The sequence below is a fragment of the Argiope bruennichi genome, chromosome 11, assembly GCF_947563725.1.
Source record: "Argiope bruennichi chromosome 11, qqArgBrue1.1, whole genome shotgun sequence".
Taxonomy (NCBI): Eukaryota; Metazoa; Arthropoda; class Arachnida; order Araneae; family Araneidae; genus Argiope; species Argiope bruennichi.
The window spans coordinates 19054413-19126501 of record NC_079161.1 but is presented as its reverse complement, the minus strand read 5'-3'; the positions used below and the strand labels follow the sequence as shown (position 1 = coordinate 19126501).

General features: G+C 29.8%; 1 long non-coding RNA gene across 1 annotated transcript; it reads left to right on the top strand.

Annotated features, from left to right (window-relative positions):
• Positions 1-59500: 59500 nt before the first annotated feature.
• LOC129957245 (uncharacterized) lies at positions 59501-67609 on the top strand. The gene is made up of 3 exons (XR_008782747.1): positions 59501-59663; positions 62666-62901; positions 67517-67609. It is a non-coding gene; the product is annotated as an uncharacterized LOC129957245 (long non-coding RNA).
• Positions 67610-72089: the final 4480 nt, after the last annotated feature.

The window sequence follows — 72089 nt, the reverse complement described above, 5'->3', positions numbered from 1 at the left end:
GAAAAAACAGTTTAATTCGTTATAAAAAACTATACCAAAAGGCAATAAAGAATTGAAGCCCTAGAATTTCCTGAAAAGATGGCCAGTGGATTTTACATCAGCAGAGCATCCATCATATATGGCCATTCATAGAATCTGCTTTCGGCATCGAGCATTCATATCATCAAGCCTCACACAGTTGGAGGTATGGATCACCTTGACTAAGGGATTACAAAGGAAAAAAAAAAACACCTTTATTTCTGCCATGGCATATAAAGGAATTGTCTCTGCTGTAGTATCGAGGACATGTCCAGTTTCAGGGAAATTGTTCTACTGTAACACACAGTGTCCGAATTTTCAGAACGCAGCTAAAATGGATTGAGCTTCAAGCGATGTTGCTGCTGTCAATAAGCAAGAAATACGAGGATGTTTACGATTCAAGTTGGCAAATTGGGATGCAAATTTCTCCACTGATAATACAAGCGATAGTTGTAAAAAATAAATGAATTTAACATTAATAAAGTGCAATATTTTTCGGTAATCAGAAATTCGTTAACGGTTGTAAAATGTCGAAGATTTTTTTTTGGAATGGAAGAATCGAATTTTAGCTTTATGATTATTTTCTTAAGTAATAATAAATCCGTTACCATTCAATTAGGCATCTTATTGTTTTCTCCAGTGAGAGGGGTTAAAATTTAGGAAATTCGAACCTTATTCGGGCAATAAGCGGGAATACATTAAACGTCGGAGAAAACGTAAAGTCTATCTTCACACTTTTGATTTTGAAGAAAAACCGTTTTAACTACAACAATTATGCATTTCTAACAGAAGAGCAGAAGGGACGTTTCAAGAAAAAAACGGAAAAAATATATGTACTCACTTTTTAAGGTATTCAATATGCGTTTAAAAACTACACATTCTAAAGAAATAAATATCACAAGTGAAGACCACCACTGTCACATTAGCTGCTTGCGCCGAGCCCAAATTAAATTGTCCGTTGTACGCAATATTAACTTTCCGTTTTTTGATAATGGCAACAGTTATCCAAATAAAATTGTAAATATCAGTTTTTGTACAGAATTAAATGGAGCGAGTTTAAGACGCTGGATATTTTGCCTTATGAAACCACATCATAAAAGTAATTTAGGTGGAGAAACCACTGAAAAAAATGAAATGCAGACAGTTTTAACCACTTTTTCAAAGAAGATAAAAAATTGCAAATATAAAAATTAAATGCAAAAATTTTTTACGAAAAATTGCGAGGCGATTATCACTTCCTCAGTGTTCGGCTGTTTTGTCTTTTGAAATTCACAACTAATTGCATAGGAATAAAGATTCATTTAATACTTTTGAGTCAAATGAAAGCATTTTACTTATGCTAATGAGGACTAATCAATTTGTCAAGACTCGGGGAAAGGTAATAAGCTAAACAATACCGATTTCACAAAAATAAAGGACGAGCATACTAAGGAATGAATGAATGTCAATTATATTTGAGTATTTATTGCAAAACCACCATGACTTCATCCATATATCCAAGTTCCACTTCTATAAATGCTGCGAAAGACGATATAGCATCATTAGACACTAAAGCGGATTTATAAGGTGGAAACGAACATGTGCAAACGATTTCGACAGATGAAACAAAAATATTAAGCACATACAAAAATATTTTAAAAATTTATTACAATTAGAATACCCAATTGTGCAAATGTAAAAGTAGTTACTTATAAATTAGTTTAATTTCGCATTTTAGAAAGTGGCCCGATATGAACAGGAATTCTTAGATTAATATTTTAAAAACCGATGAGCTTTTAATTAAGAATCTATGAACATTTTGAAATTTCTTTCCGTTTATGAACCAAGAAGTTGCATGCAAAAACATGTGGTTGTATATCCAACCGTCTTCCTTTCCCTTTTTTTATTTTTATTAATATTATGCATAGCATTGAAGTTACACTATATACATTCCGATTGAATAGGATTCATATTTTAACAAACAAAAGTGATCAGTTGCTTCAAATCAGAAATTCATTTCTTGAGACATTAACAATCTTGAACGAAACAAACGATGTAAACATAGGCATTTATTCTATGTTCATTTCATTTTGAGCTTTTGGTCCAATTTCTAGTGCAAATATTCGAAATAATAATAACACTGCATAGAGGAAAAAAAAAAAAATTCATTCAGAAAATAAACTTACCGAACAAAATCGTTGAAAACAGTAGTATATTAATCGATAGTGATAAATGATCAAATTACAAAAGAGAACAAATTCTGTTCGAAATTGTTCTAACAAGCGAATTGATATTTCATACATATCACGCTTTAAAGGAGCAATGGAACGCAACTTTGTATTTAAGTGAAATCAGACGTCCATTTTTCATGCCCATGCGCAAGAAAAGATGAATTGCCACAAATGAAGGTTCAGATTTGAAAAGTTCACAGGAAAATATAATAATGCGGATGCGTTTCCTTTTTCGTGGTTCGAATAATATACAGAAATGCGCACTGTAGGTTGACTTTCTGTTTTTAAGATAATGCTAGTTTTTAATCGCTTTGTGCATAATTGGGGCAAAAGCAGGATTGAAACCTTAAAGCTTCAAGTGATACTTAAGTAGGCTTTATTTAAAAAACAAATAAGAAATGTTCTTTAAACATCTAATGATTGTGTTGGACTTCTTTGACAACTCCGATGGATCGAAGTTCCAAACAGAGGATAGTGGAACATTTTTTTTTTTTTTTTTTTTTTCTGCTTGGAGTGGATCTTGCATTGACTCAAATTTTGGGCAAATTTACATATACATTTTTTTCTTTTTTTTTTTTACGAAAGAACAATTGAATAACTTTTCATGAATGAGACAAGTTAGGGTTCGAAAATGAAATATAAAACATTCACTCTTCTTTCCAAATGAAACAGATGAAATTTATCTGGAAGGAGATTTGAACAAGGGAAGTTCTCTTCCTTTATGATTTTTATACGATACACAGATAAAAATGACCCGTTTCGTTTAAAAGATTGCTTAACGTTAGTGGCGCAAGTATGTTGCATAATGAAAACAATAAAAAACCTAAAAAAAAATTATCAGTTCACAAGACCTCGACCTTTCGCGGTTGATGAAGCTTTTTTGAAGATGGCGCTGTGATCAATCGTTATATTCATTAACTGTCCTGATTTTAAAGCAATTTCTATTTTCTACAATTTAAAAATTTTGTCAAACGTGTAATAACCAGAGAAAGCTACTAACGATACACAGACAAAAAAGACCCGTTTCGTTTAAAAGATATACCCTCTTTTTTAGTATAAATATTCTAACAAAATAATGTATGGAATAATATATCGTATATAGATTGCTCCATAGATTACAGTTATCTGTTAATGCTTTATAGGAGTAATTTGTAAAAATAAAAAGAGCGAAGAATATTCAAAAAAGGAAATAGAAATCTAAGAGTCAATTTAAATGAAAAAGAGGAAAGAAACTATTTTCCTGAATTTTTCCATCTGTAGCGCCATCTATCAGCATCATCTTCCAATCGGAAAAAATAGTAAAAATTTTTTGCCTTTTCTTTTAAATAAATTTTAAGATACAGGATCTTCATTTCATTTCTGGAACCTTCAATTATAATTGCTCATGTGACAAAGAGTATGAAAAAAAAAATTTGCATAGAAATTTACGCCTAAAAATTTTTTAACAATACATTCATTTTTCACATTTTATCCAAAATTATATTAAATATTGTTGCCTTTCGTCAACACAAAAATTTGGGCAAAGCAGATGCATTTTCATTCATTTCAATTTTAATTTATGTGTTTTATTGATTCAGATTGACATTCAGATCTATGCGAAATGGAGTGTGTATATATAAATTCACATACTCGCATCCATGTCTGTAATGGGAAATATTGATTAAAAACTCGGTATGTTTCAGCTAAGCTACTAAATTTTAGAAATATTATTGAGTTCTGTTTTTAGATATACGTTTAATAAACTGCTGTGCACATTTTATTTCTAGGATCTTCTTTATACAAAAACGTGTAATAGAACGGGATTTCCTGATTCGAAGAATAAAGAAACTGAAATTTTTTTCAGGAAAGATGCAAAGAGAAATATTAAGCAAAAGGAGTTAATCCAGAAGACAATTCCTTCCCATCATCACTTACAAATATAATCTATATGGGCATGTACTGTATATGTTTTTTATAGAAATATTGCTAATACATAAGTAATGTATCTGTTCACTTGTAAGAATTAAAACCGAATTAAAAAAAAAAAAAAAGGAGATTTGTATTATAAATTCTGCATTTAAATGCTCAAAAATTTATCGTATCTATATGGCAAATAAGCTAAAATTTTGTCAATCTTATAAGAGAGAGAGAGAGAGACATTTCTTCTTGTATGGTAACCCTATGAACTCTTGTACAGTACCGGCGTCCTGGTGTATGGGTAGCGCGTCTTCCCCGTGATCTAGGCGTCCTTCGTTCGAGTCATGGTTCGGGCATGGTTGTTCGTCTCTTGTGTTCTATCTTTGAGGTGTGTGAAAGGGCCCCCCCCTTCCCCTGTAAAAGGGGGTTTTGCAAACGAATGTTGTGATGCATGAGTAGCTAAGACGTACTCTTAATCCTAGATGGCGTCATTGAAAACATTAGACGCTAAAAACGCGGCTTAAAATCGTTGACTTTGTTAGTGGGTTTATCAGGTGTCAAGTGCCATAAGAAGTAACAACTCTTGCACAGTAAAAAGTATCCGATCGCTTAATTATACCGGAAGCCAGAAAAATAGTCATTATTTGGAAGTTTATGTTCTTCAGATCTATTTAAATGGGATTCTCTAAAGGGGCTATCTAAATATTTTCATTTGAATAAGCGTCTCATTTTCTCTTTGAAACTCTCAGTTAATTGTTTTAAAGTTTAGTTTTAAATGTGTTATTTCATAATAAAATATCCCTTGATATAAAAGCATAGGGAAATCGATTAACAACAACAATAAATATGCAAGTAAAAATATTTGGGGTCAGTTTCAATTTTTCCAAGCTCAGCGAAAGTTTTCCTATTTAACAGTTATCTTTATTCAAATTTCCATTTTATTGAATAATAATCTTTCTCTAATAAATATTATTGTCTTTTTAAAAGATACTGTTCTAAATGACGAAACACTGTAAAATAAGAATTCCAAAATGCATCGTTTTTATTTGCCTGATTATTAGCAAATAATAAAATTGCATTCTCGAGAAAATGCTGTTTTATTGGCTTTTTAAAATAATCAAAAATTCTAAAATTTGGTAATGTTGATGTTTCAATTATTTGTAACTCACTGACCGTTTTATTCAAAATTTCAAAAATGTTATAAGTTTTATTTATTTAAAAGTGGAAAATTTGGTTGTGCATTCGCAATTCTGAACTTCTATTCGGAAACTTTGAGTTTGTCTTAATCTAACCATAAAAGAGATGATCCCAAATGTTTGAAAAAAAATCGTATTGTTGGAATACTAATTTTTGAATCAAAAGTATGTACCGATGCATTTTTAACTGATTGTGCAAATATACTTGCTCTAGTTTTATAAGAAACCGGATGTGTCATGAAATTTGAAATGGTTTTATAACTAATGTGAACATAAAATTAGCTGCTGTCAGATAAAGTCTTACGATAGTTTTAAAGTAAATATTTTTGAATTGAATTCTTTAAGTTAAAATTAGACAAACAAAAGTACAAAAAATGGTATTAAGAATTAAATACTGAAAAATACCATATACATTCTGGTAAATTCCTTGTAAATTAATGCAATAAAATCAGTTTTTCAAACTGTCTTTCTTTGTTTATCATGCTTTCTTTCATTTTAATTTACAGTGAAAGCTAATTTTAAATATCTTTTATCGCGAATTTATCATCATTTTCATCATTAATTAATTCTCTTTATGCTATTATGAAGTGCAATCTTAAAATGCTTTAGTTAATGATTTTAGTTTCGTTTCGTTATTTTAATATCCGAAAAGGAGAATAAAGAAATCATTGTTACCCATCATATTTAATGAAAGCTTTTAATAAAGCCGATTTCAGCTTCATCATTCAATTAAGTGCAAAAAAGTATTTGATCAGAAATGAGTTTTAAATCATTTACTGTTACGTTTCTGGGTTCGAATCGTTTGATAATTCTTATCCTCATTCATTGTAATATGGTTTATGAATATTCTAAAAAAAATCTCTTTCCTTTCAATGACAATCATAGCATAACATATTAAAACGCTTTTGAAAGAATCTGACAGCTATGAAATACACAATTTATATTTACAAAATACTTCTGCAGATATTCTATCTAGAATTAAAATTAACAAAATTACAATCGTTTACAAAAAAAAAAAAAAAAAAAAAAAAAAAATCCAAACCACAATTTGTAAATAAAGACAATTATCATTCAGACTTCCTCCTTCCAAAGTTACCATTTATTTGAAATATTAATTTATGATAGATGCCACTTTCAAAATAAACTAGTTTTTAACTAAGCGGCTTCACCCAGTATTCGCTTTCGTGCGCCATCACAAGTCTAATGCATCCTTGGATATGTTTTTAACTGTGGACAAAACTCCCCGTATTGAAATTGCAATCAATAATATATAATTGGAGAAACATTTGCACTCAATGAATTACATAGCAAAAAATATATTCTATATTTAAGTAAATCTAATTCCCATTCGCACATTTTACATACAACACTGGTCTATGTGGAATTCTTAGCATTTGACTAAAACAAAGTAACTCTTCTTTGCAAGTCTATAATGCAAGAGAGGGGAAACAACAGGAACCTATTTTTTTATAGGTTGATTTTAATTATTAGAGATACAAGGAATTATCTTAAAGATGTAAAATTTAATAATTTAAAATACATTAAGAATTTATTGTTCCAAAATAAAATGTTTGATTAAACAAAATGTCGCTCTTTTTGAAGCATTCAGTAAAATTTAATTTTAGTATTTGATTTTGGTATTTCGTTTTCATCTATCTCATTCTGTTAGAGCTCATGTATGTATGGAATAAAAAAATGTATGAGAAATTCTTTCGAAATGGAGACTCTAACCAGTTACCTTAAATTCCTCTTTTAAATTTGATTGAAATATATATTTGAAACAGTAGGAATCATTTCAAATTTGTTTTAAAAATTACAATTAGAAATTTGCTGATTCATTTATTAAAAAAAATTTTTTTGACCCTTTATAGTGTAAGCTATAATTGCGTCGACTGGAAAAAGAATCTTTTTTCACGACGCCGCTATACTGCAGAAAAGTAGCCATTTCTTGACTACTATAATGCGAAAATCAGTTATAAATAATAAATCTGATTTCTATCGTACTCTTCGCCTTAGATTTAAAATCATAAAAAAGAACTAAAAGTCAAATGAGTCGATTTTTTAAATTCTTTATTATCTGATTCTCCTAGCATTAGTTACCGCATTCCTTCTTGGTGGAAAATTGCCTTAAGATTGTTATAGCATTATTTCTTCAGCATTCAACTCCTTGGTAAAATTAATATGACCCATATAGGCCTATAAGTTCTGGTGTCACATTCCTTGCAAACAGAACCAAAATTAACTAGAATTGTTTAAATCTCAAATACTTAACTTCAAATCTCAAAATCTTCATACATCGTCTAATGGATGAAATAAAATAGTTTCGAGTATGCCCACAGCAAAAGGTGACTGATCTTTATGAAAAACTTAATCTTTATTTAGTTATTTTTATATATGAAAACACATTCCATTACTAAAGATGAGTACCATTTGGTAAAAGAAAATAATTGAAAAATAATTGAGCGAAATAATTGAAAATACAAAGTAACAAAAATGAGGAAACTTAAAAAAAACCTTCATGAGAGATCATTTTGCATAATTAATTTTAAATTAAATATACGTTTCATACTTTTGTAAAAATTAACAGTTTTACTAATAAGCTTACATTTTTTTATGTCTTGTCTTATCATGTCGAAACGGTTTTTTAAAATGTTAAATTATTGAAAATGAAACTGTTGGGTGTTTTTTAACGAAACGTTCGGAAATTATTAAAGTATAGAAATAATTTTTACTTTATTTTAAAATTCAAAAAATTATCTTCTTATTAAGTGAATTTTACAGAAATATTCTTGTTTTAATATTCCATCCTAAAATTTTGAAATTCTTCATAATGAAACTAGTTTATAATTTCATCTTATATAAGTTTTCTGATATGGTAAAATTTTAATAAAAAGACCAATTTAAAAATTATTAAAATTTATTTACAATAAAAAGGAATTACAAAATTATTAAAATTTATTAACAATAAAAAGGAATTACAAAATTATTAAAATTTATTAACAATAAAAAGGAATTACAAAATTATTATTATTATTTACAAAAAAACATTATTATTTACAAAAAAAGTTATTATTTACAAAAAAAAACATTATTATTATTTACAAAAAACATTATTATATTACATTATTTAGGTGGACAGAAGGCTTCGTAGTAGCAGAGTAATTCCTGCAAAGCATGGGCAAACTCTTCCATCCCCAAATTCACAGCTTTCCCCAGTTTTAACCACGCTCCTCTGAAGTATGGGGCCCCGGGTCCTTCGTAAAAGTCGGGGGCCAGACTGCCGAAATCCGCGTCCAGGGACTCCGCATGCTGGTGGATCAGCGGGAACGGATCCCGGCAGAAGAGGAACGTGGCCTGGAAAAGAAAAACATATTTCAACTCGTATCCAGTGTTTAAAATGAAACACAATTATTAACGAACTTTTATTTTTCTTTAAAATTGGTATTCAATTCGCCAAGGATCATGAACGTCCATTAGCAAGTGCAATTTATCTGTAACTAGAGGAGCTCGGATATGCAATATGACACTTTTTGCCAAAACATCTGGAACATAAGAGCACGCGATGAAACAGTGCGAAATAAAGCAAAAGTAATTTTTTTAGAATTATTCTGTCCAAAATTAAAGATTTATTATTGTGCTCCTAGTGATTAGAGAAAAATTTAAATATTGAATTTTCAAAACATCAGTATCTTCTTACATGAATTTGCATTAAGGTCAATGAATGATATAATGTATGGCGTTATTTTACGCTCATAAATCATGCAGAAAATGGCGATAGTAATATAAGTACATCTTCTGGCCTTTTCTCCCCATTCTTTTCTTTTCTTTCTTTTTAAATAAGTAGATCCATTTTAATTGCTTTACAAAGAATTTAAAGACATTGAATGGATAAACAGAAAGCAAAGAATTGATTTCACTAGTAACATAGGATTCGATATTTTATTTGTTATTTATTATGAATGCAATCAACGCAAATGAGTCTTCCAAAAGTAGATGCAAATCCGGTGAAGTTTGTTGACAATTCAAAAGGAAAATTGTTCCGTCGTTTGTTCTTTCCTTGCCATTCTCAGATTATCAGGTACGATCACTTCTAATTTCAACTACCAGTAATCATGCGTTTAGGACAATGAATCATGGTCTTGTTTATCATTAATTATAACCTACTGATAAGAATTAATGAGTGCATGTATGAAGATATATAGGATGCATTACAGATAAGAAATATCAGTTTGATAATTATCTAATTATATATGGAATTAAAAAAATCGTAGATAATAAAATCCGAGCACGTGCGGGTGAGGGAGGAGTGTAATCGCGGGGTGCGGGCGTCATCATCACTCAGCATAATTGGTAAAATATAAAGGTACATTCATTTGAACTTTATTTAATTTGACAAAGAGATTCCTTCTTTGAATTTTCTCAAACAACAATTGTGGACTATAAAGTTTAGCCACACAACTTCGTGAAAAAATTCTCCGAATTTTAATTTATAAAACTTTCTCTGATCATTCCATTTAAATTAATTGCACACTTAATAATATTAATAGGAACTCACCGAATATTTCTTATGCCAAAGAAGGAAATGGAATTCTTACCTCAAACTGGATGTAATGCCCGAAACTGAGCTGTGAATTCAGGACGTATTTCCTGGGGATTTTCGCCCAGACCTCCGAGTTCTTGATGTTGTACTCCACTTCGAAGCACTGCGAAGTAAAATAAATAAATAAATGAGGCTGTTATTTGTAAAAAAAAATCAAAAAGAATCAATAAGGTGAACAGAATTTACTTTAATTCTCTCAAATTGTCACAATAGAAATAATTCCTATCAATCTAAAAAAATAAGAAAACTGCATACCCCAATATATATATATTGCACACTTAACATTAATGGGAACTCACTGAATATTTCTTATGCCAAAGAAGGAAATGGAATTCTGGAAGAAGTGGCTAAACTTTATAGTTCACAATGGAATATATATATATATATATATATATATATATATCCCAGTTTGATCTGAATTTGATGTTATATTAATTCTTTGAAATTGTCACAAAAGAAATAATTTCTATCAATCTAAGAAAATAAGAAAACTGCACTCCCCAATATATATATATATATATATATATATATATATATATATATATATATATATATCCCAGTTTGATCTGAATTTGATGTTTAACTTGTTTTTAAAAAAATTTTCAATCATAATGATTACCCTGTGATACAGTATGCTTAATATACTACTCTTATAGTGCGAAATATTTTTACTCCGAAACATTGTGAATGGTCGTATTGAGGGAATTTTTATACATGAAAATAATCTTTTGAGAAATAGAAGAGAAAATAAAGAAAAGGATCAGGGGGGGGGAAGGCTGTGATTTTATTATTTTAATTTGTATTTGTAAAAATAAAGTAGGGCACATACCTTTTTGATGTAGGAAGTCGAATGTACAGGTGTTAAGTACATTGTTTTTCTTAAAAACTGAAACAGCTTCCTGCTTCGAAATGCTGTTCCCAAAAACTCGGAGGGAAGTTGAAATCTCCCCACGAATTCCTCGGAAGAGTTGCCACTGAAAAGTTCCGCATACACTTCCCAGCTGCGACTAGAAAAAAAATTACGATATCCAATTTATTACAAAATTGCAAATGAATGCAAGAAAATAATAAACTGAAAAAGGTAATGGGGATTTAATAATAATTATTTAAATGTTGTGCATTTGTCAGATGTCTAAATCAACTTAAAATAAGAGAGGACAACTTTCCCCCCTTGTGGATATAAGAATAAAATTTTTTAATCACTGAGTGCATTGAGCAGCTATCTGCAAATCCCAAAATGCGCAGAAAGAAAGCTAATCAACAAATTGAATTATATCCGGCAGCTAGCAAAAATGAGGGTTCTAATCAACTGTACGGCATTCCAAGGAGTTTGGCAGTATCTTGCAATGAAATGGTGAGATATGAAGAGACAGGTAGCGAATTTTATTTTGGCCAATTTTGGCAACACTGTTTTGACATCTTGTATCAAATCGAGATTTAACATTATTTTGCAATGAAAAACAGAATTGCAATAATTTTCTTAAACATACTGAAGTAGAAAGGTATACACTCATCGATTTGTCGCCGCTATATCTATTTATCCAAAAGTTCTTCTAAACTGAAACTAAATTAAATTTGAGAAAATAAATTAAAATTTTTAATTTCCCTTTTCCGATCTGACGTTCATTAAATATCGAGCTCTTCACAACTGACTAAATTATCTCAGATCTGTGAACAGATACATCCGAGGAGAACATTAACAGTCTTCCCAGTTTCGTTGAAAATGACTAAAAGTGTGCAAACGAACATTGCAATGATCGAATCATCCAAATTATGAACTACAGAATTGCGTTTGAGAAAATGTTCAGGGGGCTTTTGTTATGCTTGTAGAAAGATCTGAAAACTGAAGGCTTCGAATGGACCTCGGAGATTGCACATTATCAGTTCTTATATATATATATTGAATTAAGGACGCATTTAATTTTGGAGGGCTCTTATTTTCCGTATGTCCCGGTTTTCATGCGATTCTAGAGACAAAATTGATTCCGAACTTTTTAAAGAGCAAATTAGCGAAAAAAGAAAAATGGAAACAGCAGCTTTAGCAACTATTTGTTATAAATAAGGCACTGAACAGGGAAAAGATCTTATTAAAAAACGAACATATTTATGAAAGGAAATCGCAGAACTGGTGATTATTATCTTTCGATTTCTGGAATCCATTATTACCAGTTATCGTTAGTGTCAGATAAATTATTTATATCATAAAAATAAAAAATAAACTTTAATATAACTTTGATAAAAAATATAACTTTGATAAAAAAAAATGACTGCCATCAATATTTTTCGGATTTTACAATGAAAAAGAGGGAATTAGAAGGGAAAAAGAAAAAAAAGAATGCTGTACTTACAACTGAGAGAAGTACCTCGCCATCTTGTTTTCTTCTTTATAAAGAAGGAAGTGGAGCAGGTTGTGGTAATTGTTTCCTGGAACATTCCAGGAAACAATGTCCTGCTCCTTGAGTCCATACTTCTCCTCAGCTTCTTCTTCTGTCAGCGAGGGGTAGGTGAAGGTAGCATAGGTGAAGAGATCTATCCCCGCCGCAGAAGGGATAATCAAGTGTGTTCCGCTAAAATAAGCGGGGGGATAGGAGCAGCTGGGAAGACTGATTGCGGACATTTTCAAAATCTATTGAAAAAAGAAAGAATGAGAGATCGTTAATCGGAGTTGTAAATCACGTCATAGCATTGAATATCTATGCGGAAATGAAACTTATTAGTCATTAATAGTTCAACAGAAGCCAATCAATGCATGTATTTTAATGAATATATTAATGTATGAAATTGGGCTAAAAGTAAAGAATTGTTTTGGAGCCTTGACTGGTGGATCACTAAGTTTTATACTGTAGGCAATATTGCAGCAAATAGACAAATTATCACAAGTGCAGCTCACACACACACATATATATAACTTGTAACACATGAATGCAATTAAATTCTTATTTTTAATCGTATCAAACAATAAGGTGAAATCTCAAAAAAAGTGCACTTTCGTATTGATAAATTTAAAAATACAAAAAGTCAACATTCATTATTTATAAATACTAATGATATAAAATGATCCAATATTCCGAATATTTTACTTTATGCGCAGTCGCAGATTGATTTTATATCAAAAGTATAAAGTATTTTTGGAAAAGAAAAAATAATTATTCAGTTTCAGATTACGCATTAAGAAAACTGAATCAATTTGTTTTTAACAACTTTTGTTTGATTTATTATAAATCTTAAAGAATTGAGAACTGCTTAATAAAATAAGCGAAAAGCGTATTTTTATCAAAATTATTCATTGCAACATTATTGTTTAAAAAAGACAAGTCATTGGATGCAATAAAGTGCGTCAAAAGAATTAAAAAAAAAAAAAAACAGACTTTTAGCAGTGTGATAAACAGAAGAATTTTTTAGTTTTTAATTATTTTCTTATATTTTAGAACTTTTTGGGGGCATTATTATTGTTATAAATGTTTCACAATCATAAAAATATTTTTTATTAAATTTACTTCTTGACTCATCCTTTATATAGAATGAATCAGGAAGTGATGAACTGTTATTAAATTCCAAAAATATTGAAAATGATGAATATGGTGTATTATCATCGACATTAGATACAAGTATGCAAAACTTTTAAGATTGTAGCATATCTATATTCAAATGAATTGATTACAAAATTTTATTTTTTTTGTCCTTGAAATAAATATGTAAAACACAATAAAAAGCAAATTAAAAATCCACTAGCGTTTTCAACCCTTTCAATACCGATCCCTCTGAATCCGGCCCGTTGATATGGACCAGCTCGGTTTCTGCTGTCAGGGAGGGGTGCATGTTGTGTAAAGCAAGTTATCATCAAGCGCGTGTTCGGAGGGAGGGAGATGGCCAGCTATTCATATTTGACAGTGGTTAATTAATTTTACTTCCGAGACACTTTCCAAAGATTACGAAAGAAGTAGGAGTTAATTTTATGAAGTTTGTGATTGCAAATAAAATTAAAATTACAGAATTTATTATTATAAAACGAGTTGTTATTTTAAAATGTTTTCTTAAAGAATTTTTACTTATTAAACTCTTTATTGATTTAAATGACTAACAATATTAAAAAATAAGAATACCGTATAAATTTAGCTAAAAAATTATTTTACTAAAATTTTGTCTAAAGTTTTATATGCTGGATTAAATTTTAATGGCAATTGATATGCAATACCTCTTGTTAGCAGGAATTAATTTTGGTACTCAAAGTAAACAAAAAAAATTTCGCAAGGATTTATTATTTTTGAAGTGTGAGTAATCATTATTGAAGAAATACAATTTTAATCTCAAAAAATCGGATAAACCGAATTAAACTTTTCAATTTAAAATAAAACAATAAGTAATAGACTTAGTAACGTGATGGATCAGTAAAAGTTTGGGCGTGTTTGTATTTTTAATGAATTGCATAACTTTAATATTTTTGTAAACTAATTATAAATTAAAAATTAACTTTATTAATTCTCAACTCTATAGATGAGAGATCAAGTGGTTCTTAAGATGATAATGAGAACTATTTCATGAATACATGACACTAAATTTCGAATAAAGAACTGAAAATTAATAAAAATCAAATTATTTTTATTTTAGTACACTAACAAAATATCATTTTAATTTTTTCCCTTTAAATTAATACTTCATATAATTTAAAATGATAAGTTATGCAAAATACAAAATATAAACTTTTAATTCCAGAGGATTAGAAATTATATCAACAAAACACATTTCAGTGATATAGCGTCATTGTTTGAAGTCCAGTTTCTATAAGTTTAATGTAGCCTCTGAGATTCATAATGAAAACTAGATTACAATAAAAACTATTCCAAGTGTTTTCAAAATTTAAAAAGTTTGAAAAATTTCCTATAGTATTCGTTAAAATTGGAGTATTTTCATTATACATTCAAAAGAAAAGTATATATTAAGGCAAAGATATCGAAGTTTACTTATTTTTAATAGCATGTTAAAAAAATAAAAAAAAAAATACTATGTTTAAATTATTTCACTTCAATATTTTTAAATACAATTAAACCTAGAAATATGATAATATCCAGAAAATTTTAAAACTATTGATTTTATACTATCTCAGTTATACTTAATTTGATTTATTTTATATTTGCTTCGTTTAATAAACAAATAAGCTTCTGTATAGAAAATCGAATGAATAAAAAAAGATTTTAATTGAATATTGAATTGACTTTATTCCAGAACTAAGCATCATTGTAATATGATTAAGTATCATCAAGTCCTGTTGACTTACGTTCAGTACATTCCTTTCATATTATATGCGTAATTCATGCATGTATTCTCAATTTTATCACTTTTTATACGATGATATACAGACTGTGTGATTCTATTTTATTTACTAACAAAAACTTATGCATTCTAAAAAATAATTTTAAAAAACGTGTTACTTATTCTAATTTTGCTCAGTCATGCGCGATGCTTTTCTTTCTCATACAGAAACATGGTTTTTGATAACGAAGTTATACAAATCTTCGCTATAAAACGTAATCTGAAAAATTTTGTACAACTTAAAAAAAACAAAAACAATCAGTATTTTCAAAATGTTTATTCAACCCACGTGGTTTGGACATTTCCTTGAAATGAGCCTTACATGTTTATCAAGAAGTTGAGAGCATATATTTAAATAATAAATTGAGGGGTTGGAAATATTTAAGAAAAAGAATGAATAATTCTTTAAAACTTTGCGAAGAGATTTTTTGTATTTATTTTGCAACTGCGACACGAGATCTTAAATGAATGTGGTAGAATAAGTCTAATCATGCTTAAAAGTTATAGAAATAAATAGCTAAATTGTGTAAATGAAAACAATGTGCATTCTCTAAATTACCGTCTCGAACTTTTCTATGAAAATAAATCGCACATGATATGGTGAAAAAGGCAATATTCTCGTTATTACATATCGCAACATCTCCTTAAAAATTTAATAAAAAAAATGATTATTTCACAATGATTTTCAAAATCTTTCATGAGTGAAAGTACAAAATATAGCTAACAACATTTTAGTAGTTAACATCGATAGAGAAAAAGACTGAAACCTTATTTTATAAGAGATGCAATTCTTTCGACGATTGGCAGTGGGCTATTTGAAAGGAGGACTCATCCAAATTTTTTATTGATGAAAGTCAATATTTAGTCAGTTATATTTAGTTAGTATTTAGTTAGATTTTTTTTACTATTATTATGAATAGGACAAGAAGACTCATTTTTACAAGTATTTTTATGTTATAATAGTTGAAGTTCTTCTAGCTGACCAAATAAAATAATATTTAAACTCCAGATTTTATTACATAAATTCCTTTTAAAACAAAATAATGTATCTTCCCTTTGTTTTCTGATCGCTTTGCAATCATATCGTAGTATAATGAGACAAAAATGATAGCTTAGAAGACAAATTAAAATAAGGATTGAAAATGCATTCGATACCAAATAAAAATTCCGGATATCAAGAATTACGAAAAGAGGAAGGAAAAAATGTACAAAATTTAAAAAAATGTAGGCTTAAAAAAGCTAAACGTATAATCCTGAATCCGAGCATAGTATTTCAGCAACACTATTTAGAAAACTGTCTGTGGCTAAACATAAGACCGAATGAGAAATCAATGGAAATTTAACCTGTTCAATGTGGTATATTTTGTACCATGGTGGTACAATGAATAGGACAGATTTTCTAGTAGGTCCCTGGTGTTTACATTCATGGAAATGATGTGAAAGTATAGCGCACATTTCGAATCGTCAATCATTAAGTTTTAAATTATTTTAATTTCCCTTTATTTAATGGATGTACGTGCCATTTTATATATTTATTACACAAAATAATGTTAAGAATAGTTATTACATTATAAAATTGTTATATAAATTAATTCTTATGCATAGTTTTATTCAATTTTAGACGTAAGTCAGACTTTTCAAGTTCAATTATTTTAAATTCCTCTCTGAAATCTGCAAGCATAAAAATTTAAAATAAACTCTCTATTACTAAGTGGGACTCAATATAAACAATTTAATTTATGTTTTTGAAAAGAAAGGTAATCAAATAACGGAATTTGGCGTTCAAGAATACTTTTTACCAACTTGAACAATTTTTCCAGATAAAATTTAAATTTGATCAAATGCAATATGTAAATATATTTCGTTCAACACAAATAACAACAACATTCAAATTACAATTGGAATGAATTACTTCAATTTTTTTTCAAACACTTAATGTTTATAAAATAATTTTATTTTTCATAAACATATTCTTGCAGAATAAATGAAATGTTTAAAGAAACGCTATACTCAGTAAATATAAACTTTATCGCGAGAATTAACTATTACTTTCACAACTGATCAAATTCAGAATAGGTTAATTGTTTAATTAATTCTACATTATTTAATCATATACATAAGGACCAGCTTTTAAAATTTGATTCTTTGATACTTTGTATTTTCTATTAAGGTAATGTAAAAACATCCGATTCATTAAATCCGATTCATATATTTCAAAATATCTATCCAAAATATTTACCTAAGTAGCTAGCGATATTTTTTTTACTTTTTATCTTTATCTTTTAGAAAAGAATCAATTAAAAAATGCGGAGGAAAAAAACCCGGTATTGGTATTTCTTTAAAGCATGGTTATAAAGTATTTTAGAAGAAATGAAAATTTTAAGCTCTCATGAGAAATACATTATGGTTATATATTTTATGTAGTTAATATAGTTACTATAATATTAATATAGTACTATGATAGGAAGCGTTAAGGAAAAGCGAATAAAAGACTTACCTTTTCAAATTACAGCAACTGATGAGATCTAGGAATTACTCTGCCACTTCAGTAGTGCAAACGCTGGATGGGGATTCCACAGGTAGCCTGGACGGGTCCTAACGGTCCTAATGTCGTCTTGAAAGACTTTGGTGAAGGACAGTTCGGAAAGTCATACTTTTATACCATCCGCAGGTAGGGTTGCTATCGGTGATTCTCCAATGGTCGAAGATGCTATTGTCTGGGAAAGTGACCACTTGCGAGGCTACACGCAGAATATACTTTGCCAATCAGAAGTAATAAAATTTAGCCAAATCTTAATGAAAATAATGCCAAAAGAGCATAAAGTCTTAATTGACTGAATAATATATTTACATTCAACTATCAATGAAAAAAAACCAATCTTTTAAGAAAAAGGAATCTCTCTGACCCCCTTTATTGTGATGTGAAATTATAATTAAATCGTCATTTAAAATATATTTATAGTTTACAGCTTTATTTAGTTTACAATTTTATAAGTTTTATATATTTACAGTTTTATTTAAAATACATTGACAGTTAAAGGAAGAATTTGGGAAATTACATGAAATATTTCAAGTCTTTTGTAAACATTTTGTAACACTATTTGTTTGGTTTATATTTGCTTGAAAGATAAATTAATTTTTGATCATAAAATTCCTCAAAATTGTAAATGTACTTAACCAAAGCTAAAACACAATTTTTTTAAAAAAAAAAAAACCGAAATTCAATTTTACGCTACAAAAATATTTGACACATTACAAAAAGCCTTCTAAGGCAATTGTTTATAAAGAATATATGATTGTTATAAAGTTCAAAGAAGAAAGAGATTTTTGCAATTATTTTTTAAATAAATTTTTAACTAAATATTATAAATGTATGGAAATTTGTATGCAATCTCGACTTACATTTTGCACCTATACTAAATATAAGTCCAAACTGACCAAAGGCAGATTTAAAAACATCTAAAATGCATACTCTGAATGACAAAATACGCTTCTTTCCAAGTTGAAAGTATTTGCAATCGAATTTGAGAGAAGAGTTCAACTCATTCCAGAATTCTTTGAAAATGAATCATTTTATTTTTTGCAAATAATTATTAAAATGATGGCAAATGAATCATTTCATTTTTGTTCTTTATTAAGTTGCTTAAGAATTTTAAACTTCTTCTTTAATGCCGACTAATAACTTGTGTCGTCACTCACAACTGTGCAGAAAAGACTTCATGAACACATTTTAAAGATTTTTAATTGAGAATTCAATATATTGGCAGATATTTTCATTAAGTATATAGTCATTAAATTTAATGCAAATAAATATGAGTCTAAAAATTTCATATTTAACAAATGTGGAACTCCATGACCAATTTTTTTTTTTTTGGTTGAAACTGTCTCTTGTGGTCACCGTTTTGAATTTATAAATGCAATCAATAAAATAAAATTCTCAATACATTTTGAAGATTTTTCTAAAAGTCTACATTACTGCATACTTTGGTTATCTGATTAAAAGTTAACAGAAGCGCATTACTTCTGGAAGAGATTATTTTGCAGTAAATATAGACAATATTGATCAAAAACCTGACAACTTATGTGATCTGAGAAGCCAAAAGAAATCTGACCATTCCATACCGGATATAATCGGCCGATTTGAAGGATAACATATAACATTCTTTTGAAGAACCAAAGATTACAAATGCTTTAAGTTTCAAAATCGAAGAAAAAAAAATTTCAGCATTTCTCTATTTCGATGAGAAATTCAAGACTTGACGGTGCAGATGAAAATGGTTAAATGCTTTGTTTATTGATTAATTTGAATATATTGACAAAAATTATTTTACATTCATAGTAAAGATATATATATATATATATATATATATATATTAGGGGGCTTATAGTGATATGAAACGTAAAAGTTCGCTAAAATTTATAAGTTGAATTTCGCGGCTTCAAACTTTTTTTCCCTTAATATACCCGTAAGTTAAAACTTAATTATTTTAGTGTTGCTCCAAAAAATTGTTAAGTATTAAACATTTGCTTAGAATATTGAAATTTTTTGAATTCCGTGCAAAAATCAAATGTATATTCTTTTTGATAGAAACTTATTGTGAAACTTAATAATTCTGCTATGCGATTAGCCATTTTTCCATATAAAAATAACATTTCCTCTTTCTAATAAGTACCCATGATTCCATTGGCTTAAAATACCTTTATAGTATTCACATCTCACCCATCAGCGATTAAAAAAAATACGTAATACACCTTAAAAATTAAGATGTTTGTTAATCACTTAGGGAGGAATCCATTTAAAAAATTACAACATGAATTGATTTGAAAAGTAATGGAAATGCCTCGGTATTTAAAAAAAAAGAATGAAGTATTTATAATTTTTTTAAATCATGCTCTTTTTAAGGATATATCTAAATGCTACTGTTTATTCTTCAGAAAATTTTGTATATATATTATTATTATAAAGTATTAATATAATAAATATAGTAAAGTATAACTATCAGTATAATAAAAATGAATGATTCAACTTTTAAAAAATGACTCATTCATTTCTGGCATTTTGTTTTTTGGACCCAAATCCTTGTCCGTAGGACTCTATTCTACAAGACAACGGCATTCAGAAGTGGAAAATGAATCATCTGCCCTGTCCATAAGTGCATATGTCAATTCATTTCATTTATACCTGATAACATTCTTAAGTTGAAAAAGGGATGTCTTCTGTGTTCTGAGGGGTCAGCGTTGGGGAATCACGTGTTTCCTTTCCCTCCAGGCAACAAGAAATCAGTATTTCTACCAGGGACTATAGTATTTTGTTCGGGGGAGAGGGGATTCTGGGAAATTCTATTGTGCTTTTCCTGTGCCTATTCAACAAGTAACGAACTTTTCTTGGAAGATAGCAGAGCTCAGAGTTTTTAAAAGCTTTTGGATAAATTTGAAGTTAGTTTTAAGTGCTTTTTTTCTTTTTGCTGTATTTTTACATAATCTTAGAAACAATGTTTCAGTGTTTGGATGTAAACAAATAGTTGAGTAAAATTTATAACAAGGAGACTGAGAATGAAGTGTTCTCGAATTTTCGAGTTTATTTTACAAACGGGTCATTATGTTTTTTTAATTAATTTGAATCGATATTATTGTTATTGCATTGCAAAATTACGTATTACAAAAAATTATTCCCGAGAATGCATAGAATGCAATACCTAGTTCTTAATATTTGATTTAGTAAACTTTAGTATTTAGTAAACTCATCATTGTAAAGTAGTGTTTAAAGAAATCAAAAAAGCAAATCACGTTTTTTTTTTTTTTTTTTGAATAAGTTTCAAATAAATATTTCAATCTAAATTGATATTTCTTTTTTAGAAGACAAAAAAATCTATTTTTCAATGACAAAAAAACAAATTATATTTTTTTTCAGATTTTGCATACGAAGCATAAAAGTATAAAAAAACTTTATAATCGTCGAAAATTCTATCTAAAATGAATTCATAGATAAAATGTAATCTTTCCACGTTTCAAATTCACTTGAGGTAAATATATATATATATATATATATATATTGAGTTATTTTTTGTTTTTTGTAATTTCAAAAAAATAATTATAAAAGGTATGAAATGTAATATTGTCATGTAGTCAGTCCTAAAGATTTAGTTGCAGTTTTCTGTCATATTTTGGAAGAAATCTGTCGAAAGCAAGTCTATCTGCTTTTGTATATTTATGAGTATAATAAGCAAGAAAATATAATGAAGAGAATGGATGAAATTTGGTATATAATTTTTTTTTACCATGATTGCATATCAATTTCAAAGTTTGAATCATATTTTTTAAAGAATTAATCATTTGTCGGTCTGTCTGTTGGCGTGCGTTTGGAAAACTCTAAAATTCAAAACTTTTAAAGATATCAAACATCCGCATTTATACATTCGGATACTTTTATAAAGATATAATATTTCATAATTTTAATGTTGTAATATTATAATTACATTAAATAAAGGAGTAATTACTTTTCATTTATAATAATTGCTATACTATTTAGTTTTTAATGTGCTCAAGTAGTTTTTTTTTTTTTGGATAAATAATTATTTAGAAAGCACGTATTTTTAAATCTTATCTGAAATTTGTGCACACTTAAATGTTTTTATAAATACTGTCTAAATAAATGATGGATTCGAGGTATAAAAAAATGAAACTGCTTTTTTTCTTAGCAAACATATTTTGGTTATTGTAATTCAATAAAAAATACACCGTCTCCTAAACAATACCCAGTGTGTTTCTGAAGGGTCAATATAATAAAAAATTCAATACTAATTATCGTAACTTAACAAAATGTACATGATAATTGACAATTAAGATTATGATATGAATTAAGGAATCCGATATTTATCATTTTTTTCCGACTTTTATGATGTTTTGAAGAATAACAACCTGCTATTGACATTTATTCCTTTCATTTTGTCTAAAAGTTAAAATTTTTTTAATTTGTGAATTTATGCATAAATAAAAAAAAATTGGACAGATTTTCTACAAGTATTTTTAATAATAAAACCAGATTTGAAAAATTCTGAAAACGTTTCAGCATATTTCACAACGAAAGAAAAACCGGATGATTTCAGACATTACTCATGTTCACTTTAGAACAAAATAAATATAAACAAAAAATTTTTTAATTATTCTACGAGGAATTTCTTTAGAAAATTCTGAAAATAGTTAATACATGTTAAGGATATTTAAATTTCCTTATTTCATATACAGACATCGCTCATCTCATCCGTATTTTTACTGTGGAATTTTTTCAATCGTTTTCTATCTTTTCCCAAGATGTAAAATCGATTCATCTCTACAGTTTCCTTGGCGGAATCTTGTATCAATTCCACCGCCAAAATGTTGTTCTCAAACAATGATATTTCAGGCAGTTTACACTTGTGGCAAACAGCAAACTTCAACATTTTGACATAAATTAGATATGATATCCAGTATATTTTTCATTCCTGACATATACCTTTTCAAGAGTGCCATTTTGAGGGTCAGTTTGTGACAAGAAACCCCAGGGAAATCCATTGAAGATTGTTCTCAAGTGACACTATGCAGATGCCTGAAGGAAAGAGTATAGAAGCCAGTGATTGATTTCCCTCCCCTAATGAGGGTTGTTTGAAATCTGAAAGGAGTCTTATCTGTTGAACTAAACCCACTATCCCACGTGTACATATCAATAACAGGAAATGAAAGTTTGTCCTTTGTTCCTATTGTGGAAATGACAACTACCAGAGAATACGTTTACGTTTGATGCTTTCGGTCATTTCTACTTCAAGCCAAGGAAAATGAATAAGCCAAAGTACCAGGGATTGGTGATTGCCAGTGATATCGGCCATAAGATGCGCTGTAATGGCATAGAGACAAAAAAAAAAAAAAAAAAAAAAAAAACCATTTTATTTTCTATCCTACAGGATTGAAACATAAATTTATATAGTTAAAATAATAGGTGGAACGAAAAATCAGAATCCCAGGACTGAACCATTTCATGATTTTAGAAAATTTTCATTTTATTCTATCCACTTTTAACAATCCACTTTGGTTCGTTGAGATTAAAATCTCTAAACAAATATTTTATGTGGTTTTTTTTCTCAATAGCTTCTTCAGTAATTTTATTTCCTCTTCAAATTTTGATATTTATATAATTTATGCTATTTTAGAAGACACGTTCTGTGTTGTTTATATTATTATGGTTTTCTTTTATTTACTGTCATGTTGCTTCAAATGCGTACAAAAGGGAGTCACTCAGCTATCCCAAGCCTTTTAACAATGCAACTTAATTTCTGATCTAAAAAAATGAAATTTTGTCTCTTATTTTAAGCTAATAGTGTTTTAAATACAAATCTAAACCTTTTACAGATTCTTCAGAATAAAGTAAATATATTGCTCGTTTTCCTGCAATCTTTCAATACCATTCTATTATTTTTTGTTATAATCATTAAGATTGTAAAACTAGAACGAAAAAATATTGACAGCTTGAAGAATTTTTTTTCATCAATAACTTTGATCTTTTACTGGAATTCTTATGTTATGTTTATTCTTAAGAGATATCCCCCTGGATGGGGGGGTACCTCGAAATGAGGATGAGATGCTTCCGGTATGGTGGTTGGATCTCGTCACCCTGGAGGGTGCCCGAAAAGATGGATTCCTTTCATTGATGACGGGACGTACTTCATTAGGGAAAGGTTGTACCGTGGCCGGTGATGGCCCTCAGGACAAAGGCCCTTGAAAATCTTGAAAGAACAAAAATATAAATGACGATGATGGTTAAACGACTCTTACATAAGGAATGTTAAGTCGAAATGATATTTAAAATACTATTAAGTAATGTTTTAACCCCATATGAAATTTCTCTGCATATAATGCTAGCTGTCAATAATTCTGCATATGAAGTTACTCTTTTACTTCTAATTTATTTTTTTAATTTCATAAATATAAAACTTATGCAATGACTTTTGAAGTTGTAATTTTGAAGTTACATAAAAAAAAATATATTTAGAAATCCTTTACGGAATTTATCTCAATGATAGAAGTTCTGGATTTTCTGAAATTCTTTAACATCAATATACTTTTATTTTTTTTAACTTTTAGTAACTCTTTAAACGTCTGAAATTTATTACATTCAGGAGACATGATTATTTTATGGTGTAAACTCTTTATTCAGAATAATTGTCGCTATTACAAGTGAATCGAAACTTAATAGTCTGATACAAATTTGGGCCGCTGTGGACAGGCAGTCAAGTCTCGTCTTCGGGACCCAAGAGTTCCAAGTTTGAGACCCGATTCCACGGAAGAACTCCCGTGCAAGCGGGTCTGGGACACGTTAAATCCGTCGAAGCCAAATGCCCTCCCGCTGGTGTGGTGTGGAAGTTTAGAAAGGAGGGTACCGGATAAGGTGTCGTCTTCGTCATTTGACCGCGTTTCAAAGGTCCCCAAATAGCCCTAGAGATGCTTTAAATCGGGAATTAATATAACTAAACTTGTATGAACTTACCTCGTTATAATACAAGTCCAATAGCATTTTGTTTATGAAATAAAGAATAATTCTTTAGGCCCACGTATTTTGTTCACTACTCTGTTTAAATTTTGTGATTGGGATATATCACTTTGTCTTGGACAGAAGAAAAACTTGAAAATATTTTAAATTATTAAATGCACATAATTTATTTTATCATACATCTTTAAATGATTTATTTATATATATACGAGTTGGACAAAATTAAATGGAAAAAAAAAGATTTTTATGCTTTTTTACTCCACATGAAGCAAAATCTATAATAATGCTTTGAAAGGTTTTCTGGTTTCATTTGTAATTAAAGTTCGATTCACTTAATCATTTCTAAAGTAATACATTTTATATAAAGCTATTCACTTTCTCCACACGAAATGCTATTTCATTATCCGAATTATACATTCTAAATTATAAATATATTATTATTATTTGTTTATTAAGTTTAATTTTTTTTTGTTTTTATCAAGAAATGAATAAAAAAAAATTCAAATAAATAATTTTTTGGACAAAATGCTTAAATGAACACGCATTCATAAACAATATTAGGTTACGATTAATAGCTCAAAAAGTAACATATAATCCAAATTTATTTTTAAAAAAACTTTTTATAACAAATTTAATAAAACTGCATCTGTTAATAAATCGACTGAAACCTGAACCCCCCCCCCCCTTCTACCAGTCTTCAATAGAAAAGTTTTAAGCGTTCTCTCATGAATGAAAGATGGCAGAAAGCAGATGAACAATAGAAACCCTGGATATTATTGGCTAACCGACAAAAACTTCCACACAAAATAAAAACGGATGAAATCGGCACAATAGTTGGAAATGGGGAATTCTGTCACGGGTTTTTCTTCCCACGTAGAATGAACACTAGATTAGTGGTTTTGAAATTTAACACGGAAAGGGGGATGCTAAGGATAGACAATCATTGATATATCTGGGAATCACGACCTGATCTTTAATTATAATAGAGATCTTTAATTCGATCGATTAATTAATCGATTATTAATTTAATCGATTATCTTTAAATATAATAGAGATGAAAGTGTGTGTGCGCGTTACAGTATTTTACAGCATTATCCTTAGAGCTACCTACCATATTAAGCACATATATACTTTGGAGAGTGCCAATGTGCATTTTGGAGTGCTTTTTAAAAAATTTCGAATTTTCACCACATTAATTTCCCAAATTTACAGTAAAAATTAACTTTTACCTCATCTTAAAATTCAAAAAATTATCTTTCTAATAATAATAATTTTTTGCCTTATTTCAATACATAACAATTTTTCCCCCCAAGAAAACTTTAGGCATATTTTGCAAGAGGAATACAACAATACGTAAGAATTCTGAACAAATATTAAACGTATCACGAACGATCATTTAAAATTTTAAATTCTGGAAACTCAAAAGTTATTGATAAAAGTCAATTTTCCCGTCACTAGATATTTCATTTGAGTTTATTTATTTATTTATTCAATCCGAATTACTGCAGATATTTATACAAAAAAAAATAATGAAACGTGCATAATAGTAAAATTCAATTTCCGTTCTTAACAAAAACCGATATTGCCAAAGCAGATTTCAAGAAAAATACGATATATTTACTCAATTCTGAAAAGAATCTATGAAAGATTTATAATTACTTCAAAAATGCCGTTAATCTGAAGATAAATATAAAATTGTACTTTGTTTTAGATTACAAACTAAATTAAATTTTAAAAAGTTTAGAAAAAATAGAATATATCCATTTTTTTGCTCATTTTAGTAAAGTTGGCATAAAATAATGGAAATGAATGCATAATAAAATTAACAGAGCTGTGAAAGATTTCTAAAATAGTATATAGATAGATCAAAATATGCAAATTAAAAAATTTTGCTAAGAAAGCTATTGAGATGAAATTTCATGAAATATTTAAATATTTAATTGCGAATGTAAGTGACTATTATTCTCGGCGAACAACTTGTTCGCCAAAGGCGGCTAGTGTAAAATAAATAATTGGCAAAAATCGATCAAATGGTTGAGTCTAGATATTGCTTTCCTAATTATTTTATATTATAATTTTATGCAGATTTATTTTTCAATTACATCTGGAAGAGCAGCAGAGCTATTTCAGTCACTTACGGTCGAAGCTCTTTAAGATAAAATTCCTTCATGAGTTCAGAAGTTTCTGCTTCAAGCCTGGGAAAATGAATGTGGCTTGGCTGGTGGCTACATTCATTTTCCATGGCTTGAAGCAGAAATTCCTGGGCACACCAGGAAAGCATATTGTGCGGAAGTGTCTTTGCAATGAAAGGAGTAAAAGGCAAGCCTTTATTGTCAATGATTGATATGTTCACTTCAATCACAATGGATTTGGGGCGATAGATAAAGACTAATAAGATTTCGTCTAACCCTCATTTTGGAAGGGAAATATATCAAACCTGCTCAATACATTTCCCGGTATACTTCTGTCAAAGTATCACTTGAGATTCGTCTTCAGTGCCCTTTCCCATAGCATCTTCTCACAACCACCTGGCAATTAAAAGACAGTACTTGAAAAGATGTGCGTTAACAAAGACATATCCTCCTGCATTTCAGAATAATGGTATCATGTGGAATTCTTCTGCTTGCTTGAAATGTAACCTGAGATATCTTTCCTTGAAAAGTAGATTTTATAGGGTGGAATGGCTCTAACCAAGGGAAAGGCAGAGGCCGATCATTGTTATTTCAAAAGAGTGAAAACGATTGAAAACTCCCAATGTAAAAAAAAGGGGGGGGGGGCTGAAAAATAAGTAGTTGGTATGCATAAAATAAGAACAAATATGTATCATTTACACATTTGAATTAATTAATGATCCCTAAGGAACATCCTAAAGAAAATCCCTATAATTTGTTAAAATGATATGCTTTACATTTATTTGATTTATGAATGTTTATTTTTTATTTCCAGACAGAGTGTAAAGAAATTTATGATCTTACATCATATTTAACAATCTTAAAATAAATAAAACCAAAATTAAATTGCTTGAAATCTATTGCACTTTCTGAAAGGAAAGTTATGAAAAATGTAAAATATTATGAATATTGTATTAGGAATTCCTAATTTCGTGTTAAAAATTAATTTAGAGTTAATATCTCACATATTTTAAATTGCGGTTTCTGTATTCTACTGAAAGATTATGAATAATGTGAATTTTTATAATAGGATTTCATAAAAAAAATTTCTTGAATCTTGAAATAATTTTCAGAATTATCATATTTTTTTTTTATCGAAAACATTTGGCAAAATGAACATTTACAAATTACTTCAGTTTCATGAGCATTCTAGAATTTGAAATTTTTTTAATAATTCATGAAAAAAAGAAGAAAAATTCAATAATGGATTGTAGTTTTTCTTCGAAGAGAAAAGTGAGGGAAAAAAAAATGAAAAAAAGTGATTTGAATTTGTTTTTTTATAATTAAATTTAATTACCACACGTTTCATCATTCAGCTTGATACATATTTATTATTTAGTAGATATATTTTTATAATAATGATCATTCTGAGTTTTTGAACACTGTTTAGAAAAGGATTTTTTTTTTTACCAATAATAATCAAAATAATTATGGGAAGATAAGGCCAGTTTTATGTTTTGTTTTAACGCTAATTCCTTATTTCTTACCACAGTATTTATAGAAATATTTAGGTGTACATGATTTCCGGAAACATATTTAGGATCATTGAATTCAGTACACCTGAAAATGCAACTAAACTTATTAAACTCTAAACAAAGCCGAAATCATTGTTAGTAAAAATTGTTTATTCTATTACTTGATTTGATTAAGATATATCTGTATATATATCTATACCTATCTATCTAATATAAATAATGTTTATGTTTATTAGAATCGAATGTACATTTCCAATGAAAAATAACAAATGTTGGGTCTATATCGCATTTTTCAAAAGTAAATTTAACACTTCATTCTAGCTGATATCAGAAATGGCTTAAAATTCTGCAATATTTTAAATATGCGAATCAGGTCCTATGAATCATTGAAATCACCTGGACTTTCTGTATTAAACCTGTAGAGTGAAATAATCTGAAAAAAGTGACAGGATTTTCTTAATGTGGTTATAGTATTTAAAAGGACTTGTAGAAAATCTGCCAGGAATTTTTTTCATTTAAATATAAATTTAAGAATTTAAAAAGTTTTAACGTTAAAAATAAAATGAAATGAAAAAACGGGAGTTGTTGTTCTTCTAAAAAAAATGAACAATATTGGAGCCATAAATTCTTATTTTATATTAATTGTCATTGTATTAATCACTTACATTTTAATCTATTTAGTATTGAATTTTTTATAATATTGATTCCTCAGTGACACGCTGGGTATTGTTTAGGAGACGGTGTATTTTTTTATTGAATTACAATAACCGAAAGAAGTTTCCTAAAGAAAAAAATAGCAGTTTCATTTTTTTATACCTTGAATCTACTATTTATTTAGAACAATATTTATAAAAATATTTAAGTGTGCGTAAATTTCATATAAAATGTAAAAATATTTGTGTTCTAAATCATTTGTTTACCAATAAAAATATTATTTAAATATCGCAACATTATTTTCATTCTAAACTGATTAGCATCTCAATAATATTGCAACCACTGAAGTGTCATTGCAATACTACCGAAAATTAGTACCGAGATGTAAATACAATATTATTTAATATAATTACTGTACAGGGTGTTCATTAATTATTTTCGGGGTTTCCGTACCTCATAACTTTCGAATAAAAAATATTACGCAAAAACTGATTACGTATTCGTAAATTCTAACTCAAAGAATTTTATTAATGATATTAAAGTGTAAAGTTGCACAATTTGCTCTTTGTAGGCATTCAGCTGAAGGCGATTATGTATTCGTAAATTTCAACTCAAAGAATTTTATTAATGATATTAAAAAGATTAATGAATTTGCACATGGCTCGTAACACATCGAGACGAAATTCGATTTCCCTCCAAGTGTTCTCCAGCATTTGTGAGGTAACATTTTGGATCGCAGTAACAATTCTGCGCTTCAGTTCATCAAGGGAGGGCTCAGGGGTCTGGTACACAATGTTCTTGACAAACCCCCATAGAAAGAAGTCCGGCGGTGTTATATCTGGTGATCTCGGAGACCATGGGATTGGTCCACCTCTTCGCATTGTTGCCACGTAAAATTCTTTGAGTTGTAATTTACGAATACATAATCGCCTTCAGCTGAATGCCTACAAAGTGCAAATTGTGCAAGCTTTACACTTTAATATCATTAATAAAATTCTTTGGGTTGGAATTTACGAATACGTAATCGGTTTTTGAGCAATATTTTTTATTCGAAAGTTATGAGGTACGGAAACCCCGACAATAATTAATGAACACCCTGCATATTATCACATGATTAAAATTATAAAATATTATATCATTAAAATTTTATCGTTTCAGTGTTATCTAAACATTTGTCAACAGACAGATCGGCAGACGATCAACTCGTTGAAGCATTCGATCCAAAATTTGATACCGATATACAGTCGTGATGATAAAATTATACACCAAATTCCATCCATCCACTTCATTGCGTTTTTTATGTTATTCCTAAACATGCAAACTTGCCTTCGACTGAATTCTTCCAGAATAGGATAGAAATCTGCACCTATGACTTTAGCATTGCATTTTTTTAAAGTTATTTTTTGAATGGACAGAAAACAAAATGTAACTCAAATGATGTAATTTTTTTCTCACCTTAGCTGAATTTAAAATGGGGAAAGATGAATTTTTATCGGTGAATTCATTTTAGATGGATTCTTCAATGATTATAAAGATGATCATTGAAGATTATACTTTTGGGCTTTGTATACAAAAATTTAAAAAAAATATCCCTTGCTTTTTGTCATTGAAAAAGTAGTTTTTTTATTATAGAAACAAATTATGTATTTTGATTAAAATATTTATAAAAAAATTACTCATAAAAAATGTGATTTTTTTTTCAATTTCTTTAAAAACTAAGTTACCATGATGAGTTTACTATACTAAATGAAATGTTAGGACTTAGGTATTGCATTTTGTGTATTCTCGAGAATACTCTTTTGTAATATATTATTTTGCAATTCAATAACATTTTACATCGATCTGGAATCCTTAATAAATAATCATCAGTTTGTAAAAGAAATTCGAAATTTCAAAAACACTCCATTCATAATCTCGTTGTTATGAATCTTGCTCAACTAATTAACACTGAAACATTGTCTCTTAGATAGGCCCAAAATACAGCAAAAAAAAAAAAAAAAAAAAAAAAAAAAAAAAGAGAAAAAGCATGTAAGGCCCATTGCAAATTTACCCAAAAGCCTTTGAAAAATTCTGAACTCTGCTATTTTCCAAGAAAGGTTCGTTATTTGTTGAATGGGACAAAAGAAGCACAATAGAATCTCCCAAAACTCCTCTCCCCCTAACAAAATCCTTTGGACCCTGGTGGAAGAACTGATTCCTTGTTGCCTGGAGGGAAAGGAAATACCCTCAATATTCTTCCCCCCCCCCCTGAACAAAAGATAACAGCTTTCCAACATAAGAATGTGATCAAGTAAAAATGAAATGAATTGACATATGCATGTATGGACATGTCGGTTCATTCGTTCCGCGCGTCTGGATGCAGGTCCATCGTAGAATAGGACTCATCGTAGATAGGACATTTGGGTCCCAAAAACAAAATGCCCGAAACTAATTAGTAATTTTTTAAAAAATCGAATCTTTAGTTTTTATTATACTAATAGCCACCTTCAACTGTTCGTCCAGAATGCTAGATTAATCGGTCCCAAAAACAAAATGCCCGAAACTAATTAGTAATTTTTTTTTAAATCGAATCTTTAGTTTTTATTATACTAATAGCCGCCTTCAACTGTTCGTCCAGAATGCTGGATTAATCGGTCCCAAAAACAAAATGCCCGAAACTAATTAGTAATTTTTTTAAAAATCGAATCTTTAGTTTTTATTATACTAATAGCCGCCTTCAACTGTTCCTCCAGAATGCTGGATTAATCGGTCCCAAAAACAAAATGCCCGAAACTAATTAGTGATTTTTTTAAAAATCGAATCTTTAGTTTTTATTATACTAATAGCCGCCTTCAACTGTTCGTCCAGAATGTTGGATTAATCGGTCCCAAAAACAAAATGGTCGAAACTAATTAGTAATTTTTTTAAAAATCGAATCTTTAGTTTTTATTATACTAATAGCCGCCTTCAACTGTTCGTCCAGAATGTTGGATTAATCGGTCCCAAAAACAAAATGCTTGAAACTAATTAGTAATTTTTTTTTTAAATCGAATCTTTAGTTTTTATTATACTAATAGCCACCTTCAACTGTTCATCCAGAATGCTGGATTAATCGGTCCCAAAAACAAAATGCCCGAAACTAATTAGTAATTTTTTAAAAAATCGAATCTTTAGTTTTTATTATACTAATAGCCGCCTTCAACGGTTTGTCCAGAATGTTGGATTAATTGGTCCCAAAAACAAAATACCCGAAACTAATTAGTAATTTTTTTAAAAATCGAATCTTTAGTTTTTATTATACTAATAGCCGCCTTCAACTGTTCGTCCAGAATGTTGGATTAATCGGTCCCAAAAACAAAATGCCCGAAACTAATTAGTAATTTTTTTAAAAATTGAATGTTTAGTTTTTATTATACTAATTACCGCCTTAAACTTTTCGTCCAGAATATTGGATTAATACAAAGAGATGATAAATTCCATAGACTTAATCATTAGATTCCCATTTCCATGTCAATTCTTGAAAATCTAACTGAAATTACAAGTCAGCAAATCTCAGTGTGCATATTCCTAAGTATTGAAATGTTATTAGTTATAAAAGCAACGTTCTAGAAGCGAGAAATTCTCTTTGTATCTTTGGACACTTAAACTTTTCTGCTTTATGTAACTTCAGATTCGGCCAGTCGACGTGATGAATCTTGAAAAATATACTGACTTATGATCTCTAAAGAAAGGCTCACTGAACAGAAGAATATTTTGGTTGCATACAAAAAAAAAATGGTACTTTTAAAAGTTCTTTTTAACATGTTAATATTTATAGAGTGGTATGCCATAGTGTAGATGTAGATGCCATATAGAGTGATGGCCATTCTTTCTGTTACACAACGCAATCAAGACAAACAAGTGGTTGGGAATCATGTCTAGCACATTCTCATTCTACGGTTTTTTGGACTAGAAGTTTCGAATTTTGTTTCCACTTAAACGTAATTTCAAAGATGAAACTACTTTATAAATCAGGGGGAATCGTTTTAAGATTATTCTGAAAATATATTGCACCTAATTAAAGAAATTTATGAATGAATGCTCCTCATTAAGCTATTGAATATATGAATAATAAGAATTAATTAATTTCCACATTTTAGTGTTAATTAACTTGCTGGATAATAAAAAATGGGTCAGATTTCCTTAGATTTCTGTTTCATTTACTTGGAAAAGGCAATTGTTGGTAAAAGATAAAAAAATGGACTAAATATTTTTACAGTCAGTCTGTCCGGAGTCAAATTTTATATCGACTGAGTGAAAAAATAAATCCGTTTTTTTAAAGCATAATTCATTTCGAATTAAAATCGTCTGAAAATAAATTTAATATTTAACTAACTGCGATATTACAACGGCCGTTAAATCTCGTGCTTCACAGAGAGTAGATCTAAAATGACATATAAACATAGTTTGCAGTCCCTCAAAAAATGGGATTTGTATATCGACTGTGGAAATTTTACAATATTTACTAAAAGGTTAATTTCATAAGAACAAGTAAATTCAGTATTAAAAAAATGATAGCCGTGAAGGAAAAATTTCGAGATATTGTTTAGTTAACTATGTTATTTAATTTGCTTAATCAATTTGTTGACTGGAACAAACCTGTCTCCAGAAGTCATTTCTATCGACATCAGTTTTGTGAAGTTGCTATTATAAATAAAGAAGTCACATAAGTGTTCCATTTATTTATTTATTTTGATAATTGTTCAATAAAATTGGTTTGAATTTCTTCATAGCGATAAAAACTTTGCTGCAGACTGGGTATCAAGACAAAAACTGTAAATTGTATGTTAGACTTACAAATAAACGTATTATTTATCTATGTATACGTATATCTATATATCTACATATTTATTTATTTATTGGTAAAATAAGATGTTTAAACAGAAACTAATAATCATAATGTAAAGGATTTGCTAACAATCATGTCATAAGTAATTAATTTTATATTTCATAATTTTAGTAACAATTAAATAAAAATTATATTTAATATTATTTTATTGCATAAATCTCATCTACATTTAAAATGAATAAGAAATTTTATCATAAAATTCGCAAACAACTGAAGGAGGTGTTATTTGTAGCGATCATTTTCCATGTTAAATTTTAAAGTTATTTTGAATACTAAAAAGGATTTTATTTCATAGCAAAACAAGTATTTGAGGACTTAAAAATCTTCTTTATTTAAAGGCATTTCGACATTTTAATAAAAGCAAAAACACAGTATCAGTTATTTCATCTTCAAAATATTAAAATCTGAATTGAAACGACACATTTAAGTTCTATTAAATGTATTCTATTATGAATAAATGTATATTTTGAATGAAAATACATATTTGTATTTTTATTGAAAACAACATCTATTAGAAGAAATTTTACACTTTTTATAAGAAAATAAATTCAATAAGCATTTTTTTTTCTTTTTTAGTATTATAATCATTTGGGTTTCATAACACTGTCACGTCTTCGTCTAAACCAATGGCTCCAGTTAAAGGGCCATTCTTTCGTTCACTTCGGAAAATGGAATCCCCTTCCCTATCTGTGTTTGAAAGAATGCCATATTTCTGTTCAGAATAGGATTGCCCTACTGGCCTCCTTAATGCCAAGTTTCGAGAAGAAAAAAAGTAAAAAAAAAATTTAATATCCATGATTTTAAGAATTTAAATTTGTTCTTTAATTTGATTTTAGGGTTTGTTTCATGGCTTTAATAATGCCTACAACATATAGAATTATTTTTAATTAAAAATACAGCTGTTGTTATAAAGATTTCATATTATATATGACCTATATGGGGTGTCAAACGAAATAGTTTACAAAAAGAGAATGTTTTTTTACCTTATCTTCATAGCTTCCAAAGAATTATTTTCTCTGTTATTATTATTTTTTTCATATTAGAATACTTTAATGAACAATTTCAATAGTAAACGTTAATTATTATAATTATTAAGAGACAGAGGTGGGATATATTAAAATTCATAATTTATAACATACACTAAAGAAAAAAAAACGATTGTCTTCTTCATGTTATATTGCTACATCTAAATATCGAAGAAAAACTAGTAAACACAATATTGTAAATGAAGCAACTTTTTTTATATAATCTGAAATACCATCGGGATCTAAAAACTATACATTTTTGAATTTTTTTTCACTTTTTAATAAAGTTACTCGACTATAAGAATGAAATCAGTTTATTTTTATAAATGTTTTTTTTAAATATTAAACCTTTATTATAAATGTAAAATAATTTTTGTTAATATATTCAAATTAATAAATAAAATAAAACTTTTTTTGCAGCGTATATCATTTGAATGCAATATTTCAGCATTTAATTTTGCAATAATAGAATTTCTCTTCAAAATAGAGAAATGTTGAATATTTTTTTTCAATTTTGAAATTTGAAGCATTTCTAATCTTTGGTTCTTTAAAAGAATATTTTATATTATTCTTGCGATCTGACGTGCGTATCCTGTGTGGACTCGCTGGTTTTCATCATGCTACTCAGATTACAATAGTTGCCAATTTTTTGATCAATATTGCTTATGCTTACTTCAAAACAATTTCTTTCAGAAACAATGCACTTCTGGTCATTTTCCATCCGACCCCCAAAGTATGCTCTAAAGAAGATTTTTAGAAACATCTTTAAAATTTATTGAGGATTTTATTTTATTGATTGCATTAATAAATACAAAACGGGGACACCGAAGAGACAGTTTCGACCAACAAATTTGTGTTTGTGTTCCACATTTGTTAAATATGTAATTTTTAGATTCATATTTATTTGCATGCTTAAATATAACGACAGCATGTTTAATGAAAATTTTTAGAAATATCTTGATTATCAAATATAAAAGCATTAAATATGTTTACATTGTTTCTTTTTCACTGTTTTGCATAAATGTGAGTGTGCGACACGAGTTTAGTCTGTGTTAAAAAAGAAAGTCGGGAATTCTTAAGCCACTTAATAAAAAAATAAAAGCAAAATGGTTCATTTACAATCATTATAATAATCATTTGCAAAAAATAAAATGATTTATTTGCGAAAGAGCACTGTTGGGCATTGAACATTCCTTCAATTTGGAAAAGACGCATCTTTTTTCAATAAGTCTTTTTTCAATATTAGATCTTTTTTTCAATTTTAGATCGCTTAAGAAATGCCTTTGGTCGAATGAGTTTTAGATTTAGTATAGACATTAAATGTAAGACGAAATGCCATGCAAATTTTCATTTTTGAAAAATAATATTTAGTTAAAAATTTATAAAAAATATAATGGCACTGTGAGAAGGCGCCTTATAAAAATAATCTCTTCCTTCTTTGAACAATTTATAACAATTAATCTTTGGTCAAGTGCATTTACAATTTTGAAGAATTATCTTGTTACTATGAATTTATTTTCAAAGAAAATTTTATATAAATATTTATAATATTTTTATAGTGCTTAAATACTATGCTCGGATTCAGGATCGAACGTTTAGCCTTTTTAAGTCTACATTTTTTTAAATTTAGTACATTTTTTCTTTCCCTTTTCGTATTTCTTGGTCTCGAGAATTTTTATTTGGTATCAAATTTATTTTCAATCCCTATTTTAATTTATATTCTAATCTATCATTTATGTCTCATTATACTACGATATGATTGCAAAGCGATCATAAAACAAAGGGAAAATACATTATTTTGAAAATACATGACGGAATTTAAATAATAAAATCTGAAGTTTAAATGTATTTTTTTTTGGTCGGCTAGAAGCACTTCAACTATTATAACTTAAAAATGCTTGTAAAAATGAGTCTTTTTGTCCTATTCATAATAATAGTTTCAAAAAAATCTAACTAAAAATCCATTGACTTTCATCAATAAAAAATTTGGATGAGTTTTCGTTTCAAATAGCCCACTGTCAATCGTCGAAAGAATTGCATCTTTTATAAAATACGGTTTCAGTCGTTTTCTGTATCGATGTTAACTACTAAAATGTTGTCAGCTATATTTTGTACTTTCACTCATGAAAGATTTTGAAAATCATTGTGAAATAATCATTTTTTTTTCAATTTTTAAGGAGATGTTGCGATATGTAATAACGAGAATATTGCCTTTTTCACCATATCATGTGCGATTTATTTTCATAGAAAAGTTCGAGACGGTAATTTAGAGAATGCACATTTTTTTCATTTACACAATTTAGCTATTTATTTTCCTAATTTTTAAGTATGATTAGACTTATTCTACCACATTCATTTAAGATCTCGTGTCTCAGTTGCAAAATAAATACAAAAAATCTCTTCGCAAAGTTTTGTCGACAATTATTCATTCTTTTTCTTAAATATTTCCAACCCCTCAATTTATTATTTAAATATATGCTCTCAACTTCTTGATAAACATGTAAGGCTCATTTCAAGGAAATGTCCAAACCACGTGGGTTGAATACTCATTTTGAAAATACTGATTATTTCTTGTTATTTTTTTTTTTTTTAAGTTCTACGAAATTTTTCAGATTACGTTTTATAGCGATTATTTGCTGAACTTTGTTTACAAAAACTATCTTTCTGTATGAGAAACAAAAGCATCGCACACGACCTAACAAAATTAGAATAAGTAAAACGGGTTTTTTTTAGAATGCAGAAGTTTTTGTTAGTAAATAAAATAGAATCACACAGTCTGTATATCATCGTATAAAAAGTGATAAAATTGAGAATACATGCATGAATTACGCATATAATATGAAAGGAATGTACTGAACATAAGTCAACAGGATCTGATGATACTGAATCATATTAAAATGATGCTTAGTTCTGGAATAAAGTCAATTCAATATTCAATTAAAATCTTTTTTTTTTATTATTAATTCTATTTTCTGTGCAGGAACTTATTTGTTTATTAAACGAAGCAAATATAAAATAAATCAAATTAAATATTACTCTGATAGTATAAAATCAATTGTTTTAAAATTTTCTTCATATTATCATATTTCTTGGTTTATTTATAGTTAAAAATATTGAAGTGAAATAATTTAAACGTATTTTTTTGTTTTGAATTTTTTCAACATGCTATTAAATAAGTAAATTTTGATATCTTTTCCTTAATATACATTTTTCTTTTGAATGTATAATGAAAATACTCAAATTTTAACGAATATTATAGGAAAATTTTCAATTTTTTTAAATTTTGAAAACACTTGGAATAGTTTTTATTGTAATCTATTTTTCATTATGAATCTCAGAGGCTACATTAAACTTATAGAAACTGGACTTCAAACAATGACGCTATATCACTGAAATGTGTTTTTTTAATATAATTTCTAATCCTCTGGAATTAAAAGTATATATTTTGTATTTTCAATAACTTATCATTTTAAATTATGTGAAGTATTGATTTAAGAAGAAAAAAAAAATTAAAATGATATTTTGTTAGTGCACTAAAATTAAAAATAATTTGATTTTGATAAATTTTCATTTTTTATTTGAAATTTAGTGCCATGTATTCATGAAATCGTTCTTATTATCATCTTCAGAACCACGGAATCCCTCATCTATAGAGTTGAAAATTTATAAAGTTAATTTTTAATTTATAATTAGTTTACAAAAATATTAAAATTATGCAATTCATTAAAAGTACAAACGCGCCCAAACTTTTACTGATCCATCACGTTACTAAGTCTATTACTTATTGTTTTATTTTAAATTGAAAAGTTTAATTCGGTTTATCCGATTTTTTGAGACTAAAATTGTATTTCTTCAATAATGATTACTCACCCTTCAAAAAATAATAAATACTTGTGTAAATTTTTCTGTTTACTTTCAGTACCAAAATTTATCCCTGCTATCAAGAGGTATTGCATATCAATTGCCATTACAATTTATTCTTATGCTGCATATAAAAGTTTAGACAAAATTTTAGTAAAATAATTTTTTAGCTAAATTTATACGGTATTCTTATTTTTTAATATTTTCTTATTTAAATTAATAAAGAGTTTAATAAATAAAAATTATAACATTTTAAAATAATAACTCTTTTTATAATAACAAATTCTGAAAATTTAATTTTTATTTGTAATCGCAAACTTCATAAAATTAAATCCTACTTCTTTCGTAATCTTTGGAAAGTGTCTCGCAAGTAAAATTAATTCGTCACTGTCAGATATGAATAGCTGGCCATCTCTCCCTCCGAACACGCGCTTGATGTTAGCTTGCTTTACAACATGCACCTCTCCCTGACAGCAGAAACCGAGCTGGCCCATATCAACGGGCCGCATTCGGACGGCTCGTTACTGAAAGGGTTAATTTGCTTTTTACTCTGTTCTACATAACTTATTTATTTCATGCACAAAAAAATAGAATTTTGTAATCAAAATTCATTTGAAAATAGATATGCTACAGTCTTAAAAGTTTTGCATACTTGTGTATATCATCGATGATAAGACATTTTTTTCAATATTTTTGGTATTTAATTACAGTTTATCACTTCCTTATTCATTCTATATAAAGTGTAAGTCATAGAAGTAAATTTAAGGAAAAATGATTTCATGATTCTGTAACATTTATAATAATGCCAAAATAAAGTTCTAAAATATAAGAAAATAATTAAGACCGAAAAAATTTAGTTTATTACATTGCTAAGAGTCTATCTAAAAAAAATCTGATTTTATGCAATTTATTGCATCCAATTACTTGGCTTTTTTAACTACTACTGTTGCAATAAATAATTTTGAGAAAAATACGCTATTCATTTATTTAATCAAGCAGTTCTCAATTTTTTTTTTAAATTTATGATTAAACAAAAGTTGTTAAATACAAATTAGTTCAGTTTTCTTAATATGTAATCTGAAACTGAATAATAATTTTTTCTTTTTCAAACATGCTTCATACTTTTGATATGAAATCAAACTACGACTGCGCATAAAGTAAAATATTATGAATACTGGATTATTTAATATCATTAATATTTATAAATAATGAATGTTGACTTTTTATTTATTTAAATTTATCAATATGAAAGTGCACTTTTTCTGAGATTTAACCTTATTGTTTGATAGAATTAAAAATAGGAATTTTATTGAATTCATGTGTTTCAAGTTATATACTATATATATATATATATATATATATATATATATATATATATATATATATATATATATATATATATATATATATATATATATATATATATATATATATATATATATATATATAAAACAGGTAAATATTAAAAGTAAGTATCACTTGTGATAGTTTGTCTATTTGCTGCAATATTGCCTGCAGTCTAAAACTTAGGGATCCAACATTCAAGGCTCCAAAACAATTCTTTAATTTTAGCCCAATTTCATGCATTAATACATTCATTAAAATGCATTACAATGCATTGAATTGCTTCTGTTGAACTATTAATGACTAATAAGTTGCATTTCTACATATATATTCCATGCTATGACGTGATTTACAACTCCGATTAACGATTTCTCATTCTTTCTTTTTTCAATAGGTTTTGAAAATGTCCGCAATCAGTCTTCCCAGCTGTCCATATCCCCCCGCATATTTTAGCGGCACGCTGCTGATCATCCCTTCTGCGGCGGGGATAGATCCCGTCATCTATGCCTTCTTCACCTACCCCTCCCTGACAGAGGAAGAAGCTGAAGAGAAGTATGGACTCAAGGAGCAGGACGTTGTTTCCTGGAATATTCCAGGAAATAATTACCATAACCTGCTCCACTTCCTCCTGTACAAGGAAGAAAACAGGATGGCAAAATAATTCTCTCAGTTGTAAGTACAGCATTCTTTTTTTCTTTTTCGCTTCTAATTCCTTATTTTCCATTGTAAAATCCAAAAAATATTGATGGCAGTCATTTTTTTTTATCAAAGCAGTCTCAGGCGCATATTTTTCTGAAATATATAGTTTATCTCATAATAATGATAACTGCTAATAATTGATTCCAGAAATCTAATAATAATCACCAGATCTGTGATTTCCTTTCCTAAATATGTTCGTTTTTTAATAAGTTCTTTCCCCAAACAATGTCTTGTCAGTGCCTTATTTATAACATATAGTTGCGGAGCTGCTATTTCCATTTTTCCTTTTTCGCGAATTTGCTTTTTCAAAAGTTTGGAATCAATTTTCTCTCTTGGATCACATGAAAACAGGAAAATACAGAAAAAAAGAGCTCTCCAAAATTAAAATGCGGTTTTAATTCAATATATATATAAGAACTGATAAATTTTATAGAAACTTTAGAAAACTTTAGAAAAACTTTTGGATAAATAGATATAGTGACGACAAATCGATGTGTATATACCTTTCTACTTCAGTTTGTTTAAGAAAATTATTGCAATTCTGTTTTTCATTGCAAAATAACGTAATTACATTAAATCTCGATTTGATATAAGATGACGAAAAGGAGTTGCCAAGATAAAATTCTTCCGCTACCTGTCTCCTCATATCCCGCCATTTCATTGCAAGACACTGCCGAACTGCTTGGAATGCCGTACAGTTAATTTAAACCCTCATTTTTGCTCGATGCCGGATATAATTCAATTTGTTGATTAGCTTTCTTTCTGCGCATTTTGGGATTTGCAGATAGCTGCTCAATATACTCAGTGATTAAAAAATTTTATTCTTATATCCACAAGGGGGGAAAGTTGTCCTCTCTTATTTTAAGTGGATTCAGACATCTGACAAATGCCCAACATTTAAAGAATAATTATTAAATCACCATTCCCTTTTTCAGTTTATTATTTTCTTGCATTCATTTGCAATATTGTCTTAAATGGAATATCGTAATTTTTTTTCTAGTCGCAGCTGGGGAGTGTTTGCGGAACTTTTCAGCGGCGACTCTTCCGAGGAATTCGTGGGGAGATTTCAACTTCCCTCCGAGTTTTTAGGGACAGCATTTCGAAGCAGGAAGTTGTTTCAGTTTTTAAGAAAAACAATGTACTTAACACCAGTACATTCAACTTCCTGCATCAAAAAGGTATGTGCCCTACTTTATTTTTACAAATACAAATTAAAATAATAAAATCACAGCCTCCCCATCCCCCCCGATCCTTTTCTTTATTTTCTCTTCTATTTCTCAAAAGATTATTTTCACTCAAATCAATGTATAAAAATTCCCTCAATACGACCATTCACAATGTTTCCGAGTAAAAATATATCGCACTATAAGAGTAGTATGTTAAGCATACTGTATGACAGGGTAATCATTATGATTGAAATTTTTTTTAAAAACAAGTTAAACATCAAATTCAGATCAAACTGGGATATATATATATATATATATTGGGGAGTGCAGTTTTCTTATTTTCTTAGATTGATAGAAATTATTTCTTTTGTGACAATTTCAAAGAATTAATATTTATTCTGTTCAGCTTATTTATACTTTTCGATTTTTTAAAAAATAACAGCCCTCTTTAATTTTTTTTTTCCTTCGCAGTGTTTCGAAGTTGAATATCAGATCAAAAATTCGGAGGTGTGGGCGAAAATCCCCCGGAAATATATCCTGAATTCACGGTTTAGTTTCGGTCATTACATCCAGCTGGAGGTAAGAATTCCATTTCCTTCTTTGGCATAAGAAATATTCAATGAGTTCCTATTAATATTATTAAGTGTACTATTCATTTAAATGGAATGATCAGAGAAAAAGGTTTATAAATTAAAATTCGGAGAATTTTTTCACGAAGTTGTGTGGCTAAACTTTATGGTCCACAATTGTTGTTTGAGAAAATTCAAAGAAGGAATCTCTTTGTCAAATTAAATAAAGTTCGAATGAATGCCCCTTTATATTTTACTGAGTGATGCCTCTTTATACTATGCTGAGTGATGATCATTTAACGTTTGTCTAAATACTAGGAACGCTATTATAAATCTTGAATTAAAGATTAATTCTAAAAAAATTACTTTTACTTTATTTCGGCCCGTTTCATCTCGTGCTCTTATGTTCCAGAGGTTTTGGCAAAAAGTGTCATATTACATATCCGAGCTCCTCTAGTTGCAGATCAATTGTGCTGACTCCTGGACGTTCATTATCCCTGGCGAATTGAATGCCCAGTTTTAAAGAAAAATAAAAGTTCTTTAATACTTGTGTTTCATTTTAAACACTGGATACGAGTTTAAATATGTTTTTCTTTTCCAGGCCACGTTTCTCTTCTGCCGGGATCCGTTCCCGCTGATCCACCAGCACGCGGAATCCCTGGACGCGGATTTCGGCAGCCTGGCTCCGGACTTCTACGAAGAACCCGGGGCCCCTTACTTCAGAGGAGCGTGGTTGAAGCTCGGGAGAGCTGTGAATTCGGGGATGGAAGAGTTCGCCCATGTATTGCAGGAATTACTCTGCTACTACGAAGCCTTCTGCCCTCCAAAATAATGTAATATAATAACATTTTGAGTAAATTACTTTTTTGTAAACAATAATGTTTTTGTAAATAGTAATGATTTTGTAAATAATAACGTTTTTTGTAATAATAAGGTATTTCTGTAATAATAAGGTATTTTTGTAATAATAACAATAGTTTTTGTAATAATAACAATAGTTTTTGTAAATAATAATAAAAATAGTTTTTGTAAATAATAATAATTGTTTTTGTGAATAATAATAATAATTGTTTTTGTAAATAATAACAATAATTGTTTTTGTAAATAATAACAATAATTGTTTTTGTAAATAATAACAATAATTGTTTTTGTAAATAAATTTTAATCATTTTTAAATTGGTCTTTTTATTAAACTTTTACCATATGAGAAAACTTATATGATGAAAAAATAAAATAGTTTAATTATTAAGAATTTCAAAATTTTAGGTTTTAATATTAAAACAAGAATATTTCTTTAAAACTCATTTAAAATATTTTTACAAAAAAATATTTAATAATAGAGGAAAAAAATTGTACGGCAAAAATTAGTTTCATTTAGAATATAATTTTTTGAATTTTAAAATGAAGTAAAAATTATTTCTATACTTTAATAATTTCAGATCGTTTCGTTAAGAAACACCAAACACGGTTTAATTTTCAATAATTTAACAAACCGTTTCGACATGATAAAACGAGACGCAAAAAATCTATCCTTATTAGTAAAACCGATAATTTTTACAAAACTATGAAATGTTAATTTAATTTCAAATTAACTTAATTATGCAAAATGATCTCTCAAAGTTTTTTTATTTTGTTACTTTTTATTTTCAAATATTTCGCTCTTTGCTACCAAATGATACTCATCTTTAGTAATGAAATATATTTTCATATATGAAAATAACTAAATAAAGATTAAGTTTTTTATAAAGATCGGTCACCTTTTGCTATATGCATACTCGAAACTATTTTATTTCATCCATTAGACGATGTATGAAGTTTTTGAGATTTGAAGTTAAGTATTTTAGATTTAAAAAATTCTGGTTAATTTTGGTTCTGTTTGCAATGAATACGACACCAGAACTTATAGGCCTGTATGAGTCATATAAATTTTACCAATGAGTTGAATGCTTAAGAACTAATGCTGTAATAATCTTAAGACAATGCCCCCCCCAAGAAGGAACGCGGTAACTAATGCTTGAAGAAGCAGATAATGAAGAATTTAAAAAATCGACTCAATTGACTTTCGGTTCTTTTTATGATTTTAAACTTAAGCGGAAGAGTACAATAAAAATCCAATTTATTGTTAATAACTCATTTTTGCATTATGGTTCTCAACGAATAGCTATTGTTTCACCGTATAGAGGCGTCATGAAAAAAAAATTGATTCTTTTTCCAGTCGACGCAATAATAGCTTACACTATAAAGGGTTCAAAAATTTTTTTAAATAAATGAATCAGCAAATCTGTAATTTTAATTTTTAAAACAAATTTGAAATGATTCCTGCTGTTTAAAATATATATTTTAATCAAATTTAAAAAAGGAATTTAGGCTCCATTTCGAAAGAATTTCTCATACATTTTTTTATTCCATATTTACGTGAGCTCTAACAGAATGAGATAGATGAAAACGAAATACCAAAATCAAAGCTTTCCTTGATATTTATAAGAAAATATATATTCCTGGATATTTACAGCCTCATAACTTAAAGCATTTCATGATTGCATTTCATAATAATGCAGAGAAAAATAATGCAACCAAAATTTATAAAATCACAATAACAGTTACGCGATATTAAATTTTTAAAAATAACTCGCTGCAAGTTGAAATATATATAAAGAATATATATATTTTATCAGACTAAATAAATATCTATGTTTTAGATCTCCCGCAGTTCTATAAGCACATTTTTGGAAAATGCCCGTCTGTCTGTCTGTGTCAAACATAACAGAATTACGATTTGAGTTAGATATATGAAATTTGGTATAAAAACTTTATACCAAATTGATTACCTGAATTCTGACATATCTTGAGTAAACTCCATTCATTGGAAGTCTGACTGTCCGAATGCACGGTAATTGAACAACGAAGTGAGCTTGATAAATAAAAGTCAGTACAAAGATTTAACATCAACACGGTAGATAACTGTCAAATGTTGGGCCAAATTCAACCAGCGGTTGACCGTCTGTCGGTCTTTACTTTCGGAAACATGTAAATGCGATTACTGAAAAACGCAGTGACTTAAAAATATGTAATCTAATATGGGATTTTGTGACAACGAGCCTAGTCTTTGTATGAAATTTTTGTTTCGGTTGGTTGGGGAAAACTTGTATGAAGCACAAATTGGAATTCCGGATACTTTTAACTACATGCCAGAGAGAAATAGCGAAGAAACTCGTTAAGGATTGTAAGATAAATAAAAATAAAAATTCACGCCACATGTTGTGACTATTGTTGGCCAAAGTCACGCAAGGCATTCTCTGGCATGACAAGCTTATTTAATAGTTTGCTAGAACGTTTTTAAAGGACTACTCCCTCTGGTTTTTAATAAAAAATATCACATTTCATATTTATTCCAGTTCATGCAAACACGAGCTGAACGTTATACTTTCCTAAGTTTTGTCTGCCACAAGAATAAGCTTTATCATTCAATCTGAGGTTTTGTCAAGGTGATGGCAACGCACCGATAAAAGCTACTTTTTCTGACTCACTCATAACATGTTCATGCAGGCTAAATTTTATTTTCATTTTGTGAAAAATAAAGTGGCAGAAAACCATGATTAAAATGTGTTTAAAAAATTCATTCAGAATATAAACAATTCTTAGGTTAAAACATTGATACCCTTGAAAGGATTATTTTTTGGATGATGTAAAGTAATGTTTTCGGAAGTTATCTCGGAAAAATGACAGAATTTTGCTTCCTTTTTAATTAAAGTTCTAATTAAACTTTTATAAAATCGCTCTGAGATTGGGTGAAATTTGGTAGCTTTAGATCTGGCTTGTAGAATGGCAAGAAATAAATACACGTACACATCTGATAATCAGATTTTGTAGAACTTCGGGCATTGATTTAAGTATTTTCTTTAAGACGGCGGACGGACAGTCTAAAATCGTGCGTTTTTTATGAACCGTGATACACAAATTCTCATAAATCATTCAGTTTCCGTGTTTGACATATTTTACCAAACTGCAGCTCTTTTTATTTAAAACATTAATATTTCAAAAATATTGCTTTATATATGATTCACAAATCAGAGAATTTATGTAAAAATTTAACATTCATATTTCATCAGACAATTATTGACTCAGGTTACTTAAAATATAGTTATTTACTTCATTTAGACCATTTAGGCAGTAGATAAATGTCTATTATTAAAGGTTTACAAAATGGCTAATGAGCGACATTTTGTTTAATCAATCATTTTATTTTGGAACAATAAATTCTTTATATATTTTAAATTATTATATTTTACATCTTTAAAATAATGCCTTGTATCGCTAATAATTTAAAACAACCTAGTAAAAAAAAAAATAGGTAGCTTTTGTTACCCCTAACTCTCATTATAGACTTGCCAAGAAGAGTTGCTTTGTTTTAGTCAAATGCTATGAAGATGCTTAGATTAAGACAAACTCAAAGTTTTCGAATAGAAGTTCAGAAGTGCGAATGCACAACAAAATTTTCCATTTTTAAATAAATAAATCTTATAACATTTTTGAAATTTTAAATAAAACGACCAGTGAGTTACAAATAATTGAAACATCAGCTTACCAAATTTAAAATTGTTTGATTATTTTATAAAGCCAATAAAACAGCATTTTCTCGAGAATACAATTTTATTATTTGCTAATAATCAGGCAAATAAAAAAGATATATTTTGGAATTCTTATTTTACAGTGTTTCACCATTTAGAACATTTTCTTTTTAAAAGACATTTTCTTTTAAAAAATTAACATTTCTTAGAGAAAGATTATTATTTAATAAAATATAAATTGAATAAAGATAACTGTTCAATAGAAAAACTTTCGATGAGCTTGTAAAAATTGAAACTGACCCCAAAATATTTTTACTTGCATATTTCCTGTTATTGTTAATCGATTTCCCTCGGTTTTTATATCAAGGATATTTTTTTAAGAAATAAAACATTTTAAACTAAACTTTAGAACATTTAACTGAGAGTTTCAAAGAGAAAATAAGACGCTTATTCAAACAAAAATATTTAGATAGCCCCTTAGGAGAATCTAATTTAAATAATTTTAACAAACATAAACTTCCAAATAATGACTAGTTTGCTAGTTTCCGGTATAATTAAACAATGGGATACTTTTTTTACGGTACAAGAGTTTTTACTTCTTATGGCACTTGTCACCTGATAAGCCCGCTGACAAAGTCAGCAATTTTAAGCCGCGTTTTCAGCATCCAATGTTTTCAGTAGCGCCATCTGGGTTCAATAATGCGTTTTGGCTGCATCACAACATTCCTTTGCAAAGCCCCTCTTTACAGGGGAGGGGGGGGGACTCTTTCACACACCTCACAGATAAAGCACAAGAGGAGAACAACTATGCCCGAACCATGACTCGAACGTGGGACTGCTGGATCACGCAGAAGACGCGCTACCCATAAACCAGGACGCTAGTACTGCCCGAGGGTTCATAGGGTTACCAAACAAGAAGAAATGTCTCTCTCTCTCTTATAAGATTGACAGAATTTTAGCTTATTTTTCATATAGATACGATAAATTTTTGAGCATTAAAATGCAGAACTTATAATAAGAATCTCTTTTTTTTTTTTAATTCGGTTTAAACTGTTTCAAGTGAACAGTCTCATTACTTATGTATTAGCAGAATTTCTATAGAAACATATACAGTAAGTGCCTATATAAATTGAAATTGTAAGTGATGATGAGAAGGAATTGTCTTCTGGTTTTACTCCTTTTGCTTAATATCTCCTTTTTCATCTTCACTGAAAAAAAATTTCAATTTTTTTTATTTTTCGAATCAGGAAATCTCATTCTATTACAGGTTTTTTGTATAATGAAGATCCTAGAATTAAATTGTGCATAGCAGTTTAATAAGCATATATTTAAAAACAGAACTCAACTATTTCTAAAATTTAGTAGCTGAAACATACCAAGTTTTTATTAAATATTTCCCAATACAGACAAGAATGCGAGAATGTGGAATTATAAATACATACTCCATTTCGCATATATCTGAATGTAATTATCAATAAAACACATAAATTGAAATTCAAATTAATGAAAATGCATCTGCTTTGCCCAGATTTTTGTGTTGACGAAAGGCAACAACATTTAATGTGAGGAATGAATGTAATGAGGAATAAAATGTGAGGAATGAATGTATTGAAAAAAACTATTTAGGCATAACTTCCAAGGCAAATTTTTTTTCCCATACTCTTTGCCTCATGAGCAATTATAATTGAAGGTTCCAGAAATGAAATGAAGGTCCTGTATCTTAAAAGTTATTGAAAACGAGACAAAAAATGTGTAAACATCTTTCCTGATTGCAAGATGATGCTGACAGATGGCGCTACAGATGGAAAAATTCAGGAAAATATTTTCTTTCCTCTTTTTTATTTAAATTGCCTCTAAGTTTTAGATTTCTATTTCCATTTTAGAATATTCTTCGCTCTTTTTATTTTTACATATTACTCCTATAAAGCATTAACAGATAACTGTCATCTATTGAGAAATCTATATACGATACATTATTCCATATATTATTTTGTTAGAATATTTATACTAAAAAAAGATATATCTTTTAAATGAAACGGGTCATTTTTATCTGTGTACCGTTCTCTGGCTGTTACTCGTTTGACAAAATTTTTAAATTGTAGAAAATAGAAATTGTTTTAAACTCGGGAGCGTTGATGGATATAACGAATTGATCACAGCGCCATCTTTAAAGCAGCTTCATCAAAAGCGAAAGGTCGAGGCCTTGTGAACTGATTATTAATTTTTTTTTTTTTAGATTTTTAATTGTTTTCATAATGCAACATTTACGTTAAGCAAATTTTTGTATCCAACCACCATTGCCAGTTACAAACAGTAACAGGTCAAATAACCATTGCCGTATTTAACGGTCTACACTCAGCTCAATAGGCACTTCGAACCCAACGCTGTAAGTTTAGGAAAGGAAAAAAGATTATATAGCATAGAGAAATGACTATGTATATATTAGTGGTAGGAACTTTCAAATTTCTTTTTTGCATGTTTTTGTAGTGGCATATATTTATTAATAATCCTTCATTTCGTTGATTGCATTACATTTATCAGACGTCAATAAAATATTTGATGTTACTCTTGTTTTGAAAATTTGATGTCACGAGAAGTGCACTCTTTTTTGGAGATTTTAGCGGCAACAGTATAGGTGTGTTCGTTCCAAGTCTTTAAGCTTAACTCTTTTGCAATGACTTTTCGTCGAAACAGCAGTGTACTGAACCAAAGAAAAAAAAAAGAGCATTGTAATACATTTCAGCTGACTGTATATAATAAAACTATACTATATAACTACATTTTATTATAATTATGTATACTAAAATAATTCGAAATTTTAAGTTATTTTTTTCTAATCTTAACTAAATGATGCAATACAATTTTTTGAACTTTTAAGTGATATAAAAATTATTTCCGTGTCATATTTTCGAACATTATCAAGGGAAAAAAATGGCAAAATCTCTCACTCTTTTTAATTAAAATTTCAAAAAAGTTGCTGAGAAACAAGAGACCGAATTGCATATTTCTAGCCTTCAAAGCAAGTATGCGTCCATTTTGGTAGCTCTATGTGAAGCTGCCTGGTTTGTGAAGCGCCAACACAAACGCTGATTCATAAACATTCAACTTTATTACTTGGGGGGAAAAATGCCCCGAGGCGCACATTCCCATCCTTCAAACTATTTATGTGAAGAGTTTGACAGCTCTAGATCTATCAGTCGAGCTTTTAGAACACTAACAGGTACTCACACTCACACACAAACGTTCCTCTTTATTACAAATAAGGTTAAGGACCATAAGTTGGAAAATTGTATTGCGTGTCAGTTTCTTGTTGCAACACTAACGATCATAGCTTAGAAAGTAATTAAAGTGCAAATGAACAAGTAGCATTGAAAGATATTCAGAATCGTTCCTTGAAATCATTCACTTTTATTTAAACCTGATCGGGGGAAATAAATATTAAGCATGATGAAATTACATTTAAGTTTAGGAGAGAGAATTATAAATACACATTGTGCCAACATGGTAATATATATAACAACATACATAATGGTGCTGGGAATTCGTTTGTAATTTCCTCTTGCGCCAATAAACCGCACAAACCAACCAACCAATCGTTTGTAATTTCAGAATCAAAAACCGCCAGTCAGTTAAATTTGTTTCTAATAAAAGAATACTGGTTATTTTTCCTTGAAATGTATAACAAATTTCCGAATCCAATAAAAAATTCACTAACTAAAAGCGAAAGGTTGAAGACTTGCTGACTGATAAACAGTTTCGTACTTTTTTTTTTTTTGTCATTTTCTGTTGTTACCATATATTCCTCTAAGAACAGGTTAACTGACAGAGCCTTTCTCCGCTTTGCGCACGATTGCCAGTTTCGGGTTTGAAACCGGTCAAGAAAAATTGCCGATAATACGGTCAACACTCAGTTCTACAAAGTACTTCAAACCTCACGCTGAACTTTACTGAGAACACTAAATTTATAAACCGCTACTAACAAATTTTTCTTTTCTAGTGGTACATTAATCGAAATTGGATAATAAAATTTTTCATGCTTTTGTAGCGTCTAATATATTCATTTCTTGCATAATTCTTCCTTTTATTCATAGCAGTAGTTTATGAGACATTTTTCTCCAGGACCCATTTCCTTTGTTTGTTTTTTTTTAATCTGACAAAAGCGCAGCAAGATAAATTGAGTAGGGAAAAAAAATTGAGTAACATGTAAGCGACACTTATCTGCACGAACACAAAATAATTTTTGCAAAAACAATTCACACATCCATCAGAAAACTGTAAGAAATATTTAAAAAAATAAAAATTGGTAAGAAATGAATACGTTAAAATAATTTTTTTTTTTTTTGCCATAAGTAAAATAATTTTACAAAAAGAAAATAAGATTTTAATCATTAAATATGATAGGTGCAGAAAATTACCTTCATTATGAATAAATTAAAATGCCCGCATCCTTCACTCAAATTCCAATTTATTCATCCATTAAAAAAAAAACCATTTCATAAGCGATCGCAACGCTCTCAACATTGAAAGTTATTAACTAAACACTAGGGCAGGTCTACATTAATTTTTATTGAGCCATATTGTACGTTCCAAAACTATTAATTGGTGATAATTCTTCAGTCGGTATTTCGCCATTTTAATTCATTTGATTTTCGTTTGAAGCATGTTTAACAATAAACATTTCACTTTATACTAGAATATAAACAACCTTTTATAAAAATTATGAAATAATTACGATGAATTTTACTATTGTTTTTATGTTAAATTAAACAGATTACCCCGCGTTTGCTCAATAAAATTTGATATTAGGTACTTCCATATATTTAAAACAAATAAAATGAAGACGATTAATTTTTTCTTTTTTCTTTTTTTGCCATGCATGATTTTACTTTAGATTTCTCATTTATCTATTTTTTTTTTCGTGTGCACTCGTTAGACATAGAAATAATTATTCCGTTTTTCTACTTGATTTGCATTGTTCTTTATATACATATGACAGGAATATCAGATATTTTCAATATTCAAAGTATCCAAATGATTTTCAGCTTAGTAAGTTATTTTTTTTAATTTGTTTTCAAATATAAAATGTAATAATACCAAATATCGCCACATTTGATACTAAACGTGCTAATGTAAGAAACTTGAATGAATTTCTGTTGTTGTTTCTGATCCAGGTGATGTAGCTCCATAAAACCAAAGATTTCTAAAAAGTCCTAAAACAATAGCGGATCCCTTAAAATCTCAAAAATTGTAAAATTTAAACATTTAAGAATATGACTGGGGAGGTTTGATATGCCTTTGCACCAAGGACATTCAGCAAAGATCCTCCGTCTGTGTTGGAATGTGAGGGATTTGGTGTGTGCACTCAAAAAACGAGAGCCGTTTGCTGTTTTCTAGAGATATTCAGACGGTGACATCAATCGGGGCTCTTACCAAAGTGCCAAGGGTGAGAAGGTGGGACTCTCCAAAGTGCACTCGACTCCATCTTTTTGATAGAGGAGATTTCAGAATAAGTGAGTGTTGCATCACCATGAAATATGTCAGGTGAGGCAGTCTTAGCTAAGTTATCTCATAACCATTTAAACCAATATGCGAGGGGACCCACTGTATAGATTGTGTTGGAGATAATTTATATTTTATTAAAATTTGTCGTTTTTGTTACTAAATTTCTTACAATAATTATTCTTATTTCTTCTAACTTATTTTCTGAATAAAATTTCGATCATTTCCTTAATCGGAATCTTATTTCATAAACTCTAAAATTGGTTTCGTTTATTTGCTTCTTTACAAAAATTAAAGGAAATAAATGGATCACAAGATTCGTTCTAATTATATTTAAGATGATTTAACAAATACAATATTTATATTGAATTATTTACAAATACTCTATTCTTTCCAACCGTTTCGTCGAAGAACAGCACCTTGTAAAGTCTCTGCTATTCGTTCCCTTCGTGTTCATTCCCTCGAAAATCAGTCGTAGAGGGCGCTACAGTCGGAATTACTACGGAGCAATCTCATAAATGAATAATTGTAAATTCGCAAAATAAAGAAGTAAATTTTATTCCCACAATCAAAAAATGCAGCAATTAATCAGATCTGAAACGTCAAATGAAAATTGTTCTAATCAATGGTAATTTTTAGGACAGAGTGATTCCAAACGCATTACCGCATTCACAGCTCCATTTCATCAATTTTATTTACATGCAAAATACTAAAGTTAACATTTAATTTAGACACAAACAATTTTTTACATTGAAAAGAATGCACACATTTACATTCGAAAATGTATTTACCCTCGCAGTGTATTCTAAGCTCATGAAATGCCTCATAATAACAAATTAGCGCTTTCTGTGATTTTGCGAAGAATCGTAATCCATATCTAACAATTGCTCTGAAATTCCATCTAGCATCATCCAAGCTAATGAGTCTTAATTCTTTCAAAAGTCAGGAGCCATTCTGCCGATTCCGGTGTTCATGGATTCAGCATGAGCGTGGATGACCGGGAATGGTGATCGTTCAAAGGAAATGTGACCTAGAAAAGAGCAGCGTATTTAAAATCGTAATCAACGTTTAAACTCATAATCAATTAATTTATTTAAACTTGCAATCAAGTAATTTATTTAAAATCGTAATCAACGTTTAAACTCATAATCAATTAATTTATTTAAACTCGTAACCAATGTTTTGTAATTTTTCTATTTTTAACCCTTTTTTTGAAAAATATTTTAAGTATATTTTATAAAAAATATAATTTTCTCTTGCTCTTAATATTCTATCCTTGAATTTTGAAATTCTTAATGATGAAAAAACAAATTAAGATTTAGTTTTCTTCATCTTGAGTAGGATTTCTGCATTAAAAATTTTTTTATAAAAAATTTAAATAATTAAAATTTTATTAAAGCAAATTATTTAATACAAAAAATAATTTACTTTAATAAATCATTTGCTATGCTTTATAATAATATATTAGTTCCTCTATAACTTTTACAAAAGCTTGGATTCACAGCAATTCCGCCATTCTATACGGCAGTTTTCAAATAAACGGCCCCTGGTCCTTCATAGAAGTCAAGAGATATGCTTCTGAATCCGGTGTGCATGGATTCAGCAGGGACATGGATGACCGGGAAGGGCGGCCTCCTGAATAGAAAAGTTAACGAGAAAAGAAGAGCATATTTAAACTCATGTTCCGTTTTTAAAATTAAGTACAAATTATAACTGACATTTGTCAGTAAAATTGGGCATTAAACTCGCCAAGGACAATGAATTTTAGCTTGTTTGTGTTTAATGGCACAACAGGCATCTTTGGCTAAGCTGCGTCACATTCATAGAATTAAAATATTTGTATAAATTTATAATAAAATCGAAACATGGAATGCCTACAAAATCGAAATATCAAAAAGCGTAAAAAATTCATTCAAGGTCAATGAACTTCCTTTGGTGGAGGCAATTTATATCTAACTAGAGGAACTGTGATATTTATTATTGTATTTCTTGCCAAATCCTTTCGAAAATAAGAGCAGACGATGAAACATGACGGAATTCCTTTTCAGGTTACTAGAGGGATCATTAATTAATATTATGAAGTCATAAGGATTTTGGTAATTCCTTTGTAATTTCAGAGTCATGAACTGTCAGTCAGTTCAATCTGTTTCTAATAAAAGAATACTGATTACGGAACCTAGAGATGTGTAGAAACAGTCCGCATCAATATATTCGGTGACTAAAAGCGAAAGGCCGAAGACTTGCTGACTGATATTTATTCTATCATTTTTATTTTTTGGTCATTTACTGTTGTTATTAGTTGTATCCTTAAGATAGGTAAATAGACATGAACATTGCCATTTGTAAGATTGCCGATTTCGGGAATGAAATCGGTCACATATGATTGCCGCATTGACGGTCAACACCCAGTTCCACAAGTTCTTCAACCTTCACGCTGTCTTTAACATTCTAGACAAATTTTATAAAACTTTAGAAAAACTGTATTCTTATCTAGTGGTATACGAATCGAAATTGAAAACAAAATCTTTGACATTTTTGTAGCAGCTCACATATTCATTTACTATACAATTCTTTCTTTTATTCATAGTATTCATGCATTTTATTCATTCATTTATGAGCATTTTTCTCCTAAACACATTTTTCCTTTTTCTGATCTGACAAAAGCTCCTCAGAAAGATAAACATGTAAAAATGCACAGAGATAGATAACTAGATGGAAAAAAAAAAATGAGTAGGGTGTATATGATATTTGTCTGCACGAACACGAAATATCTTTTACAAATATTCATCCTTTTCATCTGAAATTTGTGAGAAAGTTTTTGAGAAATAAAAATTGGTAGGAAATAAGAATGACGAAATAATTTTCCATTTCAGTTAAGTGAAATAATTTAACCAAAAGTATACAAAATTTTATTGATTAAATGTGAAAGGAGCAGAAAATTTACCTTCATTATGAATAAATTAAAATAGCTGGAAGTCCTTAGACTGAAATTCCAAATCAGTTATTCATAAAAAAAAATGTTTCATAAGCGATCGCAGCGTCCTCTACTTTGCAAATTAGTACTAGCTAATTGGATATGCTTGCCTTTATTTTTATAGCTATATTATCGTACATTCCGGAATTCTTCATTGGATATAAAACCTCTTTCCCTTTTCTGCCATTTAAATTCTTTTTATTTCATTGTTTTAATTGTTGTTTTTTTTTTCGTTTTTTATATTGAAGAATAATGACAAATATGTTAGGAAGAAATCGGAGCAAATTTAATACCTCCTATAGAAGCATATAAAATATTTTTCTATTTAATGGGGAGGGCCTATCTTCTTTTTAGATTTATAAAAATGTCATTATTTTTATTAGCAACAGCTAATTTCAAATACATATCCAAATTTTACATATTAAATAATCCGACTATGCATATCATTTTTATAATTTTTATTAAACGGTTGATAAGTTATAAACAATAAAAATGCAAATTCCTAATTACATAATTTTCTTGACGCCTGGAATATACAGCTTCAACATAATTACTATTATTTACGTGCAAATAAAAGCAAATATTTCTTTTTATTTATTTATTAATTTATTATTATTATTTGCCTTGTTTTATCGCTCCTTACGCAAATAAAAAAGCCGTTTGAATTTTTTAAAAATCGGTTTACCGTATTTACCAGTTGTATCAAAAATGGTAGAAAGAAATATATTACGATTCCAAAGATTATGAAATGGCCGCATAAAATGTTTTTCTTGTATATTTGAAATTATTTAGAACTGATTTCGAAGAACTTTATATTAGAAGATTTCTTCTTAAGTAAAATATGAGAATATGGTATGGGTATCAAATATAAATATGTAGATGGCCCTTATTACTATTAAATTTACACATTTTTAAAGTTAAGATCTTTTTACCTTGAATGCTATATTTTTTTTCATTTGCTTGAATGAGATGTATGAAAAGCTTCGGTGCTTAAGCACTTCTACTTAGTTTGAGGTAGTAAGTAGTACAGGAAAACAGAAGTAATGTACCATTGGTGCATCAGTTGAGTATAAAAATTTTTGCTTAAAAGCGCTTGAGGTAAACATTGAAGCAGTTATTTAGATGCAGTTTAAATTTCGGAAGAAGCTATGGAGATTTAAATGGCTAAGTTCATTTAGTAGTAGAGAGAGGAAAGTAGTACAGAAAGGAAAATTTTTTCCTTGATTCAGAGATTTTCATGTGTTTTGGGTTGATTAAAAAATTTTCTTGAAAGTTCTTGGATGAAATCATCTAACATTGGAGTTTTAAGACCTCTATGTAAAATATCATTGCGGATAAACCAGGAAGCATTGGCAATGATACGAAGTATTTTATTTTGTAAAATTTGAATTTTGTTTCGGTTGGTTTTAACAGCAAGGCCCCCAGATTTGTGCAGCATAAGTGAGGATAGGTCTTAAAACTTGTTATCAACATTTGATTCTTCAGTGAAAAGGAGAACGTCTGCCAATGAGTGGGATAATGAGGTGAACTTTAGCCCAGAATTTATTTTTACTATTTTTCATTTTATTAAAAAAATTTTTTTCAAATTCTGCGTTTAGAGAAAACTTTTTATTTTCAATTTGTTACATTTTTTTCGAGAATTTAAAAAGATTCTACTCTTTTATATAAAACTCCCTCCCCCCCCCCAAAAAAAAAAATCTAAGAAACAAAAGTCTAAATTCGGTCGGAGGGTCTGGACATGCGCAGACTTATTCGTTCGCATATACACATGGCTTTCATGCAGGGATTCGCACCAATATAGAATATACATAAAAGATTGGACAAGTGGCTTTAAAGTGCGCCCACGGACGACTCGAGTGTTGCCTTAGGGTCAGAGTGTCAACATTGCAACAAGTTGACACAGGTTCGGTGTCCGGCTTCGAATTCTCTTGATTTTTTTGCTTTTTTTTTTTTTTTCATTTTATTTACATTTTTTTTTTAATTCTACATTTAGAGAAAATTTTTATTCTTCTTTGCAATTTGTGATAATTCTCAGGAATTTAAAATGATTTTAATCTTTTATTTAAAAATTCTCTCAAATTAAAGAAATTAATGACATAAAAGTCTAAATTCGGTCGGAGGGCCTGCACATGCGCTGACTTATTCATTCTGATATAGACATGGCTTTCATGCTGGGATACGCACTGTTATAGAATATTCACAAAAGATTGGACAAGTGGCTTTAAAGTGCGCCCACGGACGACTCGAGTGTTGCCTTAGGGTCAGAGTGTCAACCTTGCAACAAGTTGACCCAAGTTCGATGCCCGCCTCTTCTAATTCGTTTTTCGTTCACTTTTATTTTTTCATTTCATTTAAATTTCTTTAAAATTCTACATTTAGGGAAAAATTATTATTTTTCTTTGCAATTTGTAATAATTTTAAAGAATTTAAAATGATTTCCTTTTATTTAAAAATTCTCTCCAAATAAAGAAATAAGTGAAACAAATGTCTAAATCCTAACTGAGTGCCTGGACATGCGCCAACATATTCGTTCTGATATATACATGGCTTTGATGCAGGGATTCGAACTATTATAGAATATACACAAAAAATAGACTTGGTGTTTTAAATTTGACTCAGTCACTTCTCACTAAACAAGATTATTTCGGCGTTTTAATTAGGTTTTTCTAGTCCACTCCAATTCCCAATTGGAGATTTTAACACTAACGTATGGTTCGTTAGTAATTTCTTTTTATTGGTACCATATTTGTCATAAATCCATAAAATAGTTTGAATGCCACTTGACTTGGTAGTGACCCACTCCAATTCCCAAGCTGAGATTCTACTATTAATCTATGGTTCGTATGTGATTTAATCCACTATAACCACTTTTCCATAAGAGTTCAGGTCCCACATGGTGCGATAGTGGTACATTACTATTCCCAAGTTGAGACTACTATTAACCTACGATTCGTAAATAATTTCTATGTCTTGGTTCCACGTATCCATAAAATAGTTTGGGTGCCACAATGGCGTGGTAGTGGGGGAGTCTCGGTTCCCTGGCAGGAAAATAATACGAGAGATACAAAAGAACATTCGAGTTCAATTGCAGGGATGTCCAAATACTAATTGGTAGATAGTGTATAATCTCAAATTTTGTTGTTTAGAATTGTCTTCTGATTGCGATTTGTTTTATTCTTTGCACTGACCCAAGATTACTGAAACATCTCAGTAATCCTTGAGAAGTTTGAAAACAAAGCGTTACTTTAACAAATCAAATGATTAAGTAAAAAAGTTAATATTACGAAATTCTAGAAATTATGAAGAAGATTTTTGCAGTATTTAATTCAACTTTTTGTTGTTGTTGATTTCAGAATTCTTTCATAATTTGCTAAAAAGTCACGGACATAATAATAGAATATTATTCTGTCCGGGTGTTCTATACCAGGGTTTCATATACTTTTTCAATTGTGGCCTCTTTTGAGTTCATTTTATTGGCATTCTCTAGTGTATTTCTTAATTAAGGAAATTGAAATAATTGAATAAAAAAAAGATAAACAAATAAAAATATTTTTAAAGAAATACAGTTTATTGTGCTTATTTGTAAAACTGGGATGAAATTTCTAGAATTTTAAATGGAATTATTTTATGTAACTTAGTAAATTAAAAAAAATCCATATTGCAAAGGGTGACGAGGTTTTAATAGGCATTAAAATTTCTCAAACAACCAACCTTAGAGTCTGGACCCATAGTTTAAGAAATCCTGCTGTAGTCCATTGATTTGGGCCGCTCGGTGGAAGTTAAGTATAGAAAATAAGCAAGACAGCGGTGATTCTTCTACTATAAAACAAGAGATTTCAGATTGTGCTTACCATTTGTCCTTCGCCCCCAAAGTATTGACAATAATTGGTATTTGATGACTGAACGCAAGTTTAAAATGAAATATATTGTAACTTGCAAAGACTGTTGAAATGGTGATATTTCAAAAAATTTTCCCCTGAAATGAAGCTGCAGACTTCGACTAATGTAGGATTGACACTGGCTTGTGTTTGTCTAAATCAGGTAATTTTTCTCGTGCTTTTCTCGTTGGTTTATATTGTATTCTGCACGTATTTAGTATGTAGCTTATGTTTTATATTTTGAATTGGGTTGTAAACTGCGAATTGTAGACCATTGCCGTTCTAGAGGTTTTCGTTATCGGCAATTTAATTTTATTGATAACACTAATTTTTTTCATAACCTTCTAAGCATTTTATTGCAAATGAAAGTGAATAAATTCCGAGGATAATTTTTAATGTGTTTATAATTGATTTTCTAGGAACATTTATTTCCAGGATGTGTGTAATGTGTCTGCTTTTCCAGTGTTTTGTTGCGCTATTTTATTGAACTGCAAACTAATAGCTAAAAGCCATAATTTTGAATATTAGCTTTATCCAATTTACAACTTTGTTTTAACGTTTCTTTCATGTCTTTTAAATATGTACTTTGTCGTGTATTTAAGTGAAATCTGTGAATCAAATACAAATTAATGGTTTATAGAATATAACTTGATCATTTGATGCGTGTTGACTTTTAACTGAAGCTTCAATAGGAAGCTTAGCAGAATTATAAATAATTGATAATGGTACATCCCAACAAATAATTCGCCTGTTTACTTGGGTCGCAACCTTTACGTTCAAAACTTTGACTAGATCGTTGTGCGCAATATATACTTTGCAAACGCAAAACGGCAAATTTCTAATTCAATTTTGTATCTCAATTATAAGTTCTCAATCTAATGAACATTGAGTATTTGAAAAAGCGAATTCAAACATGCTTCTCGAATTATTTTTTAATAAACCTTCTCATCTCGTGTATGCACGAAGACAAGTCAAAACGGGTCACGTATTTATGAAAATTAGTATTCCTGGTTATTTTAAATCCTGTACATGTTTTGTCATTAGTTTCAAAGTATATTTCCATTGTAACTGTTCTATTTAATGCTTTTTTTATCTTGTGTAGTTTCCTTTGAACTTCGGAAACTATATTTATAAAATGAAATGTTGTATCGATACTGTACAGGACATCCATTAGAACTAGCGATTTCGACACGAGTATACTTAAGAAAGTGAATGTTTACCTCCAAGAGATTTTATGAAATTTTAATTGAAGATTAAAAGAAGCTTTAAATTTCTTTGATCGTAATTTCCTAAAACATCAAAGCAAAGATTTAAATTTCTGTGTTATTTTTAAAATTTTAAAAATTATATTTCCTTGAGTGTCTAAATACCATGTAAATTTTTCTGAACTTTGACAATTTCTAAAATAACTGCTCTTTATTAGATTTCTTTGTAATGATACCAAACCATTTGCTTTGTTTCATCAAACAGAAATGGCATGGTTTCCTTACATGGCTGAAAAGTTCAGGCGAAAAGATTCTGCTGACTAGCGACGCAATTTATATGTGGAACTGAAGCTACATTACCCTAAAAGAGAACTTGCAATTTGAAATGGAGTGCTCAGATATTAAATTTTTAATAATTCGATTTCATGGAAATAGACTTCATTAAGAACATTCCTCATTTGGCGAGAGAATCATGAGCGTCAATTATGTGCGAGATTTAATATAAAATGCTACCAGTGTTCTTCAGTAACCATCCATCTGATGGCTAGCCTGTAATGCTACTTTCCTACCTGAAGCTCCGATGTTTGCCACTGAGAATTACAATAAAGTCTCTTTTTTTTTTTTTTTTTTTTTTGCATATGAGTTGGCATGCTGCAGATATTTTAAACTTAAAAATTCGCCTACAGCTAAGCGAGTTTAGTTGCTACGCTGACGCTTTGAACGCAAAGTTTCGATAGGCAAGCCTACTGTTACGCTCTGTAAATGAACGGGTCGAAACGAGCCACTCGATCGATAATGCGAGGTATAATTATAACGGAAATATCGCAAATTTTGCAGATTACTGAATTATTTATGTAGATATTTTCTTTGTGGAGGACACATTACAATACTATAAAAGTTGCATTTTGTTTATGAAATTTCATCTTGGGGCGGTTGAATGAGTTTGTCAAGTCGCATCTAATTCATCTCGAATTGCACTTTAGATTTCAACTTCTCCATACCATTTCATATTGAATATTATAATTGTGAAAATTCGAAATCGAGTGAATTGGCGAAAATTGTATTCGGAAACGTATATCTGTGAGCTTGTCTTCGTCTTCATCGTCTTAGCTGAACGAGCTTAACATCTATGATTGGATTTTGTCCGCACTGATGGAAATCTACAGAGAATTCTTCCCATTGCAACATAATGAATACGAAGTACCAAAAAGTAGTTGACTGAAATTTGATATAATTTTACCCTTTGAATGAAGATTTGTCAAATTTTGAAATAAATCAGTCAGCGGATTGACCATTTCTTAGTCTCATTTCAAATGCACGGAGTTAAAAAGCAACATGTTTCACGAAAGCTGGTATGCGATGTTGGTGCAAAAAATTTGCGCTTCTAATCAATTTTGATTTAAATTGGTGAAAACTTCCTTTATACGTATTCGGTTCACTACATCAGTGAGGTATAAAATGCTCTTAAGCGGGTTTCTAAAAGTAAAAATAGGAATATAAATGGCCTTAAGCGTGATCCAATTTTAATGCATCTTCGCATCTTCAATGAGAAGCCTACGAAAAATGTTTTGAAGACCACTTATACAGGTTTTTTTCACGCATTTGCCATACTTCAAAAAAATTCAAATTGATAATTTAGGATCTGCCCAACACTTGCGTGCTGTTTTCCAATTCTTTATTAATTAATCGAATCATATACAATAAGTCTGATTCGAGCATTGAATTAATCAAATATTTAATTTGCAGTGAAGTAAAGTATGGAATGTTTAATTTTTACATGTTTAATTCACTGTCTTAAATATATTTTTTAAGGAATTTATGTCCCAAATTCGACGTATCCTCCGATTAACAAGTTAAATGTCAAGGGTTTAATAAATTGGAATCGCTCTAAGAATCGAGTGTTTTTCTAGACATTCAATTCTGAAATAAAGTTTCACTGAAGCATTTCCGTTCTTTATAGGGGATTTGATTTTATCAAGCATATTTGCTCCTGCTTGGATACTTGTTCAGTCCAAAAGATCTCAATAAAACGCCCGATTTTATCGGTTTAATTATTCAAGAATCGGCTAATATCAAGTTGGTGCTTAAAAGCAATGGAAGCAGTCTTCCGCAATTATCTGCTAGTGCTATTGTAGCTGCATCGAGGATAAAGGTGGATTACGAGATGCCTTAGGCCTGTATGGGACGAATACAAATGTAAGTAAACTGATAAATATAATTCTTTTCTTACTTCTTATAATTCTTTTCTTACTTCTTATTCATAATTTATACTTTTTACGGTTATATACTTCCTCGCATTTTTGAGCCTTAAATTCTGAATGTTGCCTTTAAGCAACGTACTCGGTTGAAGTATAGTTTAGTGTACCCCCAAGTTTGTCACCAATATAACCCAACGAAGCGATTTTATAACAAGCCTAATGCTGTTTTGTTACTTTTTAGGGGTTGAGTTGTACATGAGCTATTTTATGGAAATTGTTAAATAAAAACTAATAAATCTCAATTAAAGACTTTAATTTAGTTTTGTATTACATTAAAGTTTTTTTATTGTTAATAAGACTGTAATTTTAATGTGAATACGAACATAAAATATTTATTATTTTGCAATACTGAATTGTCGGTATACGGTTTAGAAATCGTCTGCAATGGAATATTTTTTGCAATTCTTTTTCTGATCTGGCAGTTTCCTTGTTAATTCGTTATGTCACTAACTGTTCAAGAACAGATGTGTGGTGAATGTATTGGCAGGAAATATTTTGAACCTGCAGAATGAATGAAGGGCGAGTGGAATATATTTTACGAGTTGAAGTTGGGAAAAGGATGCTTGTTCGAAATTTTGTATAGAGAATGGTTGGAGTGCTTCTTTATTCGTTCTTTCATGTACTGTTCCTGTTATACACGCAGTCCTTATGTTCAATGATCCGGCGAAGCTAGGAGGATCCTACTCAAGCTGCTAGCGAAGCCGTAGGATGTTTTTAAATTTAAAATTCTGCCCGGTGCCTTCAGATGCCGAAGGCGTCACATGCTCTAAATTTTACTCCCTTCACAACAAACTGGAGCAGTGGATATGAAACTTTATTTCAAAATTAAGATACGCAGCGATAGTGATCCCAAAGGTAAAAAAAAATATTGGATAAAACGATACTTATCAGTAAATATCATAATTTCAATGCAGAAAGTGGTAACCATAATAAATTTGCAGAAGTGCTTGTTTATTTTGCTACTGTCTTTATTGGCCACTTGGCATCCTTGGCGTAGAAAGGGACACACTAAACTACACTTACCACGTACTCAATTTATCTTCTAAAATGAGAATATGTTAAAGTTGCAGTGCTATTTGTTGAAAATGAGGCAAAAACGGATCATGCGATTAAATTGACTAGTGGCATGTTCTTGCCAGCAGGAGTACTCTTGGAAATAGTTTCCTACTTGTGACTGTAGGTCCATTTTTTTCATTTTCGTAAACGAAGAGAAAGTATTGCAATCTTCGAAAAATTCATAATTTTGTAATTAATAAACCAGATTTAAATTGCATTAAATGCAAATAAAATATTAAGTTCTAAACGCAAATTCACAATATTGACATTTTTTGCAAGCACACAGAACCTTATTTTTTTGAATTTTGGTACTGAATGTTTTAACGAGTTTCTGAAACAAACAGAATAATTCCACCTTTTCAGAATTTTTGAAGATTATTGCATGTATACAAGTTTGATATTAAAGTATGTTCAGGATTCTTGCATTTTAGAAGGCTTATCGTGGAAGGTTATTTACGCGCTTGCCGCCTTGGACGATCCTCTTATTTCGGATCGGAATATCGGCTTGCCTAGCTGTTAAATTGTTATGAATTTAAACATCTAATTATTTTAAAAACATTTTAATACTAAATTTAACTTTTATTTTAATTTTTAATACTAAATGAGATCTAAGGAGGCAGTCCCCATGATACCAATCACTGGTCAAATGTCGCACATTTTCGTATTATATGAAAGGATATAGAACTCAAATGTTTCATCAATGACCGTCTGTGCTTCAGACTGATTCTGTTCTTGAGAAATGGCACCCCATTTGACATTTTCTGAGGGTTTTCTCTTTTTTTTTGGGGGGGGCGATGATCTTTCAGTTCCAACCACTGTACCGATTTCCTCCAAATTTACTTTTTCGTATTTAAGCATACAAAGAAAATAGTGTAACCCTCGAATTCGAGAGTTTTGACGAACATCCGTTTTTGATCTACCCGAGTCCAAACCGCATTTTTTGGCATTATGACCGTTTATCGATGAAAAACTCAAACGCTTTGAGCAAAATGCATGGAATTTTATAGATGGATTCTATACCAAATTTATAGGTTTCTATCCAATTTTGAACGGAAAAAAATCCAGACTCTGGCCAGCTGTCCTAGGAAAAGTGAACGATCAATATAAAATGGGAGCGACCTGAGTGTAATTTGGTACAGACTCTACATTTAAAAAGTAGATTCGTATCAAATATAGACCCAGATCCGTCAAAAAATTAGACCTTTGGTCATTAATTTTGCATATATGCATGCAAATTCAATAATATATGAAGATCACATAAGATTTTATCACTATGCGACTTCATTTGTAATTCTACCAATTTTGATCTCGATCGGTCGCCAGAAAAGGCTCCCAAAATACAAATCGATTTTAGGTTATCCATGTAGTAACCGCCAGGGGTTAACTGCCGAGAAATGAATCGCAGATTGCAGGATAGATGTAGTAAAAAGGCACTTATGTCAAAGATCAATATTCAGTATCTATTGACCGCTATTGCCATGCAACGCATGCGCTGTTTTACTCAATATCCACACTTTTTGCGATGAGGGGATACCTTTATTGGATAGAATGCGAGAAAATTGACTACTGCTGGCTATTTTTGATTGACAGAAGGCGATTTTTAGATGGTCCAAGTGGCGTCTGCTCCATGTTGATATTCATTTTCTTGTGATATCTCAAAATAAAATTTCGCATAGCCCCAGCAACAAGTTAACACACTTAGCCGTTTTACGAGCATAGTGAATCAAATAAAATGTTTTAATGTGCGAGTGAGAACTAATATTTTATGAATTACTTCACATCGAAGTTCAAAGAGTCGCCTATTGGGTTTTGAACTTTTAAACCCTCTGGTGTAGTGTCCAAGTTTGGAGAGAAGGTACCAACTCGAGTGTCGCCCTCGTCATCTGACCGCGGTTCAAAACCCAAAATGGCCCTAGCGTTACTTTAAAACGGGACTTTAATATAACTAAAATAATTAAGCTTTTAAAATCACGGGCAATTCATTTAGACATGCATATTAATATAACCTATGCAACTCAGATTAACATATTTAACAATATGTGGAACTACGTGTACAAAAATTGACCACCTGCTGGAAAATTTCAGTGAGATTTCTCCAATCTCGTTAATAAATGCATTGGCAGCCCTCCCCCCTTAAAAATAAAACTGTAGAACTTGAGCACTCACAGCGTTTAGCCTTGCTCAACCTCATTTTTAGTCCCCCGCACATGAATCTTGTGCTTTAGTAGTATAGAAAACCAAATATGAATTTTGGGCGCTAACTTTTCAGCCGCGAAGGAGGCCAAAATGTGGCATAGTTTCAGCGTTAGCGATAAGTTCACACAAATATCACGTTTCTCACAAGATGAAATTTTCAATTGTCTATATAGTTGCGGTTTTGAGTTGCCACTTCTACATGCGTGCTGAGGGACAGATTTGGCTCAAATTTTACATTGATCTACACTTCAGACACCAAATGTGTACACAATTTTATCCAGCTTTTACTTTCTCGTGGGCGTAATATAGAGAATGTATAGTAATCGTTAAACTATCGAGTTTTAATTTTTTTGAAAATCTGCGTGTTTTTAAACATTCCGAGTTCTAAACTCATTTTTGAAAAATGTTTGCCTGTGACTAAGAACTCGTTTTGAGCTAGACGGATGAAATTCGGTATACGGTCTTTACGCTCAATGTGCAGATTTCTTGAATGGCGAATAAGTTCGACATTCCAGTTGTGCTATTCGAATACAAGTTAACACAATTAAAAAACGAAGAGCTAGATAAAAACTGAGCCAAATCTAGCGAGCAGTTGCCCGTCTGGTAGTCTACTTTCAGAAAAAAGTAAACGCGATAAATCAAACACAATGGTTTAAAGGCATCGAATTTTGTATGGGAGTTTGGGACTACAAGTGCAGTCTTGTATCAAATTGTTTCAATCAGTTGAGAAAAACATGCCTGAAAGAAATTCAATTTTTGGATCGCAAGGAATTATTAGCCAAATGACTCTCCAAAGATGACAAGATTTAGTAAAAAAGGCCAAATTCACGCCAGAAGTGACTATTTCGTTATTACTGTTCGCCAATGCCATGTAAGGCATTTTCTGGAATAACGCTTTTATTAAAAAGTGTGCCATAAACTTTTCGGGGGATTACTCCCACTATTTATGTTTATATAGTTATCTTGTTCATTCGTACTCGAACTTCTTGCTAATAGATTTTGTTCAAAATTTGATATTTTGAAAGTTGGTGCAAAGACCGCATACTAAATCCATTCAACTCGAATACCATGTTCGCATATACAATTTCAAATCTTTTTCGGTAAGTTTGAGAAGTAGACCGATTAATTTCGACCTTTTTTGAAGACTACAATTTTCTGTGTACTGTACTTCGTACACGATAAAGAAATAGTTTGATTGGTTTATATCATGGTCTATATCATTCAAGTTGATGATTCGTTTAATTTTTAGTCTCGAACCTTCATGTATGTATAGAGGTTTAAATAAAGACATTTCTTTTTAGGATTGTTCTTTCATTACTGAGTCAATATGGATCTACTTCAAGCTGATCTCTGAATGAGGAATCTGACTGGATAAAAGTTGCTCTAGAATCTTTGCTCTTTCAGGAACAAAATTTCAAGCTTCAGTTTGCTCTTTCTAGACAGTTTGGACCTTCTGAAGAAACTTTCCGGTAAGGAAGATCCCAATGTGCCGAATATAACATGGTGATATTTTTAACAATATATTGGAAATAATTTAGAAGATTGTCGGGATTATTTAAGAAATCTTTGTCGTATGTTATCCAAAATAAGATTCCTAACGACATGAAATCTGCGTAAAACGAACATGTGCATTTAATATTTTAAGAACTTGACCGATTCTAAATCCCAATTGCGGAATGACCCTCTTAGCAAGTGCTCTCTAATGTCTGATCAGATTTCTGTGGCAGTGCATATTTTTAGTCTCGTGGAAACTTCAGAAATTCGATCTTGTTGTAAAAATACATTTTTCTTTCACAATTGTATGCAAAAGATCTTGATACAGAAGTTTAAATCACTTGGGTTTTCTTTAGACGATTAGACGACCACTTTTCAGGATGTTAATCCTTCAGGCGTATGTGTGTAGTTGAGTATAAAGCGATGTAGGAATCTTAATTTTCCAGTTCTGAAGGCCCGAAACGCCCGGATTAAAGTACGGCGATTCAGTCTTGTCGTGTAGTTCCTCTGTTCTGTAGTCTCTGAAGGCTTTTTCCTAGGGCACATTTTTTGGAATTCAAGGAAGTCTTGTCTTTTTTGTGCATTAGCTCCAGAAAAAATTAGCTAGAGCAGCTATTTTTAGAAATTCACTAAATACAATAATCTGACAGATGAACCTAGGTGTTTCAGTTTTCTTTGGCTTTTGGGAATCTGTTAATGTTTGTCAGACGATATTTGGGTTCAAACCCTGTAATTGTCAAGATCAATCGTCTGTAAGGCCCGCAGAGTAAAATGTTCAAATAATAGCAGTGAAAAATGCATGTGACTGGTGCTTGTAAAATGTTGCAAGTCGAGAAGACTTCTTAAAAACAGACTATTATTTCTTGCTACAAACAAACATTTAATACATTATAAAATATCGCATATTACACCGACACAGACTACGAACACAAGTGAAAAAAAGAATCTGAATCTACGTCTAAGTAAGCGCGCACGAGTGCTTCCGCTCTTGTATAGAATGAAAAAAAATTTGCATAAAACCTTCAAACAACATCTTGCATAAATAATTGGGAGCATCATTTTATTTCATGTGATAAATCGTTGCGAACGGGGCAATTCAACTCAGTGTTCGCAATCCTATTACTCACATCGAATCATCAAGTTTGTGTACACGCATTCGGATGGAAAGAAACTCAATATGAAACGAGCATCCAATTTTTCTAACAGTTTAATAGTGCTTATATAATAGGAAGGCGTCTCGAAAATCCTCGACATTAAAATAAGAGCAATAGTAAATAGTTCTCGAACATTAATGTCTAAAATAAGATTGTAGTTAGCATGTAAAAATCATCTGAGGCTTTGACATTGAGGGCATTTGGCGCTTGTTAATTTGTTTAATACAAAAATTAATACTTTACAATGACCTTTCACGTTGCATTTGAATCTCTAAACCATGATTGGCGCAGTTTGACCATATCTGGCTTTCACAAAACCGGAACTCGTCAGCATACACTTGGCTTGGCGCAGCTTGGCACAAATTTAGTCTTGCGCCTTGAAATCGAAATTCTATTATTGTTCAGCAGATACTTGGATTCCATTCCTATCAGCTGCATATTTAAGATGAAATTTCATTCCTTTCCCTCTCTCCAATTCTGAAGTATAAAGACGGGCTTCTTATTTCAAGATGTAGATGAAATTAATGGTAAAGTGCGCGAGCACTATTAGGCTTAGGTTTTTAGGAGTAAGGCTTAATGGGTTTAACACTAAATCCGGGTTAAAAAATTTAGAATAGCGCCCTTCCCCTTTTTCAGAAATTAGGATGGGATCGGTACCAGCCGGCTGGTGAGGGTGGGAAATTAATTTTAAATTCAATTTTCCTCTTCCCCAGAAAGAAGCTTAATTTGTACTTTCAGTTTTGGTAGTGTGGGGAAAATTTGAAATTTCCCAATTAAACGATATGAACCATAATGCTGATCTTTCCCATGTTTAGCTACAAAAGCAAACCAGCAGTTCGACAGCGCACATTATTTTTCATGTAGTAACAAACGTTCGATATTCACTTTCATTTACAAGAGGAATAAGTTGTTGTAAGATGAGGAATAAGTTGTACGATTCTCTTCTTTGCTTTCAAAGTATACATATAAATCTCAATCCTGGATTTTGGAATTGTTTAATGCTGAGCAGTGCAAAATCATAATCCATAAATGAGTCATGCAACTCCTAAAATATCAACTGAATATTTACTGGGGCAGTTAAGTCGATCAGCATTGTAAGGAAGCTTTTGATAAGTCATTCAGTTAGTTTCTGCTGTCAGTTCGCTAGATGTAAATAATTCAGGATATTTGTACATGTCGCTCCCTGAATTGTTACATGTTCAACAGCAACTCTAATTTGGCAATGGATCCCAGCTGTTGTGGCTTATCCCACCTGGTCGACAGTAACATCAAGCCAGGTCCATGAGCCCGAACGCCTTCAAACAATGTAGCACAGCCTCGCAGTGTACTCGTTGTCTCCTAATGGACGAGGCGTGATAAAAGGGCTTAGAATGCAACGTCAAAAGGTCAAGGACTTAGAGGCACCAAAGGTTGAAGTCGGACTTTGCCTCATGCATGCATCGCATTTAGCTGAGCATAATGGATTGGTTCCCTAATCCAGTTTGGCAATTGGCTCCCTCTGTTCGATTAATATAAAATTTTGCCATCTTATTTCATGGATCATTTGTTGGAAATAGCACATTAAATATTTGTAGGTGCTCAAAGTTATTGAATTATTGACAATCATAACTAAAATTCGTTATTGAGGAAACGAACATTATGCAACATTATCAAAATGAGTCGAAAAATGAAACCAACCTCCAAGTCAATTTAGAAGACGAAAACACAAATACGCCTTAACTCTAGCACCCGTTCGAGATGAGTGCCGCAACATTAACCATCCCAGTGCTTATGCTGAGATTCGTATGAATCGGAGGTTTTTTACTGCAGCCCTCTATTTCTGAGAACTACATTTCTTTTAAAATTGCAGCGTTGAATTATATTACGATAATTAAATATCGTATAACAATTTGCTTCGTGTGGGGAAAAAAGTTTGCACATGTTGCCTCTATAATTAAACCGGAAGTCCGAGTTTACTCAACAGCTAACATAGCCACTAGTTGACTCTCGAAGTCCATATTTAATCGGGCTAAAGTAACCTTAGTTCAACATCGGAAATATTTGGTATATGTGCTATTAGTTGTCGACTGATTGGCGCAGTAGTTGATGTGTTCGAGAACTGTCATTTTCTCATAAAGCAGTTTTCATTTGTACTGGAATTTCTCTCAAATTCTTCATAACCATTTCCGAACTATACTATTCGTAGTCATTAGAAATAGCACTGCGAAGAATAGAGTACTTGCTTTGGGTCATTAATTTTTTAAATTTTCTTAAGCTTATAAACTGATTCGTAAAGTTCATATTAAGAAGCCAAACTTTTGCCATTGATTTTGTATTCAAATAATGGGTGAAATTCGTGTATAATCTACTGATGAATGTTTGTGGAATTTTTCATAATTTTAACACGTTTCATTGTTCAATGTCATGTGCTTTCAGCTTATCTTTTAGGTTTTATGCTTCGGCATGAATAACCATATAAGCAAATATTAAGGGTATATATATGCTGTGCAATTTGAAATATCGAATGTCTTTCTAGAAATTGGAAACTCTTTAAAGTAATGCCTGTAAATGTTAATAAAAACATAGCATATGTTTTATTACCTTTTATTTTATTATTGAATAAGAATGGGTTATTTAAATACTTGGTATATTTAGCACAGCGAATTCACTGTACCTTAAACATTAATGAAAGGTTCTTTCTGCATACTGAAAAGCAAATGCTGTGATATGTATTAAAATCAATTCTTCTGTGGAATTTTTTATATATCTAATTTCTAATTTTGCTTATATATTCAATTCTTGAACATTCTTTGGATCTGTGCTTTCAAATTCTTTTTCACTCGTTCATTCTTGGCTTCCATTTGCATAACTTTTCTGCTTATGTTGATACAGTAGAGAAATGAATCTTGCCGAGACTTTCCAATTGTTCTCTATTGAATTGACCTGAAAAATGACTCATGGTGTGGATTTCTATATTTTCTTGTCCCTTCTGAACTCCATTAGAGGTCCATCTTACAACTCCATTAGAGGAGCGCAGATTAGCAGCCTATACTATCAGAATACTTTTAAGACTTATTTAAAACCAGGTAGTAAGCACTACAATGGCTCGATTCATTTGTCTCAATGGAGTTGTAAGATTTAACATGTTTTTGTCAAAATCTAAAGATCATAAAATCTAAATTCAAGGAAATCTTTTGCATAACATTTTTAGTTTCTCGCACACGAAGTTTAAAGAAAAACAATTGTA